This window comes from Phoenix dactylifera, chromosome 1 (assembly GCF_009389715.1).
Source record: "Phoenix dactylifera cultivar Barhee BC4 chromosome 1, palm_55x_up_171113_PBpolish2nd_filt_p, whole genome shotgun sequence".
NCBI lineage: Eukaryota > Viridiplantae > Streptophyta > Magnoliopsida > Arecales > Arecaceae > Phoenix > Phoenix dactylifera.
In genome coordinates, this window is record NC_052392.1 from 35,263,668 (window position 1) to 35,324,615 (window position 60,948).

Genomic DNA, 60,948 nt, shown 5'->3' on the forward strand with positions numbered 1-60,948 from the left:
AATTCCGGAGGCATAGCCATGGCGTGAGCTTCATCTTCCTTCTCTGGAATTGTATGTTCAAGAAACTGTCTGCCTGTTCCTTCTTCTTGAACTTCACCCCAGCCCTGAGGAGCTCCGTCGCACTAGGAATCCACTTGGGTGTAGATCCTCGTGGAGGATCAACTTCTGCTTTCTTACACTTAAACTTCATGAGTTTAGGAATACATCCTGATGCAGATGTCGAAGTCGGTGCAGATGTCGAAGCCCCTTGTGAAGGAGCAGCTTCTCCTGGTGCAGATGTAGACTCTGCTGGCTTTTCTGAAGGGATCCGAGATGAATAAAATAGATGGAGCAGATGATGGTATTCTCCGGGGGACTTCTTCTTGAATGATTTGGATTCCTCGGGTTGGATGCCCTTGAAAAGCCTGAGAGCAAGGTCAACAAGATTAATCTGTCCATCCTCGCATGGTATGAGACGATCAAATAGCAATTGGATGATGAAGAAAGGAATTTGGTTCTCAAGCTTCAGCAGATCATAAATCACTACATCAATAGTGAACAACCCTGCCACAGTTGGGCCCTCAAGCTGTTCATCCTTCTCGTCGATATTTAAAACAACCTCCCGTTCCCTCGTCTCCACCATACACTCTAGTCTCCTTGGATTCCATGATTCCTTCCTGGAACACATGAGATAAATGATGAAGCACCCATCAAGCAACATGATCAATGCCATATCTTGGGCATTCAGTTTGGAGAATTCCTCAGAGTAGCAGCTCCGAACCGTCTCATCGTGTTTCTTCAACTCCAACAAGCACTCCTTCAGCAATTGACTTCGATGATGGGATAGAAGGTGCCGGACACACCGCCACTTGTGGTACTTCATGAAGGCACTCTCGCGGCTGTTGTGGTGAAAAGGTCCGACGGAAGCAATCACTGGTTCGTAGGCTTCAATATCCAACGGTCGGATGTGCTCGGGGACCTTGAAGATGGTGCATGGTCTCTTGGGATGGCCCATGGGTTGGGCTAAATCTACCTTTTTCCTCACTTCATCGATCCACGCCTCGTCGGTTCTGCAGCTAGCGGTAGATGCGTCGGTGGAAGGCTTTCCTCTGCTTGCATAAGACGGTATCGGACCTGGCAGGGTCAGGGGATTCTTCGTCGATTTACAGAGTACGTGAGCAATTAAGTTACTATAACTTCTAAGAGAAATTATCTAACAGACATTTAGTTCAAAAATTATAATAATTGATTTTCCATGCAAAAATTCCCCAGTTGCTGCGAGCAAGCTATTTTTATTATACAATACCTTGAACATGGGTCCAACAAATTTGACAGGATGCCTTTTGTAATAAATTATGCAAGTGACGGTATGCAAGTAATCTCTAAGATTTAATTATTTCTCATGCAGAAACAAGCAAAAGTTTCAAAATTAAAGATCTAGACATCTACTAGGAATAAGGATTTTCTATGGTTCGTTTAAAACCATATCACATCCATGATCCAAGAACTCCAAGAGAAATTATTAGAAAGCAACCATTTAAAAACAAAAAAGTTGACAATATTGACCTCTGAAAAAGATAAATGACAGATAAATCCTGAAACCTAGAAAGTAAAATAAAATAAGTAAAAATAAAGAAATGAAATTGAAATTATCTCTCATATAGAAAATAAAAGATAAACATAATATAAAGAATTTACATCATATCATCATAAGTGCTAACTTCCTAATTAATAAAAAATAACATTTAAGAATTATGTTGAGAATATGATGGTATGTATGATAATCATAAAATTATTATTTTTGGGGGCTTTCTATTTTTTTAAATTTATGAGAACTTTATTTTATTGGAGAATCTCAAAGCCGCCTCTTCCCGCTTCACATGCGAACAAATTAAATATAAAAATAAAAGCTATATGCCCCAAAAAAAGCTGTGCCCCTTGTCCGACTCGAGAAAAAATTCCAACCACAACAAATTTCAAACATTGCTATATATATATATGGTTATAAAAAATTTAAAAAACAACATATTTGATAGTTATTGTTTACACCACATCTTAATCTATAGTGGAGTTCTAAATATGGATTAAATGAGAGATAATTCATGGCAAGAACCCATTCTCGAGAACCAGCCAATGGATTTTGTAATTAGTGGTTAATACGTTGGTGATGATCTTTGTTTTTCATGGCAAGAACCTTTCAATGGTGGAAGAGGTAGACGTACTAAAGCTTGGAGAAACTGCTAAACCATTCTCGGGCCCATCGGGTGTTGAGAACCTGCTCAAAAATCTTGTAATGGGAGCCAAGATCGATTTGGTGATACCGCCTCTTTTCGGTCTACGGTATTGGGGATCCATGCCACGATCTGATGATGTACAAGGGGACATTGATAAGGAACAAGCAACATTGATATAACTTCCAAAAAAGAAATAATGTAGAAATAAAAGAAACATTTATAATTCAAAAATAAAACAACTGATCATTTGCAAGCTCAATGGGGACAACCCATGCCAAAAGATTTAGAGCTTGGTCCTAGAATACCTAGAGGATGAGTTGAGCATCTTAGTTAGAAACTGGAGATAGCTGAATATATAGATCATGATGATGGAACCATTGTTTGCTTGGAATGGTGGAATGGGTTGCTTAGAAGCAAGGAAAATCATCTTCATGTACTATTAAAGCAAAAAGAAATACCTTGAGGAAAGACCAGAACAGGTGGATGAAGAACAAAGAAAAGACGAGGGATCATATTCAAAGGTTTTTTTGGACATGGATTGGTTTTTTTGGGATAAGGAAAAGCTAAATACAAGGCATTAATTTATAACTGTATAAACAAGTATAAACCTTATTTTTCTTTTGGATAAAAATGTAGTTTACCAAGTAATGGTTGTATCATACTCATTATGTGTTTGGATATTGATGGGGATAAGAAATGATGTTTGGATATCACTTTGGAATATGTGGATAAAAAGATGAATTTTTAAGAAATTAGACAAGTTTGTCCTTGCAATCCACACTATTCTATATTCATACAATAAAAAATGTGTTTGGATTTTTTTTATGAGGAATGAAATATTCTCATAGCGATATAATTAAAATTTATAGTTATAATGTTATAACGCATTATTCTAGTAGTATAGTGTCATATTATTTCATCATTCCTTGGTTGTTAATACATTGTGTAGTATAATATATATAGTTTTACGATATTAATTACTATAAATCATACTATATAGTGGGTGTAACAATTCAGGACCTCATCCAAAATGGCTAGCCGGAATGTATTATTTGGGTTCCTTGATCCTGTATAAGTATCCAAGATCTACCCAGCGAATAACCTAGTGGGACTAAATACACGCCCGCATAGGTCCTCACATACTTCCTCCATTTAAGTCTTGACGCCCTAGTCAGGCTAAGAGTTCAAATCCATTCAAATCTAATTACAAGCACCACAATCAGTCCGTAGTCAGTCCCAATAAATCTGTGTTGTAGTGTCCCCTAGTCCACATAGGTTGTGGGCCAGGTCCGCTCTGATACCATTTGTAACAATCTAGGACCTCACCCAAAATGGCTACTCGGAAGATATTATTTGGATTCTTTAATTCTATATAAGTACCCAAGATCTACCCAACGAATAACTGATGTGGGACTAAACACACGCCCGCACATATCCTCACAGTGGGATAGTATAATACATGTATTATACATTTGCAATAATGTAGATTATCGTAAAATATGACATAATTGAAGATAATATAGTATTTTATAAATGCTACGATAGTCATATAATTAACACAATATTGTTTTTCTTGGTTATTATTACAGTGTATGGAGCTTGTGTGCAATATCTATGAAATTTCATTTTGATGCCGAGTATGTAGAATTAACCAAGTCCCATGGAAAAATTGGCACTTGAGTCATGGCATGACATACAAAGCACAACATTACAAAATAATATTGAAGTATAATGCTTGAACATCATAGTGGTATTGAAGATAAGTATTATAATATTTTTGATAATTTCTAATACTATTGATACTTTAGATAATCGATTTATGCACGATACATATTACACTTGTGCATGGGGATTCATAGAAATATTATGAAAAGGCAGAATGAGTTTCAGCATGTTAAACGTTGTTTGTGGACAAACTTGGCCAAGTAGAAATTAAGGCAAACCGTATATGTTGCATGTGGCTTGACACTTTCTGTAGTAATACAAAACTCTAAAGTTAATTATGCCCTCCTAGTTCTATAGGTATCGAGTCAGTCTCCAGACGATGCACATTATCGAGACGAGGAATGGAAAATACAAACTTCGAGAACGTTGAAGAGTGGAAGAGAAAAGAAATCCAAATTTCATTAGGTAAAATGTTGAAGTTTGTATTCTAGTTTTAACTTGCAAACTCTCCAAGATTTTTGTGTACATTAGTGTTGGAAGACAAAAACAAAGTCGTGGGCATATTGTTTGTTTGTTTGCGCTCAAGGGTTTGAAAAAAAGATTTGGCTAGTCCTAGAAGCAAAATTTTCCTATTAGAGATCTGAAACAAATAGTTGATGGACTACTATAATTTGAGACATGAACATTTGCATTGTATGCCAGCAAATTGCCTACATATACTATGTCAGACATGAAATGTCATTTCCATAAGCTTACAAAGTATGGCCAGAGGAGCAATGACTATTTATATCCTTACGTATGATAAATGTAAATCTATTCTTTAGATGAAAAACATCCTATTATCATTCAAATCTAGTAATAAATATTTCATATCACATAGAATGAAAATGGGGAATAAATATTTGTACATTTATATAAATATTACATTGTTTTTATTATACACAAACATAATTAATAGCTTGCGAGATTGGTAAACTTTTTAAGCAAATTTCATATTTGATAAACGATCCCCCTGCATAGATTGTTGATGGCTACTCGCATTGGAATCAAATTGATGGGAAAAGCATGATGACCAATTCTTCCGGGGGTGTCTTTAGTGGGCAACTTCACAATTGATGGGCACCTTTCTTGAAAATTTTCAAGCATGTGATTAAATAATATTACATTGAAATGCAAGTAAAATTATCATTTTCAAACACATAGCAACCAATGTTATGGCCCATTAGAATTTCATTTTGAATAGCATTTTATTATATTCAAAATAAATTACAATATAATATGAAAATAATTCGATTGAAACAATGCCAATTATCGGGTCTCTTGTGTCTATTGTGTCTCTATTTTGATATGGATAAAATACCATAGATGGATTTCTTATTAGAACAATCTTTTACTGTTGATAAGGCAAAATAAACAAATAAGCTCTGTTAAAATTCAGGGTATCATTATTATTACATAGGTTTTACCTCAAATATCTCGAATCAAATGCACATATGAGATGGATATCCCCAACTCTGATAGCAATTTCGAAGAAATATTCTCCTATCATTGACCATTCAGAATGATATATACCCACCATACTAGTGCAAACTTAATTACTTGGATGACCATAAAAAAATAGTCATTCCAATCTGTTACTTGATACTGTACACAATGGCAGCTATATGAGTAGGGTGTCCAATCTTATCCACTTAGTGGCACGCCCCAAACCCATCACTCGGGTCGACCACATGACACGGCCACATAATCCCTAAAGTAAAATCCTAGAGATCATGTAAGGCCTAAAAAGGTACAATATTCACAAAAATGCCAAAAATTAACGATTAATGTATTTCAATCAAACCAACTAAAATGTATTGATTGATTACACAATTTAAAATATCCATAAGTAAAAGATAATTTAACTCTTAACTATCTAGCAGTCTGACTACAGATCGATCTCACTTCTCTCCCATCCGATGGATTCTACAAATTCAGTGCCTCTGAAAAAGAAAGTAAGTATAGTATGAGCTTTTCCAGCCCAGTAAAAATCCCAACAGCCACACCAGTAATAATAAGAAAATAATCCAAGTAACAAATAAGTGTTATGTCATTATTTGAAAAGCTCAACAAACAACAAGCATATATAAACCAGTACATATACATAAATATCCTTTTACACATTATGTTATCCACTTTCATATTAATCTGATTCCCAAGTTTCAAAGTTTTTCACTTCTGGCTTTGGACTAACCAAGATCATGACCCAGTCCAAGACTGTACAAATTCTATGCATAAGCTCGTGGCAGCTATCCCACGCATAAGCCCATGGAGGTTATCCTACGCATAAGCTCGTAGAGGCTATCCCATGCGTAAGCCCGTGGAGGCTATCCCATTCATCAGCTCGTGGCAGCTATCCTACGCATAAGCTCGTAGAGACTATCTCATGACGAGGCTAGTCCAACCCATTTTACATGTCTAATTTTACATGCTTAGTCAAATTTCAATCACATCACATATTTTCATGTATTCTCAAAGATATGATTATTCTTCTCAATTTAATTATTTCAATATTACCATAGCAATCAAGATGCACACCTCATATGTGTCATACCAGCTCATAAAACTAATAATAACATACTGATAAAATATATCCAATGATAAATCAAATATATGCATAAATAAAGGTGCTCAGATGTAAGGATTCTTACAGGAATTTGAAGACTGACTCAAACACGGATCCAAATCACAACCTACGAGCTGGAATGCTGAGTCCCCTGATCAAAACCTCCTGGCATCGCTGATTCTTCCCCTACAACATCAATTATAAATCACAAACTAAATTATTTAATATTTAAATATTCTAAACCATAATCCTCATCTACTATGGGGCCCATCACCAGATCCCCAAATATCTTAATCCCTCCAGATCTAGGGGCAGTTGGGGTGGCCCGACCCCCACCCTTTCACCACCGACCTATGTCGTTGCCAGCCGTGGCCGCCGCCATGCCGGCGACGATGGCCGGTCTCGGTGAAAAGACCAAAAGAAGGGGTAGACAAGAGAGAAGGGTCTCCCCTTCTCTCTTCACGGATGGGAGTATATCTTCCTTCCTCCATTTTCTTTGGTCCAAGGGTAGCAGCCACCACCTTCCCAACCCTCGGCCACCACTGGCCGAACCATCACCGGCCGGTTGCAGTCGCCGACGATGGTGGCCGGCCAAGAGAGGGAGAGAAGAAGAGATCTCTTCTTCTTCTTCTCCCAAGAATCGGAAGGATCTCCCCCCCTCCACCATCATCAACAGAAGGCCACCATGATGGTGGCTCGGCCCCCACCTGACGGCAACCACCATGGCCCACGACTCACAGTCGTCGCCGCCGGTGGCCAACCGATGAGAGGAAAAGGAGAAGAGGATGGGATCACGAGGAAGAAAACCTCGGATCCACCTCTTCTCATCTTCAATTAATCCTAGAAATCCCTCACCAATCCTCTCACAGTCCCGATCAACCCTCAAATGCTATGGATCCCGGCCAACCCGGCGGCCGGCGGCGGCAAGATTCGGAAGAGAGAAGCTGAAACAGGGGTGCCCTATTTCGGACTCTTCTCCGGCGATTTCACCGGCCAAAATCCCGCCAACACAACCCTAAACCTAGCAAATGAAGCGCAAGGGGCGAGCCATGCTTACCACAGTCCGATGGGGTAGCTCCGGCAACCTTTCCAGCGAAAAATTGGAGGAGAATCCATGAGTAAACTCGGATCAACACGCACGGATCCAAGACCTCTTCACCCGATTTGTGGGGGGTCTTCGCTGAAGGGAAGAGGGCTTTATGGCCTCCTCCACAGCCGGCCGGTTCTCGAAACCGTCGCCTCCCCGGTGCTCGGTCTTCTCCGGCGAATCACCTCCCCCCCTCCGTGTCGCTCCCTCTTCCACGATCGTGCCCAGGGCACGATCGTAAATGAAGATAGGCCCGGCCTCTTCGGGCCGGCCCATCAACCCATTTTTTTTCCTGGTCCTCACATTCTCTCCTTCTAAAAAAAAAATTCGTCCATGAAATTAACGTACCTGGGATACCAAAGAGTTGAGGGTGTTTGGTTTGTATTTCTTCCTCGAGCTCCCAAGTGGCCTCTCTTTCTGAGTGATTGCTCCATTGCACCTTTACATAAGGAATGGTCCGACGTCGCAACACTTGATCCTTTCTATCCACAATCCGTACCGGGTACTCTTCATAAGTCAGGTCCTCATGAAGACATATAGGCTCAAAATCTACTACATGGTTCGAGTCCAGAATATATTTTCTCAGCATTGAAACATGGAATACATTATGCACACCTGATAAAGCTGGTGGTTGAGCCAAACGATATGCCACTTCTCCGACTCTGTCCAGGATCTCGAACAGACCAACATACCTAGGGCTCAATTTGTCATGAACCCCGAACCTCATCACACCTTTAGTCGGAGATACCTTTAAGAAAACATGATCACCAACCTGGAACTCCAGTTCTCTTCTCCTATTGTCAGTATAACTCTTTTATCTACTCTGAGCTATAAGGAGCCGTTTTCTGATCACCTGTATCTTATCCACAGTTTGTTGTACTATCTCTGGACCCAATAATTTTCTTTCTTCCACATCATCCCAACAAATTGGAGATCGGCATTTTCTGCCATACAATGCCTCAAAAGGAGCCATCTGAATACTGGCTTGATAACTATTGTTGTAGGCAAACTCAACCAGCGACAAATGACTATCCCGTGCACCACCCAAAACCATGACACAAGCCATCAACATATCTTCCAAGATCTGAATAGTGCGCTCCAACTGTCCATCAGTTTGTGGATAAAAAGCTGTACTGAAGTCCAGTCTTGTACCAAGGGCTTTAAGAAGGCTCTTCCAAAACTGTGACACAAATTTAGTATCTCTATCAAACACAATTGAAACTGGAATCCCGTGCAGCCTCACAATTTGCTCTATGTACAAACTTGCCAATCTCTCCAGAAAAAAGCCAACTTTAAAAGGCAAGAAATGTGCTGACTTGGTCAGTCGGTCAACAATCACCCACACTGCATCATTACCCCGAGGGGTCTTAGGCAAAGCAGTCACAAAATCCATGGTGACGTGCTCCCACTTCCACTGAGAAATGAGAAGAGACTGTAATGGTCCAGCAGGCCTCTGATGCTCAGCTTTCACTATCTGACACACTAAGCACTGTGCAACATACTGAGCTATATCTCGCTTCATGCCACTCCACCAAAAATTTTTCTTCAAGTCTCGGTACATTTTAGTACCTCCTGGATGGACAGTATAAGCTGAGTTATGGGCCTCATCAAGAATCTCCTTCTTCATTTCTGGTATTTTTGGCACACATACCCTGTTCCCTTGCAGAGCACAGCCTTCGAGGACCCCTGCAACGCCATAAAGGCTCGGTAGCTCTCCAAGTAGTCCAAGAGGTCGGTAGTCCCGTTGTAGGGCTCTATTTGAGGCATTTTGAACCTCGGCAGGACTGACTCGTCCTCAATCTGGCGGGAGAAGGGTGACTTGGTAGTGAACTCAAAGTCACCCTCACGCCTTGTCCTTCAGTCTTGGAGCGCCTCGATCTGCCGCTCAAGTTTTTCGACCTTCTTGTCGAGTTCTCCACCTTAGGAGATTGCCACGGTGGTTTGCTCCGGTACCAGTTGATCCAAGGCTGACTCGGCCTCTGAAAGTTGGGGCCTTTTATCCTGGTTCTTCCCTAGCGGCATCCTCCGGGGAGACGCTCAGGTTGAATCCTGGTAACAGCGCCGTCCTTCAAAGTTGACCCTCGAAGAGTCATGGGGACTCTGGCCTTGGAGCGCCGGTCCATCTAGAAGGAGTACCGATTGGACCTGAATCTGCGGGGGCGGCATAGGAGGGGCCTCCACGCGTTGCAGACCTTGGACTGCTGTTGCTAGGGCCTGGACTTGCTGTACCAGCATGTTGAATTGCTCTGATTGGACCGGAGGGACTTGATCCGCCTGAGGCCTTGGCGGCGAATTCTGGACTGAGTGGCCAGGACTTGGTGCGCGATGCTGAGATGCGTTAGAGGCTCCTTTACTCCTTAGCTTCATGGTCACGACTCGGGCCCTTCCCCTAGCGCCAACTGTTGCTGGAAATTGGACCTAGGGGCGACCGCGGGCTGAGGAGGAGGAGCTCCGGCAGGGGATGCGGCGGCGGATGGCTTTCTCTGGGGAGACCTGCAAGAAGCCGATGGCCGTGGATTCCGGTGCCGGCCCTCCGATGCTTAAGTTAGAGGGGGTTTTTTGTGGAGAAGGAGAGAGATTGCGTATAAAAGTCCTCCTCTTGAGAAGGAGTCCCCTTTTTATAAGAGGAGTGCAGAAGTTACCTGTGACCGGACGTGACTGTGCAAATTAATAAGTTTTTGTCATGATTGGACGTGATCGTGTGAATTAATGAGTTATCGTAGATAGCCCGAGATTTTGGGCAGGCTGGCAGTCCGTTGAGATCGTGCGCATTTAATCGTTGACAGTCGTTGAGGCAGAGATTGCGGAATTGGGCCCCGGATGAGGAGAAAGGGGACTGGATTTTCGGTGGAGTGGAGGGGGTCTGCTTCTCCCTTTGACTGGATCTTCTTTGGACTTGAGGTCGATCGGGCTCAGCTTAGCCGAGATCAAGGTTGTAAGCTCTGGGACCGGGTGCCTCGAGGTCGGGCGTCTTGAGGTCGGGCGTGCCTCGAGGTCGGGCGTCTGGAGAGTATGCTTGCTGTCGTCACATTCGTCATCATGTGCCGGTGATTTATCCACGTTCTTTGAGCGATCCATTTTTTTCCCCAGCAGCTGCATTCGGGCCTCTTTGGAAACATGCAAGCCATGACTGTACCAATTTTGAAGTAAAACGATTTTGAGTTCCAGTATTTGGATGAAAGAGCCAGCAATCTATGACAATTATTCCTTTGGGTAAATTGAACTTCAGAGTTAGGTTACTGTTCGTCCGATTCCTGTCTACCTAAAAATATGCTAGACAGATCGTTGTTAGAACCGACGAACAAAAGTTAATTTAAATTTTACTCTTACCTTTCCTACTCGAAGAATAGCGGTTGTAAGAGGTCGATCCACAGGGAGGCGATTGGAGTTGCATAAAAATTAGAATATTCACTCGGATTCAAAATCGACTTTTGAATGATGGAAAAAAAAACATTATATCGGGGATATTGACTGATTTCCTGGTCCACCAGAGAATTATTTTTTATTGAAATCAACTAGAGGACATATACTTAGATTTAAAAAGCATATATATATTTAATAAAAAAGAAAGCTTTGAACTAAAATGGATGAAAACAGGGCTAGGAATATTGAAGACTAGAACATCGATTGCATGAAGGAAGATTTAATTGTATTGCATAACAAAGAAGAAAAATTACAGAATTTGAAGAACGGAAATTAAAAAACAACAGAAATTAAAAACTTTAGTATAAATAAAACTCTTTATTAAAATAAAACTAAAAAAAGAACCAAAACAACATGCCCTCAATTAAAATTCCAACTACAAACAGCACATTGCTCTTAATTAAAATAAAACCAAAACAAATAAAACAAAAAAACTAAAACTAAAAGAAAGAAAAAGAAAACACAATGCCCTGTTTTTAATGAAGTTGAAAACAGAGCACAACATTCTCTCTTCTCTCCCCTGTTCTGCCTTGAACAAGCCGAGCTCCCTTCTTCTTCCTTTGGACCAGCCGGCTCCCACCACTCCCCAGCCGAGCTCTCCTGGTTTCCACCCAAAACCGAGCACACCTCTCTTCTCTTCCTCCTCCTTTTATAGCCGCGGACGGACGCCTGATGCGGAAGGGATTCGGCAGACGCGGTGAGGACGCGGGTAGGAGTCGATCACGGACGAGATCCGGGCGCTGGGATGCGAGGGAATCGCCGCGGGATCGTCGGGATTGGAAGCGGAATCGACGGGGAGGAGGATCCGTGGATGATGGCGTGATCCGTGGGAGGAAGGAGAGGGCGGACGGGCGCGGGATTCGTGGAGGGAGCCGTGGGATCACTGGGAGGCCGCCGATCATGGTGCGGATGCGGCTGGAGGCGATCTGTGAGGCGGGATCATTGGAAGGAGGGGCTGGCCGCTGGGATTCCGGGATGAAAGGGGAGTCGGATGCTTGGGAGGCTTGAAGCGTGGGATGCATCACCGGCTTCAAAGGAGGCGGACTCGGGAGCTTGGGCTGCTGGCAGTGACGTGGAGGTGGAGGCTACCGTGGGATCGTCCGGCTTGGATCACGGGAGAGGGGCTGGCCACGGAACCGTTGCTGGATGAGCTGGGAGGTTTGCTGATTTGGGAAGGAAAGATTAGGATCACGGGCGTGAATCTGACGGTTGGCTGGATCGGGCGTGGTGGGGTGAGATGCTCGCTTGATTATTTTGGAAGAGGGGTTGAAGCCGGAGGAGCCGATCTGGATCATTGGACGTGGATACGGAGATGCTCGTGATGTTGTGATGTATCGCGGGATGAAGTCAGGATGTGCAGGCCCTGGAAGATGCTGGCTTGACTTGAGCTCGGGCTGCCGGGCATTGGGCTCAAACCTAATGTTAATTGGTTTCTTGGATTACTGCACTCAAACACAAATACAACGTTAATTAATTAATTTTATCATTAAAGATTAACTATAATACTAATTAAGATGGTACGATGATTGCACTTTTGTGCTCTCATCAGTTACTCTAGATAATAATGGCTGAGATGAGGAAGATATAGTAATCTGCCACGTATTTAAGTGTAAATTGATCTCAAGCTATAGAAACAGATCAATTAAGCGAGGTATATGAAACCGTCACTACAAGAAAATTCATCTTTCCCGACGCTTTTTATAATCTTTACCGACGCTTATAAGCGTCGGCTAAACTTCCCGCTACGCAAATAGAAGCGTCGCAAAAGCGTCGGCGATATCGGAGTGGCAAAAGTTTTTGCCGATGCTAAGAAAAAGCGTCGGCAAAAACAAGAATTTCCCGACGCTAAGAAAAGCGTCGGCAAAAACAGATTAGCCGACGCTTTAAAGCGTCGGCAAATGTATTTATAAGCGTCCTTTAAAGCGTCGGCGTAGGCATCCCACAATTTTTATTTACCAACGCTTTAAAGCGTCGAGATTGCTATTTTTTTTAAAAAAAAAATACAAATGTAAATTATAAAAGCCACAGAAAACTTGACTGGTATATGAGACCAAGAATCAATCTAAAAATCTGAAACCCAGAAATAATCAGATTGTGTAATCACCACAACAAAAACCTGAAAACATAGGCAGTATCTTCTATTGAATTAAGGTTACTGTGTTGATTGCAGCTGAAGAACAGCTGCTGGAAACCAGGGACAGTAACCATCAGCTTCTCAACAACATCATCATTTAAGTGATCAAAAGTACAAATCGTAAGCATAACCAAGCCCCTTATAAAGATATTGTCACTAATGATTTCTAAAATAATGTTACCCAACATGTAGCAATATAGAGTCAGAGAGAATAATCAGGTGCTTTGGCATCATAGAGAAGAGTATATGCCTGAGGGACATGACAGCAGCTGCCAAGGAGACACCTGAAATTGAGTTGAAGTTGGGCGGTTGGGAGAGAACAAAGTGCAGTGAGGCGAAGATCATGATGAAATAGGTGACTTTGATGTTTTTGCAGTCAGGGCAGACAACATCATGAAACTTCTTTAGAGATTTTCCGCCTGTGACCATGTAGACGATGTTCACGCCCACCTCCACGACAAGTTGCTGAGGCACCACAATCCAAAGACCAAGCTTGTCTCCGAAGGCATGCTGCCCCAGCTCATGGTTTCGATCGAATAAGCTTTCCAGGTACCATTTGCCAGAGAGTATATAAGGTGATGATCCATGATAGGATTAGGACTACAACGCCTGGTCCCCTGCTCAATTATGCATAAGGAGGATAAGCCATTAATCTTTCGCAGCAAACCAACACAGTTTTCTTATTGGATCCATATATGAGTTAAGAGCAAATATGAGTATTATAAGATCCTCAATACACAGTTTTCTTATAGGATCCATCTGCTGAGTTGAGAACAAATATGAGTATTATGAGATCCTCCATACATAAATGCACTTTTATAACTTAGCCAACTTACCTTGTAAATATATTTTATATGATTAATAAGAATGGAGGAGATGCCTCACTTCATCGTTCATTAAAAGAAAAAAAGAGAGAGTATTATGAGATCCTGTGTCAGGTAACATTAGATCAAATGCAGACAAATCAAAAACAGTTGCAACGATTACAGAGGCTGCTAAACTTTTCACTAGCTTTAAATTTAACTCTTTAAATTTTCTTTTCACCAAAAGGAAAGCAAAAGGAAAAAAGAAAACCAGCACAAAAAAAAAGATGCAATTGGAAAGGCCAGCAGTAAGCAAGTCCTATCAACAGCTAACCTCATGCTTCCTGGTGGTATAGTTTATCACAGTACAGTATCACTGAAGGCATTTCCAGGAAAAGCTGTCTGCTGAGGAGCCTTTTAGATAAGATTTCTAAGTAGAACAAACACAAACCTGGCGTTCAAGAAATTTATGAAAATCAACTTACTAACAGCTTCTAAGTAGAGCGAAAATCAACTTACTAAACCATCCTCACACGGATGCCCCATCTACACAAGCTACCAGCTTCATCAAAGCTCAAAGAAGTGAGAAGGGAAAGCAAATAAAAGAGAAAAACATAACAGAAAACACAAAAGAGAAGCAGAGAAATCAACGGAGGAATAGAGAACAGAGGAAAGCTTTTTGTTTTTATGCAGGAAGGAGAGCAAAAGGGAAAGAAGTGGTACCAGAAGAGAGGGTTGGGTCTCGTCATATAGCCTTGGAAGCGTGCTACGATCCCTACCATTTCTCCTTCTCTTTTCCTCCTTTCTCTGCACCTCTCTATCTATGCAGATTTTTCATTTCATCTTGTATGGACTGAAGTATTCATTCTTTTCCGCTCTGATTGCGGCCTCACAAGCAGCACATACCAACAACTGTAATTTCACAAAGACAACCAAGCAATAACCTCAAACAAGGGTTTGTCGTACGTCAATAACTACAGCGTTTCCTCCACAAAACGTCTCAATTCCGAGGGTTTCCTCAGCAAGAACTTAGCTCCAGCAAATCTACCATCAGACACAATAGATGTTCAAGATATTAGGGGATCCGGAGAGCTAATATTTCTAGAGCATATCCAAGAAGCCTAAGAGATATTAACAAGAAGCACTGTTTGCCGAAATATCTCTACATAGAAACACAAGCTAGGTTTCGTGAAAGAATCATATACCTCAACAACCACAAAATGTCTCGAAATCAAATCATTTTCTCCAAGAAATCCCTCGATCCCCAGGGTTTCTGCGTCTCCGGCGAATGCACTAGTCCGATCTTTCTGCGAGGGAATCGGCAAGAACCTGGAGAAGACAAGAAACCCGAAAAGAAGCTGAGAACTAGGGTTCTTGGAGCATCAAGATAAAGAAAAAGAGAGGCAGAGCAAACAACCTGTTCGATGAGGCGATGAACGGGGCTTCCGTTGGACGTCAAATTCGTCGTCTCCTTATAGGTATTCCTGAAGAGCCAGAGAAGATCGTAGGTGAACTTGGCCGGCATCTCGTACACATAAACCCTAACCACCGACAGCCCCGACCACGGATCCGCCGGATCCCCATAAAGCCTCCCTGTTTCCTTCCCCCAGATCTTGTCATCGAGCGCTTTTACCGCGGCTCCGCCCGCGTCGGCCGCGAAGGAGGAAGATCCGGCGGAGACAGGGCGCCGGGAGGTGAGGAACTTCTCGAGAGAGGCGACGAAGGAGTAGAAGAAGAAGATGGAGGCGAGCACGAGGAGGGAGAGGGTGGCGACGAGGAACGAGGGAGAGGAGGAAGAATCCTGGCTGGCTGTCGACGACAACCCACACCACACATTATTAATATATACGGTTCATCGCCGGAGAAAAGAAAGGAGGAGAGGAACGGCCCGCATGTTTTTTTGTTGTGAATTTGAGTTCTGACGCGCGTCGTCTTAGGCCACAATCTACCACGACGCTAATTAGCATCGTCTAGGGCCGACGCTTTCTAAAAGCGTCGGCATATGCTGGGGCTGAACCGAAAATTACCGACGCTTGCAAAATGCATCGGCAAAAAAGGATCGGTAAAACCTTATTTTCTTGTAGTGCGTCTTTTCTTTTTCTTATTACTCTTTAAATTAGAATTGTATCAGGTTACATAATACTCAAGTTACACTGAATGAAAACTTTCATCAAACTAGAATAAATGTATGTGGTCAAATAGGTTCGTCTTTTAAAACTTACATCCATAGAGCTGCAAAGAGAATTCATGTGAATATATGAAAAAAGCAAAAAGAAAGCAAGTAACTACTTGATTAGCAACTCAATATGTCTTGCAGTAGAATATTAAAAAAAAGCATCATGTCTGAGGAGAAAGTGAATGATTAGAGATGATTGCTTTTTCAGTTATTCCTTGTAAGTCGGCTGCGATTACAAGTATTCTTTTCCAAATACGGAGACAAGCCATTGACGTGAGATGGAAGAACAACGGTTCCCAATGCTTGAAAAATTGTCAATTATCACATTATTAAGTGAAACCTAAATTTAAGTGAGCTTAAAAGTTGATTTCCATGGGTGAGAGCTAGATTGTATCTAGTCCTTGGGCTGCCATGGGCCTCGGCACACAAAGAGCTAATTAAAGTTGAAATAGGTGTTTCAAAATTGGTGCAGCGGAAATACAATTTATAGCACAACGATTTCATGCATAGAATCACAGTTTAGCACTTCATTTGCTATATCCGGCCCTTATTTATACGCTTCAGCTACTACACTTAGCACTCAATGATTTTAAAAAGCAGAAGGTTAAAGGTTAGAAAATATATAATGCGAAGATACTTCAAAATACTCGAGAAAGAAAATATTGGAAAATCATTTATTGGTGCCCGTTGCAACGTTCAAAGAATTTGGCCGTCTAGTTTTTCCAATTCAGGTGAAAGTATTAACATATAAAAGAAAATAAAAATACCCGTTGCATGTTTGATATTAAAGAAGCAGCCATCAATGATACCATAACTTAATATATGAAAAAAGAACAAAGCCAACAATTAGCGATTTGCTTGATGTTCGGCTGATATGAACAAATTGATACATAGGAATTGCTCACAGATATAATTAAATATAAAATTTCTAAGTGAATAACCATTAAACAATTAAACAAAACTATGCACCCTATAATTTTATATGTTCAAGAACAGACTATCTGTAGCAAAAGAACAGCATATCATAAGTAGAACCTTCTGCTGGTAACTCATACATCATAAATAGAACCAGAAAGCCAGATACTTCACCGACAAGACATCTACCAATTTTACAAAGAACAAACTATCAGATGGAGAACTCTTGCAACCTCTACTAACTATCCTAAAGAGACAACTCAAGCCCATAAAATCAAAATTAGTTTAGAAAGACCCTACTTATAAAAATCTTTAGCAGAGGCATCATGAAGCTCGTAGAAATAAATATGAATAGTGCCTATCTAACATAGCTATATTATAAATAACGACATGGACCCACTATTACACTGACGGCAATGAATAGAGATAACCATCAATTCAACGAAGGGCATGTTAGATGTATGCCCTAGAAGCCAATCTGGCTGACACATTATTAATTCTGGAATATAGTTTTGTACTTGACTTTATAATTATTGAATAACAAATTGGCATCTTTTTCATTCATATTGTGTATGTGTCTATGAATCGTCCAAGAAATTAATAAGATGATGATGCATATTCTCAAGAGTTGAGAATTTGAACCATGTGTCATTGGTGATTAATTCCTAAATGCTCCTGATCGATGGATCATCACGAGGACGGTGATCGATCCGATGAGATCAGTGCACAGATCACTTTTTTTATGGATGGATGAGACTCGAGTTCACAGTGTAGGAATACTGAAGTGATAGTGCAGGTGCTTATTAGATAATAAGGGTACTGAGCGTGACCAAAACAAGAAGTCACTTGGATGTCTATCCACTCGTCAGTGACTTGCTTGATATTGCAGTAGTGTGGTCCTTTGACATGCAGTGCTTCGGCTATTCACAGTGAGGTTGCTGTAGTTTGACTGCACATATACATTGTCTCTAGTCATATGGGTTCTTATGGTGTAGATTGGCTGCAATAGGTTCACTGTAGGAGTAGGGTATGCACCTACATGAAATCTATTGACCTTGGTAGATAAGAAGTGATTCTATGTGATTTATAAGACTGAGTTCGTAAGACCTCGGCCGGAGCAGTATCTACAGTGGAAAAGAAGTTTTCCACTCTCGAACTTAAGTCGAATAAATCTTGACATATGACAGACGATGGAGTTTGACGAGTTATCCATAACCTCCGTCCTGTAGGGATCCACGATAGAAGGATTGTATCATATGATAACTGCACCTAGAGGTTCATCATTTCATTCTGCTGGGTTGCCACTACATGCTGCTAGGTGCCACTGGTGAATGGTAAGACTCACAGGGACTATCTTGATGATCGATGATCCCTAGTGAGTTGAGTTGAAATTGTTCCAACCCATTAAAAAGAGTTTTCAATGATATTGTGATAGAGATTACAATATATCTCACTACCAGACATAATAGAATTTATAAAGTCACACACATTAGAGGTATTGACCGATCCGATGGTTGAATTGTGATTTGGAATCACAAACAATTCATAATTATCAATATGATTGATAATTGGTGTAACCCACTAAGAGTTAGTGAGTTGAAGAAGGATTAATTGCAATTGGATTGCAATTAAATTGAATCAATTAAATTTAATTAATTGAACTTGATCAAATTAAATACGGGTTCTACTTGGAGTAGAATTCCTAGAGTCCTAATTAGATTAGGACTTCAAATTAAATTAAAATCCTACTTGGAGTAGGATTTCTAAAGTCCTAATTAGATTAAGACTAAAATTAAATAAGTCCTAATTGGATTAGGAGTTCTTAAGTCCTAATTAATTTAAATCTAATAAATTAAGATGACTCTTAATTGAATTAGGATTGAAGAGTTCAATTGACTCATGGTTCAATTGAATCCTAATTAGATTAAAAATTGAAGGGAAAGGCATTGGGTTCACCTAATCCTCTTCCAAAGAGGATTAGACCCGCCTTGTAATTGACCCCAACCCCCCCCCCCCCCCCCCCCCCCCCCCCCCCCAACTTAAATTGATTAATTTGGCGTGAGAAAAAGAGGATAAGAGGGAGGGGCGTACGCCCCTCCTTGGCCATTACGTGAAGAAAGAAAGGAGGGGCGTACGCCCCTCCTCTCTTTTCCAAAAAAGGTTAAAGATGAGCTCCTAAAATTTAGGAGCTCACCCTAGGTTTCAAAGAATTAAAAGAGGAGGGTGTGCGGCCTCTCCTCTATTCTTTTTCTCCTTGGGAATTACGGCAGCAAGGCCTCTCCTCTTCTTGGTTTTCAGCCGCCAACAAAGAAAAACAATGGGGGTGGCGTTGGGTCCTTATCTCTTCCTTCTTTCACCACAAAACAAAAGGCAGCAAGTGTTTGCTTCTTTTGATCCTTCTTTCTCCTCTTCTTCTTTCCTAAGAGAGAGCAATCAAAGATTTGGTTGCTGCAAGGAGAAAGAGATTCATCCATCAAAAAATATCTCTGCAAGGGAGCTAGCACCCCGAAGAGATTCGAAGGCTTCGATCGGTCCTCTGCCTCGTGTGGATATCCGTAGAGGCCGGACGCATGTGCGGCTTCAAGCGAACCTTCAACAAATACCACGATCATCAGTTTGTGGTGATTATCTATCCACATAAGGTAAAGATCTGATCTTCCTAATCATGTAAAAAAGTTTTAATCCTAATCTATCTACGAACATCGGTTTTAAAATACGTTCATGCGATGAACAGGATCTTGCGCATGCCCTTCCACTGCGTTTTGATTTTTCTGCGGCGTGCGAGGGATCCCAACAGCAACCACCAATAAAGTAGCGAGCACCATTATTTAGCCAAGGGTCATTGCAATTAGAAACCCAAACCCGAAGTAAAAAGAAATTCCACATACACCATATCTAATATTAAAAAAAAAAAAACATATTAAGGGGAGATGGAAACATAGGTTCGATGACACCAAGCTTGATCTTCTTAAGTTTTCTCTTGCGGTACTCCAACTGCAAAGAGAATGGCCAATGAAATACCTACCCAAGTAATTGGTAACGGGAAAACAAAAAAAAAAAAGGATCAAGGGGTACAAAGCGAGGTGGAGCTTGAGGGCTTTACTTTCCCACTTAGGTTGAAGCCTTGATGTGGGCTCTCAACTCCAAGCTGCAGCCGTATAGTTCTCAAAGGCAGAGGATGAGGAGAATAATATAAAAAGTATCTATCATTTCTCCCAATTAATGCGGGGATGAGAGGATGGCCGAAAACACAGTTATACCCGGGTTTAAAGTTAGACCAAGGTCCCCCGGTTCCAAATGGATACCGGCTTAATGGATTTAGGCTGCGTCATCCGGATAAAAGGCTAACTTATTCCGGCCAATAGCTCAACTTGTTTGCCCAGGATAAATGGAGAGTCTAAATCGACTGCAAGGTGGAAATTAATGATCTTAAGACTGGCTCGGTGGAAGATCGGGGAACTGGTGCTCTTACCCCCTTCCCTCCCTCCCTCGTTCTATGCCTTATTTTCACTCCCATGCCAATGTACATGTATAATTACACATTATTGTGTGGAAAAAATATATATAAATAAACATTTCTAAGTGTTAAACGAATGATCTCTTTATTAGACTAGAACTAAAATGCTAATTATGAAAGAGTGGAATGGTCAAAGAACATGTTGTTTAAGCTTCATTCAAAGCCCACAGCCACCTCATCAATCAACATCCAATTAGGTAAGAAATGCTATACAAGAGAAGAGCACCGTCTAACCTTGGCATCAATGTTAGGAAAAGTATCATAAAACAACTCAGGGCTAAACAAGTTGCAAATAATGGATGATGCCTGCAAATCTAGATCCTATGCCACCCACATAATTCAAGATGGCATAGGTTCTCAAGATCACTCCACTCATTGACAATATCTTCAACTAGTGGTGATCTAAATCGGCTCCAATTATCATTGGGATTCCGCCACTGTCATGCTGAACTTATGTCTAGTTGCTTCCACTCCATGCTTCCATGGCTCATATCTGCGACTAGTTGCAACTTAAACAAGCTGGTCACGAGTGCCAACCATAAGGATCCCACCATTTTTACAATATTTGTCTGTAGCTGATCCAACTTCATGCCCTCAAGGTTCACTTAATTCAAGGCTAAATGTTCGAGTATTCGACCTAAGGTGTCGTTCATTAATTATAGGAACTTCACCATCTGTTGTGCTAAATTATCTTTACTATTATCATATCAGATGCCCACAGCCACCTAGAGGAACCCCTGTTCAGGGCTAAAAATTCCTCCCCTTCCTCTTTTAAAATTTCTAACCATTTCTAGCACATGATACAAGAACTATATGAATAAAGATCATAACCCCACAGATTTATTTTGTAGCATCAAAAGTAAAGTTTGTATGATGAATAACATGAAAAGCTAGGCTGTGGTTGGTATCATTGTCACTTTTTTTACCAAAAAAATCTAGGAATAAAAATTCTATTTCTATTTTTTTCAGATTTATAGCAACAAAAATCATGTTTGACTCTCTCTCTCTCTCTCTCTCTCTCTCTCTCTCTCTCTCTCTCTCTCTCTCTCTTTACAATGAAAGAGACGGAGGGGGGATGGGGTTGGTGACATGGTCAAGGATAAGGGAGAGCTTGACGTAGGGTGGAGAGGCAATCGAGGGAGAGATGGAGGAAAAGAAAGTGGTGATGGGGCCGACGATGCGGAAGAGGATAAGGGATAACTTAGCACTAGGCGAAGAGTTGCACAGTGAAAATGTGGTGGTTTAATTAATTTTAAATTTGGTCAAAAACAATAATTTTAAAGGTCTGACAATAGAAGACTTGATTTGATTTTCTAGTTAAGGAGACTTGATTTTAGTATATTCAAAGCCTTAGATAAGTTAATTTTGAGGATGAAATTTTTTTTAGGGGGAAGAATGTAAGGGCTCATTTTAAAATGGGCTTGGCTTGGGCTAACCTAGGAGTGGCCCGGGATGGCCATTTGGGCCACTCAACGTGTGCCCGGCACGTGAGTTAGGGGAGGAAGACTCCCAATGGGAGTCTCCTTCCTCCTCGAGTTTGGCAAGGAAACTAGGACTCAAAGGATATTGGACTCCGACGAAGAGTAGGGGATTTCATCTACAAAAGGGCTTCTTCTCCTCCATTGAACCATCTCAAATCCCTCAAAACAAGCCATCGATCCCAAGTTTTTTTTTCATCCAAGTTTTCTACTCCGATTTTGTCCGAAAAGAGTTGCCGGATCTTTGCCGGACTAAGGTAGGACCAAAGCCATTCCCCTTCTCTTCTTCTTCTTCTAGTCTTCTAGTCGTGATTCACTTCGATTTGAGGTGGCAAATTGCCGGAAAATCGTCCAAAACAGGGGTGCCCTGTTTCAGTCTTCTTTTTTCTCGATTCCGCCACCATTGACCGCAGGGTTTGGTCGGGGCTGTGGCCGCCGTCCAGTGGGGGCTAGGCCACCATGGCCGCCACCTCCTTGGATATGCGGGGGGAAGGAGGAATGGAAAAAGAGAAAGAAAAGATGACTTCCCCATTCATGAAGAGAGAAAAGAGAGAGAGGTTTCTCTCTCTTCTTTCCTCTCCTCTCTTTCTCTCTCCTTTCTCTATTTCTCTCTCTTTCTTCTTCCTCCTTTTCTCTCTCATGGTGTATCTCTCTCTAGTTGACCCGTGTAAGTGGTAGTAGGGACTCAGGAGACCTCGTAATGGACCCCTAGTGGACGCTAGTAGGTGGTCTAGGTTACTAGTCCACTGTTTGATTTTTTTTTTGATAATTCAGTTTCAATCTATAGGGGGAGAGTTATCTGCGCTAGAAGATTCTAATCAGGATAATACTCTGCATCCCAGCTCGTAGATCGTTGTGCTTAGTTAGCCATCGGTAGAGGTAAGAAGTCCTGTACACCATCACTTTTATGAATAATATATATTTTGTAATATGTGTTAATAATTTTAATGTTTGCATCATTTTCTATATGATTGCTTAATGATTTTTGAAATATATATTTCGTTAATATATGGAGGTATCAAATATCGTTGATTATGGCTGCTTGGATTATGGTTTTGGTTGTTGGGATATAATGCTGATTATTTTAGAATTTGGGCATGAAATATAATATGAAATTATTATTTTTTTTTAGTATGGATGAAATTGAATAATTTGATTGATGAACAAAATAATTTGGACCAAATATGTTATGGATTGCCTGTCATTGGCCGAATCATGACACATTGGTTTGCCACTACGGGCCAAAGCGAAGTTGTCTTGAATTGCCACTGTAGGCCAAAGCACAATTATCTTAGTTTGCCACCGCGGGCTGAAGTGCAGATATTCTAGTTTGCTACTGCAGGCCGGAGCACGGATATTTTGGTTTGCTACCACGGGCCGAAGTACGGATATTCTAGTTTGCTCTTGCGGGCCGAAGCACAATTATCTTAGTTTGCTACTGCGGGCCAAAGTGCTAATTTTTTGGTTTGCCACAGCAGGCGAAGCACGAATGTTTTGGTTTGCTAGTCATGGGTCGAAGCATGACCATGAATAATCCAAATCAGAAAAATAATGGTTGATTGAAAGTCTGGATAAAAATAGAAGATTAAAAGTATAAAATTACTGCATGATAATATCTTAGTGTTTTCTAGAACGAATTATATATTTGATGACATACATTGATAGATGCATATTTATATAGATTTTATCGAGCTATGTTGGATAATCGATATAAGGCTTTATGATTTTGTCTGCATTTTGATGAAGTTTTTAGTTAATTCTTATTTTACATTTACTATATTTATATTGGTATGAATGTGTGGGATTCTTATTGGGCTGTAAAACTCATACTACCTCTTTCTTTCTTCTTTCATAGCTGCAGGATGTATAGTTTCGAATGGGTCAGGCATGGAGTCTGAGCATTAGAGCTATGAATTAGTTTATTTTCTAATATGGAGGAACATTTGAAGATTTTGTAACTGAAACGGTTGGATTATTTAAATATGATGGATTTATTTATTTGAATTATTTGACTATTTATTATTAAGTTATTGGGTATTTGTTCACCTTAGGCTTTCATGATCTCTAGGACATCGCTCTAGGACTCATGCGGTCGTGTTACGTGCTCAGGCCTAGATGTTTGATTTGGAGCGTGACACAGCAACATTAGATCCAATAGCCATCTTCCAAGAAAATTACAAACCAACCATGATACATCGCAGTAAATTATTTTTTATGAGGTCAACAGCATAGCCAACCGCATTTATCTATACTACCTAACAACCACAGTTAACCGTCTAGTTTCTATTCTCCCCAGATAAATGAAAAATTCTCCAGTATCCATGTTTGGAGGGAATCTTTTCTTATCCACTCACCCCCCAGATCCATTTTTTCAGAGGCAAGGCAAAATAGACCATTGCCCACACCGCAATTACAATCCATGGGTTTTTAAAGAATCGCCTGAAAGCATCAAGCCTGTTGCGCCAGTTGGCTTCATAAAAGTTGTTTACTTCTTCAATCTGATTTGCAAGGTAGTTCTTTTCCAGAACATAGTTTACCTGACGGCCCAACTTATTGAAGAGGTCTGCCACTTCGCGATCTTGGCCTATTTTATGTTCCAGTATGCCTTTCAAGTGGAGCAACCGCACGTCCTCAGCCTGGTCGATGAAGGAGTTCATAAAGAGTGCGTATATCGTAATGTACATCTCAGTGTCGACATAGCACTGTTCGAAAGCTATGAGGTTTTGGAAGAGAGGACGAGTATAGTCATAGATTTGCAGTGGTGGAATCTCCATCCACCCACTCCTAAGCTTCATCCTCCTTTTTTGGACTGTTATGTTCAAGAAAGTGTCTGCCTGTTCCTTCCTCTTGAACTTCACCCCAGCCCTGTCAAGCTCCGTCGCAATAGGAATCCACTTGGGTGCGGATGTCGGAGACCCTCGTGAAGTCGGTGCAAATGTCGAAGCCCCTTGTGAAGGAGCAGCTTCCTCTGGTGCAGATGTAGACTCTGCTGGCTTTTCTAAAGGGATCCGAGATGAATAAAATAGATGGAGCAGATGATGGTATTCACCGGGGGACTTCTTCTTGGACTTCTTGAATGATTCGGATTCCTCGGGATGGATGCCCTTGAAAAGCTGGAGAGCAAGGTCAACAAGATTAATCTGTCCATCCTCGCATGGTTTGAGAAGATCAAATAGCAATTTAATGATGAAGAAAGGAATTTGGTTCTCAAGCTTCAGCAGATCATAAACCACTAAACTAATGGTGAACAATCCTGCCACAGTTGGGCCCTCAAGCTGTTCATCCTTCTCCTCGATATTTAAAACAACCTCCCCTTCCCTCGGCTCAATCATACACTCTCTCCTCTTCTTGCTCTCATCCTCCTCTGTTGCCTCGCTTTCCAACTTTCCTACCTCTTCCTCCTCTATCTCCTTTGCAATCCCTTTTCCCTTTTTATCCCTCTCCTCGATATTTAAAACAACCTCTCCCTCCCTCGTCTCAGTCATCCACTCTATCCTCTTCTTGCCCTCATCCTCCTCGGTTGCCTCGCCTTCCAATGATTCCTCCCTGGGACTCATGTTTAGCATGAGATAAATGATGAAGCACCCATCAAGCAACATGATCAATGCCATTTTTTGGGCATTTAGTTTGGAGAATTTCTTAGAGTAGCAGCTCCGGACCTTCTCATCCTGTTTCTTCAACTCCAACAAGCACTCGTTCAACAATTGACTTCGATGACGCGATAGTAGGTGCTGGACACAGCGCCACTTGTAGTACTTCATCAAGGAACTCCCGCGGCTGTTGTGGTGAAAAGGTCCGAGGTAAGCAAACACTGGTTTGTAGGCTTCAGGATCCAACCGTCATATGTGCTTGGGGACCTTGAAGATGGTGCATGGTCTCTCAGGATGGTCCATAGGTTGTGCTGAATTTACTTTCTTCCTAACTCCATTAATCCATTCTTCATCCGGTTCTCCGCCCGGTTCTTCGCCCGATTCTTCGTCCGATTCTTCGTCCTCGTTATCAGCTGATTTATAGAGTACGTGACCAAGTAAGTTACTATAACTTCTAAGAGAAATTATCTAACAGACATTTAGTTCAAAAATTAAAATAATTGATTTTCCATGGGAAAATGGAAAAATTTCCCAGTTGCTGCAAGCAAGCTGCTTTTATTATAAAATATCTTGACATGAGCCCAACAAATTTGACAGGATGCCTTTTGTATTGAAATTATGCGAGTGATGGTACGCAAGTAATCTCTAGAATTTAATTATTTTTCATGCAGAAACAAGCAAAAATTTCAAAATTAAGGGATCTAGACATATGCTAGGAATACGGATTTCTTGTGGTTCGTTCAAAACTATATCACATCCATGATCCAAGAACTCCAAGAGAAATTATTAGAAAGCAACCATTTAAAAATAAAAAAGTTGACAATATTTGACCACAATTTGAAAAAGATAAATGACATATAAATCCTGAAACCTAAAAGTAAAATGAAATAAGTAAGAATCAAAAAATAAAATTTGAATTACCTGTCATGCAGAAAATAAAAGATAAATAGAATGCACAGAATTTACACCGTATCATCAAGAGTGCTAACTTCTAATTAGTAAAACATAATATTTAAAAATTACGTTGAGAATATGATAATATGTATGATAATCGTGAAATTATGATTATTTGAGGTTTTCTATTTTTTAAATTTACGAGATTTTTATTTTATTGGAGAAATAAAAAGCCACCCCGACCTCACATGCCAATAAACTAAATATAAAACCAAAAGCTATATGCCCCAAAAAAACTGTACCGCTCTAGAAAAAATTCCAACCACAACAAATTTCAGTCATTGCTATATATATATATATATAGTTATAAAAGGATTTATCTGATACACCACATCTTAATCTATAATGGGGGTCTAAATATGGATTAGATGAGAGATAATTCATCCTCGAAGATTTTGTAATTAGTAGTTAATATATTGGTAAAGATTTTTGTTTTCGGTGGCCCGAACCAGCCAACGGTGGAAGAGGTAGACGTACCAAAGCTTGAAGGACGGCTTATAAGTGGCTCTTCGTCCATATGGTGGGTTCTTCGTACTTTCGAGTTCAGCCCTGATAACAAATTCAGTACTGCATCCACTATCTTGTCTTCGAAATCTATCTTGTCTTCGGAATCCATGCCACGACTGATGATGTACAGGGAGACATTGATAATGAACAAGCAACATTGATATAACTTCTAGAAAAGAAATGATTTTTAGAAATAAAAGAGACATTTATAATTCAAAAATAAAAATTGCAACCTAATAATTGTCACAACCCTGAAAATTCGTTTTCAAATTCGTTTTCCGTTGATGCACGTTAATATAGTTGGAGGAATCCAACAGAAATGTTAGCTCGATCACAACATATATATTTCGTAGGAGAACATGACCTGGGTGCATCTGGATGTACCTACCATAAATTCTGTCATACTTTTTATTTTTGAATTCAAAAGTATGATTTCAGACAACTAGGGGGCGTTTGATAACCCCAACAGGATCACCACGGTGATCTAAGATCCCGGTGATCTGAATACTAGGGTGATTTGATCCCCAGTGATCTAAGATCAATGTGTTTGGTAGGCCACGGTCCAGTGATTAAAAATTTCCGGATATCCATGAGTAACTTGTTTGGTATGGTACAAGGATTCAAAATCACTGACCACATAATACCACAAATACCCTTGATATTTCTTAGATGGATTTTTTATGTGTTTTTAATTCTCATGAATTAAAAATGTAAGTTAATATGTTAATTTCTATAATAGCTCCATAATTTTGTCACATATTCTACTTTTAGTAGCCCTTATCATATATTTATTAATCATATAAAATATATTATAATAAAATATTAATATATTTATCAATATATTAATTATTAATATATTCTATAAAAATATATTATTACTCCTATAAATTAATCTTATAAAAATATGTTATTTTTATTATACAATTAATATTTTTATTTATACTTATAATAGATTTTTTAATACTAATAATTATTTTGATTAGAAAAATAAGGTAAATAGGAGTAATATAGTAATATATTAAATATTTTCATTATATAAATATAAAATATAATAATATATTTCTGCTATAATTTAAAATTATCCTTCAATAATAATAGGATAATAATATGATTAGTTATATATTATAATATAATATATATCATTAATATAATATATAATATCAACATAATTATATATATATAACATTGACATAATATATTGATGGTATATTGATATATCAATTTTTTGCTAACTTGAGGGGTATTTTTGTCTTTAATTTTCAACCCAGGATCACTGCCATGGGGTGATCTTGGATCCCCGACCTCAAAGATGGGTATCCCATCACCGAGTTGGGGGGTTGATTTGAGGAGTGGAGGTGATTTAAGATCACCGCCACGTAGGATCACCATGGTGCAACCAAATACGATGATCTCATCATCTCCACCTACATCACTCTTGATCCTGGGACGATCACCCCATACCAAACGCCCCTCTAGTGTTTAGTTGTATGGTGAAATTTAACAGCTTTTCCCAAATCACAATTCCAAAAAATTCTATTGGACTAAATTATAATTTTCAAGTACATGGTTTTATAATTTTTTAAAATTATGACATTGCAATTCGAATTTTTCTTTTTAATAGCCAATCACGGATAACAAAAGTAGCTTTAAAATCCAAAACTTTTGAATTAAGGAAATAGGTAAGGACTGGTTTGGTTTTGTAGTTGTTTTTATTCTTTTTTTTTTGACAAATCAGTAAAATACTATATGGAGATTGATGTTGAAGATAGCATTTGCATAAAACTTCTATTATTCATTGTTTTTATTTTATTTTTTTTGAAAGCAATAATTATTTGCTACCAAAAATTTTTCAGATTTTTTAAATAACTTCAAAAAATAAAATACGTGTTTCGTCTAGTCTATTTTTCTCATTCGATTCTTGAAAACAAAAAAATAATGTCAAACAATCCCTATGATAATGATTTTGAAATTCTCAGAGAAAACAATGGTTCTTTTAAGTATAAAACATCTAAACAAAGCCATAATTATTTAGATCTATTTCTAAAAGATACATCCAAAAATCTACATTCTTTCTACAAGAGATGCAGTACTTATAGCACATGAAATATTTCATATATATATATATATATATATATATGCAAGCCAACACTTACCGCTTGGTCCTAGAATACCTAGAGAATGAGTTGAGTGGAAGTTATCGTCCCTCCAATGAATCTCTTTCCTCGCCCTGCTCGTTACCTTTTTGTTTCTGATTCCGAAATCTATCCTTAATATAAAATCTATCCTTACTTTTTATCATTAGCAGGCTGTCTGCCATAGTGCCATGTGCATTCCGTCATTAGCAGGCTGTCTGCCATGTGCATTCCGTGGGATGAAGGTAGCATAGATCAACTGCTGCATTGTTTGCAAATATAGTCTCCAATAGGGTAATGGCAACCCGCTTTCTTTTTATTAAATCTAAGCTTTTCTCTTTCTTTGGAAATATTGTGCCCCGGAAAATACTCTTCTTTGGCCTTTCCATTATTTTGAATAATGTAAATTATTTGCAAATAGATATATTTATGTAGCAATGATTGTAAGTTATGGTTGTTGTTCAAAATGGATAATCCCTGCGGCCCCAAAATGAATAATTCAGATTCGGATTCGGATTGAGTCGTTGGATAAACGATTCAAAATTGATTCAAAAAATAATAGATCAGATCAGGTCGGCCCGAGATTCAATAAATTCAGACCTAAAACAAAAAAAATAGAACGGTTCTAATTTGAGCTCCGACCCAGCCCCACGGTCCTTAAAAATGGGTCAGATCAGGTCTAAAGAGCCGGATCCGATTGAGTCACGGGTCAACCTAACCCATTTGCAGCCTTACAGCCACAAGGGTCCCACGTATTTCCCACAAGAGTGGGACTTGGGGACAACAAGCTAATTCCTATCTGGATTATACATGGAGTGTGTAGAAGATGGTACTTGAAAGAGTGTTGGAAGGCGACTCGGCTACAGTGGTTGGCTGGGTTTCGAGTCGAGTTAGGGAGGTTCACATCCAACCCTTCATGCCGGATGTTTGAAGCTTGGTAAGAGTATGCATCTTCTTCGGGGCGAGGCATGTCTACTAAGAGGCAAACGTGGCAGCGGACTAGATAACGTCTTTTGTGGATGATCACTTCGGTGGAGTCTTTTAAACCTGTGAGGTGCAGTTACCTAAGGCTTTACGAGATCTGTTGTTTTTTGATTTTGTTAGATGCTTTCATATCAGATTGGTATGAATCTTTTATTGTAGCAAAAAAAAAGAAAAGAAAAAGTTATTCCTCTGGGCTCCATATTGATAGATAACTTGTGCGGTTTGGCAGTAGTCTTTATATTTCTATCATTAGCAGGCTCTCTGCTATCTTATTAAATTAACAACAATTTAAATTGTATGGTGGATTTTGGTGAGTCAAGACAATTAGGATTAGGTTCTCCTTCTATTTAGAAGGATCTCAAACAACGATGTGAGACAAAAATCTCAATTATTGTTGTTTGGGCATGGGGATGTCAAATCAAGTCTAAGATTCCTCTTGTTTTTTTACTAGTAGTGTGTTTGGTTCCAAACATAAAAATTATATGTGACATGATTCAGACTTCACTTCTTTTGAGACTTAACCAAATACTAAATGATGCCATCCATATGTAAGGAGAGTAAAGTGTTACAAAATTGTGATATTTAATATTTTAAAAATATTTAAAGTTTATCTCTTGAATTGATTCTCATTTTATGTTTAATTTTTGATGATTAAAAATTTTATTTCCCTCATTGAAATTTGATGACCTTTTTTATATCATTTGAATAGAGATTTTGATGGCCATTTTATATTTAGTCCCATGCCATCTAGACTCTCACGCCATATTGTGTTTAAAATAGATATATATACAACATTACTAACTATTTAATGGATGATCTGCCAGTAAGACTAGACAAAGACCAAACATAAAATGTTAATTATATAAGAGTTGAATGCAAAATAATAGTCAAGCAAAAAATAGAAAGTTCAAGCTTCATTCGAATGCTACATGGTCTGTGCATATCTTCGAGTGGATAATTTTTAAAATGCAAGGGATAAAAAAAGAAGTTAAGTTGCGTCGTCAAATTAATTTTGGTATTTGGCGTAGTTTTCATAACTATTTTACCAAAAAAAAAAAAAAAAGACAAACATCTTTTAAAGACCATTGCTATTTTATTACAGAAAATGGTCGGATTGTTTACCTGCATGTCCATGTTTCAATCACAGCTAAGCAGGATAATCATGACCAAGGCATGCCTTTGGGACATTAAGTAGAATACAGTGGATCCATGAATGGTCCGACGTCATTAACTAGAAGCAGTGTGTTTCGGCAAACCATCAAGATGTGATCCAGAAACCATTTGGCGTTTCTCAAAGGAAAAGTACCCAGAATTTGTAGCCAACTATAATAATTATGTAGGCTGACAGAGAGAATGCCCAAGCATTTATATCAGGTATGATACTTTTTGTAGAAAGAAAAGCAAAAGGATCATAGTGGATTTCGCTAAAATATTCCATATAAATATTGATTTAGTGAGAAAAGTCATATAATTTTTTTTTTATAAAATCGTATACATTTAGATGTTACTAGACGTTGGTATACCGAGTCTGGATTGGGCGCCCATGATGGGCCCAGCCAACCCTCGTTTTTTAAATTTGAAGGAAAACAGGGAGATGGTGAATTTACACACATTAAATGATCCAAAGGACCATGGATTATTTGTATTTTGGTCTCACTAAGATATGTTTGTCTAACTTTGTTCTTATTGAATTTTTTGTTCGACACTAAATAATTTTTTTATGGATTGTGAGAGCGGGCAATAATCTAAACAAATATATGTTTTATATTCAAAATCTATATATGCATGGGACATTAAATAAATATATATGGAGCATTCACTAATGTGTATTGCTTATTCCGCCCCTAGATCCACAAGCAAAAATATCAAGAAACTTTAACTATATATATATATATATATATATATATATATATATATATATATATATATATATATATATATATATCATTATACAAAGAAGGTAAATCTAATTTTCACTGAAAATCAATAATTAATTAAGTTTTTTTGTACGATTCAGAAGATCATAAATAAGAACTCGGCTGAAGTTGTAAGAAAAGGAAAGAAAAGAATTTTGTAACACCAAACCTGATATTATATGAGAAACACACACCTTTGAGCGACCCTGGTACATTTAATAGTCTAGCATCTCAAACGGACAAATTAATTGATGTGCTGGAGAGTTACCGTGCACGAAAGAACACCAAATTTAAGCCGCGCGCGCCCACGCTCGCACACAAAATACTATTACTTCCGATCTTTTTTGTTTCTGATTCCGAGATCTATCCGTAATATATAGACAAGCTTTCGTGCCCATCTAGGCATAAGTTTTCGCCAACAAGGCGGTGGGGCCGCTCCACATTGACCAATGACTTGGGTGGTTTGGCACGAACAAAAATCATATGGTGCGCCTACCATACTAAATCGTATAGTACGCGCTTCTATTTCAGCCACGTCAGTATGGTACGCAAATTTAAAAAAAAAATGGAAGCCCCACATTCCGCTTTGAGTCCCCATAGCGCCCCACGTTTCTAAGTGCCTCCCACCCTCTCAATTCCATTTTTTTTTTTTTTTCGAGATTTGTATACCATACTGACGTGGCTGAAATAGAAGCGCGCACCGTACGATCTAGTATGGTACGTGCACCATATGATTTTTGTTCCAGCGGTCTGCCAGTAGTCTTGGTCTGCTGAAGACAATTAAGATTAGATTCTTCTTCCATTTAGAAGAATTTCAATTGTGCTCGGCAAATCTCAATTATTGTTATTTGGGCATGAGGATGTAAACCAAATTTGAGCGTGCGCACCAACGCCCGCACACAAAATGTACTGTTAGGTGTTACAGCAAGAGTGGGATTGCAGAATCTAGAACTCAACCGCGTACGGACGGTTGGCTCTCGGTGGAAGTTATCGTCCCTCCAATGAATCTCTTTCCTCGCCCTGCCTCGTTACTTCCAATCTTCTTTGTTTTTGATTCTAAGATCTATCCGTAATATATAAACACGCGTGTCCGTCAAGGCTCGAATTTTTGCCAACCAGGCAGTGGGACCGCTGGGGTTTGGGGATAGTCTCGATATTTTGGTAAGTCAAGACAATTAGGATTAGGTTCCCCTTCCATTTAGAGAAATCTCAAACGTGAGTGGGACCGCTGGAGTTTGGCGATAGTCTCGATATTTTGGTAAGTCAAGACAATTAGGATTAGGTTCCCCTTCCATTTAGAGAAATCTCAAACGTGCTCAACAACGACATGAGACAAGAATCTCAATTATTGTTGTTTGGGCATGAGGATGTCAAATCTAGTCTAAGCTTCCTCTTTAAAGTTTATCTATCTCCTGAATTGATTCTAATTGTATGTTTAATTTTTGATAATTAAAAATTTTATTTCCATCCTTGATATTTGATGTCTTTTTTTATATTTTCCAAATAGAGATTTTGATGACCATTTTATATTTAGTCCCATGCCATCTAGACTTTCACGCAATATTGTGTGGAAAATAGATATATAAAACATTACAAACTATTTGGCAGATGATCGGTGAGTAAGACTAGACAAAGACTGAACATAAAATGGTAATTATATAAGAGCTGAATGCAAAATAATAGTCAAACAAAGAATAGAAAGTTCAAGCTTCATTTGAAGGCTACATGGTCTGTGCATATCTTTCAGTGGACAACCTTTAAAATGCAAGGGATAAAAAAAGAAGTTAAGTTGCGTCGTCAAATTAAATTTGGTATTTGACGTAGTTTTCATAACTAATTTGCCAAAATGGGCTATCGATAAGTACGTTGCATTTCAAAGTTCGTCGTGAATCAAGTTGTAGCGGTAGGTCTAAAGTCCTTTTCTGGCCTTCTCCTTTTTAAGAACATAGTGACCATAGCCGGCTCATCGGTCATCATCTAGTAAGGTAAGAAATGCTAATCAAGTGAAGAGCACTATCTAATCATGAAATCGGTGTTAGAATAAACATCATGAAACAAGTCAGGGCTCAACCAGTTGCCAATAGTGGGATGGGGCCCACAAATTAGGATCCCATCATTGTCATGCTAAACTCATGCCTAGCTAATTTCACTCCATGCTCCTATAGCTCATAGCTGCAATTAGTTACAGCTTAATCAAACCGGTCACAAAGTGCCAGCTATATATGGGTGCAAATGGGTCGGGTCGAACCAAGTCATAAGCCAACCTGGTTTTTGTTCGGGTCCTAATTTTAGACCAGACCTACCTCAATAAAAATTTGGGTTTGGTCGGGTCGGGTCCATGGCTATAATTTTTGATCCAATGGGTCATTTGGGTCGGATCGAATCGGGGCAAATCTACGTATAATTCGGACCTAACTCAAAAAAATTGGAATTGGCTCAGGTATGAGTCGGATCATACCCCATCCAAAAATCATTGTAATGCTAATGAGTGATACCGCTCGACAGTTGGCCCCACGGTAGCAATAAAGAAAGACTTGGGCCTCAAAGGGTCAAGGTCCTCTTAAAATAATTATATAAGAGACAAACAAAGGAGACCGCGTCTCCCGCGGTGACCCACCCCAGCTTGCATAGGAGACAAACAAAGGAGACCGCGTTAGCCCCCACCAAACTTTTCGCTCTCCTCCCTTGCGAGGCCCAGCTGGACATCCGTGCAACTCTACATTGTTTGCAAATATAGTCTCTAGCAGAGTAAAAGCAACCCACTTTCTTTTTATTAAGTATAAGCTTTTCTTTTCCTTAGGAAATATGCGGCCCTGTCGCAGTCGTTGGCTGCTGTCAAGAGCTTCTCATGAAATTTACAGGCTGTTTAATCGTTCGGGAAGGACTCTCCTTTGGCCCTTCCATTATTTTGAATAATGTAAATTATTCGGATTCAGATCGAGTCATTGGATAAATGATCCAAAAACAACAGATCGGCTCGGCTCGAGATTCGGTAAACCCAGACTCGGATCCAGAAATTCTTACAACTAAAATATGTTAACATATAGAAATTTGCTTACATATTTGTTTACATATTTAATAACATTTAATGTAGAGGTTTAGATATTTGTTTACATGTTTAAACTTTAAATATTATTAAATTTGTTTCATTCTTTAGAGATTTGCAATGGACTTGATGAAATATGATTCCATTATATATATATATATATATATATATATATATATATATATATATATATATATATATATATATATATATATATATGAACATTGCAATTTTTTATTATTTTTCAGATTTTTGTACTACTATTTTTAGTTCAAAAAAATTATTACTACCTTAGATGTTAATTTGATTTCCAGATTAAGCAGCTTGATGGTAAGTTAATGAAGATAAAAGTCTTCCACAGCTTTTATTTAAAAAATCTACTGCAAAATGTTGTAGCAATGGTTTGCATTTTTATTGATTAATTTATGAAGAATTGCAAATTTTCCTCTAAATAATTCATCTGCAATTTTTTTGCCTTAGTTAGTATAAAACTTAATTAAAAAATTATAGATTTTCCCACTATCACAATTAGCCCATCAACATTGGAAGTAAGATTTATGATTTAATAATTTTTAAAAAAATAGAGTGATTTAAAGTTGTCTATTCTTTGTAGGTGACATTGCAATTGCATCTCAATTTATTGAGTAGGCATGCTGTGTAAGATATTTACTATATTTTACTCTTGATTTCTATACTAATAAACAAAAATTGCCATAACGTTTTCAAACTTTTATTTTCTTAAAAATTATTTTATTATATTATTTATTATTAGAGCAATTAATTGAGTGATTTCTTTTTTCATGTCTTAAAGTGATTTTGTTAATTTAGTTATGTTTGCAGACTACTCATATCACTTGATTGTGCAAGTATTAGATTATTTGTGGTTTTTTTCTTCCCTATTATATTTAGCTTTATAAGTTAAATTAAATAGATTTTCTAAGCCAAAATAGAATTATTATTCTAAAGAGTTGTAGTGTGTAAGATGGTAGGTAGGCTTAAGAATAAAAGAGAATTAACATCAAATTTTGGAGTTTTAAGCAAGATATTTTTAGTCATCCTAGCTTAATAGTCTTGCTTATTGGTGTCTGCCCTATCATTTGATGTTCATGCTAATAAAAAATAGTTGTAAGCTTGTATTTTGTTGGAGACATTCTCAATTTATTGTTTGCATTAGAATAAGGAGAGAAAATATGAAGATTGATGGATTTATTTTCAAATAGTTGGTTAGAGTCTTTTTTTTCTATAAATATTAGATATTTCTCTTGATTATAATTGTAGAAATGTACCTTGTGGAAATTTCATCAAAAAAAATTTTGGAAGAAATTATTAAACTAATACTATGTCAGACGTTACTTATTTTCTTTATTAATCTTTCTTTGCCACTTATATTGTTTTGTATGCACGTATATTTTAGCTATTATTTTTACTAAATCCTACTAATGGTGGCCAAGCTACAAATTGCTTAACTGATATTTTTCTGTACAATGAACCCAAATCGAAGGACATAAAATGAAAAATATAGATCTCATTATATTTATTTAATTTTTTTCTCTTCAATGCTAATAATCTTCTTCAACTTTTTCTTTCTTTTTTCATGCATAACAAGGATGAGACGGGAGAAGCAACGTACAAAGAAAGATTCCAGCATTTTCCTCAACCAAGGTAAACAAAAAACAAAAAAAACAAATAGAGTTCTTTGCATACAAGAAAGTCTTGATTGTTGAGAAAAAAAGACATCTATATCTAGATACCATCTAGATTTTGATATAATAGCAATTTTTCATGAAACAGTCATCCTACATAGATATGTCAGAATTTTTACATCATCCAATGTTCAATACAACTATAACTTTTGCTCATCACTATATTTCTGCTAATTTTTCTGTTATTCAACTTAATTCCGCCGCATGGCATGGGTAATTTGCTTGTCTATAGAATAATAATATTTCAGGCTCAGACTGGCTCGGGCCGCTGGGCTCAAATCAAAGGCCATGGCCATTTGACCGCTTTGGAAACCATCCAGCCCGTGAACAGATCTTCTTGATACGATGTTTTGTATAATTTATGTAATTTGGATACAATGTTTTCTTTACATCTATTATAATTTATGAAAAAAACTTCACAAGATATCTTTCTTTTTCCCTTTTTTTTTAGCATAAACCAAGACAACACAACATGTTCTTCTCACTAGAGACTTTAAGATTGTGAAGACCCGAACTGAAGTCGGCAAGGAGTGCCGACTTCAGTTGGGTCATCGTGGTCTGCCCACGAAGACCACGCCGGCCGAACGGCCAGCGGGATCTCCACCCCACCCCCCTCTTCCCTCTTCCCTCTCCCTCCCTCTCTCTCTCTCTCCCTCTTTCTCTCCTCTGAGAGCCTCATCCGAGCCCCATCCCTTCCCCATCCCTCTAAAATTTGAGTTTTCCCCTCATCTTCTTCCCTTTTCTTGAGAGGTTCGCCGGAGCCGTAGGCGTCGCCGGAGCCGCCATCGCCGCCGGAGAACCCACTCGTCGACGGCCGGAGGTGAGAAAGACTACCCATTTACTGTTTTATGGATTTAAGAGGGGAAAGAATAAGGTTATGTTAATCAATTTCATGCCCTGTTTCGGAAAGACATTTTTTTTTAGATCGGCCGGCCGACGGTGGCCGGCCGGGGTCAATCCGGCCGAAACGAGTTCGGCCGGAGGTGGGTGAACAGGGGCCGGGCTTCCAGCCCCGGTCTCCCTCTCTTTCCTCCCTTTTCTTCCTCTCTCTCTCTCCTTCTTCTCTTCTTCTTCCCTTCCGTCGCCTGTGACCGTGGGGTGACCGACGGCGGCTGGCCGAGCGCCGCCGCCGAGGGCCACGGTCGACCGCCGAGGGCCGACCGGAGCCACCAGCCACCCCCCCCCCTATTCCTTTCTTCTTCTTCTTCTCCTTCTTCTTCCTCTTCTCCTTCTTTTTCTTCTTCTTCTTCTTCTTCTTCTTCTTCTTCCGGCTGGGTGTTTTCCTTGCATCGTTTTCCGTGCCCGGATGTTGTTTCAAACCACACAAATGAACTTTGGGTGTTTCCCTTGCATCAATTTCCGTGCTCTGTTGGTGTCACAAACCAGACGCAAATGAACTTTGATTTGATTGAACCATCTTCTGACTGTGGATTTGGTCTAGACTTGGATTGGTCTAATTTGAGTGTAATCTGGTTTGTTAAGCTTGATCTAATCTGGGCTGATCAGAGCTGGTTTGGTGTGGGCCGGTTTGATCTAGATCTGTAATGTGGTTTGGTTCAATTGGGCCTAATCTGGGTTGGGCTGAGTTGAACCTAATTGGATCTGTGGGCTGGGTTGGTTTGGGCCCGAAATCGGATTTGGACCTGATACCTGGTTTGGTTCAATTGGGCCTGATCTGTTTTGGGCCACAATTGACTTGGGTTTAAAGGGTTCTGATTTTAGGGTCTATGTTTGATCTTAGGGGCCCATTCTTGGATCCATGAACTTAGGAGTTTAAGGGTTTGAAAAATTGTTTAAATTATGTTTCTTAGTTAATTAAATGATTAATATTTATGTTTAACCAGGGGTTCGTGATATCTGTGGCAGGGATTTTTAAGCGAACCCAGGTAGGTAACCTTGCTTAAAGTATGATTTACATGTACTATGCATATGTGTGATTATTTCCAGCATATTGATATGTTTTATATTCTTGGCAGTATTATCATTTAGAAGCATGTTTTGACTGTAAATCGATCATCAGAAAATCTATTATGCATATATATTGGTTTTGAAAACTTATGTTTATATTAAGTTTGATTGTTGGAATTTGTGGATGTGATTTTGGAGACCGCGTGACTATTGTCTAGGATTCCCGCCAATGGGGTGGAAACGTTGGCCCTGTCGACTTGTATGAGGAGCTAGTTCCGGCACTATGGGGTGTTTTGGCTCTGCGGAGCATGCTCTGAGGAGCAGAGATTGGGGCACCCTGGGGTGCAGCACTGCGGTGCAGGGCTCCATTTGGAGCAGAGTGTTGACACTTCGGTGTGACCATGCCACTGGGTGATGTGGCCGTAGTCATGCGGTAGATATGTGGATTATGTTATGCGTGATATGATAGACTAAGATGGTATATATATATATATTACTTGAGTATCGGATTGGTTTGCGGATCATCATATTTATTTGTGCACATGACCTGTAGTCATATTGCATATGCTTTAATACATGTTATCGTGACTTTATGCATGTTGTTACCTACTGAGCTGTTGTAGCTCATACCTGTTTTTGACATAATTGCAGGAGATGATTGATGGGGGATTCGGGAGGAGAGAACTTATGACATTGGACATAGATAGATTTAGATTCATTTTGTCATAAGTAATTGATCTTGTAAATAAATGTTACCAACTTTATTTGAGACATTTGAAATTCAATTATTGATTTGATTATCATAAATGATAGATTTTTAGTATTGATATTGCGATCTGATGTTGTGACTTGAGTGTCTGATTATTCAGCCTTGCACGCCCGTGCGGTCCGCCGTGCGGGTGTGCGGCGTCTGGCGCGTCCCGGGCCTAAGTTCGGGTTCGGGGCGTGACAGATTTATTGGTATCAGAACATAGGTTAAAGATCACTAGGGACATTATAACAGAATCATAATAAATATAATAATAAATAATAATAATTTAAAAAAAAAAAAAACCTAGGAATATAGGGACACATGTGAAGAAATGATAGTGGGGTAGAAAATCTTACAGTGGATGGATCTAACCCTGATGTCTTTCCTGATGATCTGCCTGGCTTACCTCCTGATAGAGATGTCGAGTATTGATATAATCCCTGGTACTGCACCTTTGTCTAAAGCTCCTTATAGAATGGCCCCTGCTGAACTAAAGGAGCTGAAGGACCAATTACAGGAGCTATTGAATCTGGGTTTCATTCGACCTAGTGTCTCTCCTTGGGGTGCCCCAGTATTATTTGTAAGGAAGAAAGATGGTAGCATGAGACTGTGTATTAATTACCGGAAAATCAATAAAGTGACTATTAAGAATAGGTACCCTCTACCCTGGATTGATGATTTATTTGACCAGCTTCAGGGTGCCCAGGTGTTTTCAAAGATTGATCTGCGATCTGAATATCATCAGTTGAGGATAAAGGAGTCTGATATAGCCAAGACTGCCTTCCGCACCAGATATGGCCATTATGAGTATCTGGTGATGCCTTTCGGTTTGACTAATGCACCAGCAGCATTTATGGACCTGATGAACAGAGTGTTTAAGCCTTTTCTGGATAAATTTGTGATAGTATTTATTGATGATATTCTGATATATTCAAGGAGTCAGGCAGAGCATGAGCATCACTTGAAGATTGTTTTGGAGACTCTGAGGCAGAATCAATTGTATGGTAAATTAAAGAAATGTGAATTTTTGGTTGGACAGGGTGATGTTTTTGGGGCATGTTATCTCTAAGGAAGGTTAGCCTTGGCATATTAGTTATATCATGTTTAGATGTTGTGTAAGTGATCTGAAAGTTCAAACATGATATGGGTGCAGATGTAATAGTACTTTTGGTTTTGTTGGTAATTATTAGAGTAGAGTTTGTGCATGGATCTATTATAGCATTGGAGTGAGCTAAGAACGATTTTTCATAATATTAAAGCAAATTGTTCTTCGAGGTTAAATCTGTATATGAAATTATATTTGGTATTGACATGTTTGGATATTTTAAATAGATGTATTTCTATTGGTGGGTTAAATTTTTAGGGCTAGTAAGTAAATTGGTGGAGAATTCTAATTACTTGAATTTGTATATTCAGATTGGGCTACTGAATTTTTCTTATAATTGTTGGAGACTATTGGATGTGTTAATTTGAACTCAAGTCTCGGTTTATGATCTAACTAGAAATTTTTGTCATTGTAAAATACAAAATTGAGTAGAAATTTCGATTTTGAGATGCTTATGTGAGTTATTATGTGTAGCATTGATCATAGACATTAAGAATTTTGGTGAAAAAGAATTTGGAGGTTGATAGGGTTAATTCCTACTCATAGTGATATTGGCTCAACAGTTCTAACCCATTGAATTTGAAGTAAATTCTGTTGGAAGGAAAATCAATGTAGATTTTCTGATTAAATTGCTAAAGGAATACAAGAATTACCCCTTTAAATTAAACCTAGATATTTTTGGATTCTAAGAAGGTTGTGGAGATCACGTAGTGACCTTAAACTTGACTAAAGGATTGGGGGTTAGTTATGGTAAGTATACTCTATATAAATTGAGGACAAAAAGATCTAGAGGTTTTGCTCTAGTTCTACTTGGAAATTTGAAATTTGGAGTTTTTTAGTCTTAATGCAAAGTGATACTTTAGTCAGAAATCATTTGTGACTTTAGAGAATTAAATGAATTAAATCAGAGTGTGCAGCGGAAGTCTGGTGGTTTGACTTATTTTGAAACTGGTTAAGATCATTAATATTTGATCTAAAAGGCATTATGATGAAATACTTGAGTTAGTTTCAGGAGAATGTTGTTGATTCTATGAATGATCTAAAGGTAGCTATGTAATTTTCACCAGTGGATCTTCTATTGTTGACAACTTTTGGGAGAATCTTGGGCATGTTAAATTTAGCATTTACGATTGATGATTCCTTGGTTGGTCTTAGACTTGGAATGTTTTAACATGGATCTCTTATTTGTTGGAATGATGTGGGAGAAAGAAAAGAAAAAAAAAATGATTATAGAATATTAAGAGGATTTGATACTAAAGATTTCTCCTATTTCTATTAAGCCAATTATGATCTCTATGTAGAATCAAGAGAAATTAATTTCTTTGGGATATAATTATGGCATTTTAATCCAAGGTTGGGAGTTTGGAATTCTTTTGAAGGAGATCAAAAGAACTTACTACGTGTGGTAAATAGGAAGGACCAAGTTTTGAGGAGGCGCACGATTCCTTATGTAAAGGTGCAGTGGAGCAATCACAGTAAGAGAGAAGCCACCTGGCAGCTGGAGGAGGAGATGAGAGAGAAGTTCCCTGCCTTGTTCTTGGATTGAGGTATGTTTTAATTTCGAGGACGAAATTTCTTTTTAGTTGGTTAGAGTGTGAAGACCCGAACTGAAGTCGGCAAGGAGTGCCGACTTCAGTTGGGTCATCGTGGTCTGCCCACGAAGACCACGCCGGCCGAACGGCCAGCGGGATCTCCGCCCCACCCCCCTCTTCCCTCTTCCCTCTCCCTCCCTCTCTCTCTCTCTCCCTCTTTCTCTCCTCTGAGAGCCTCATCCGAGCCCCATCCCTTCCCCATCCCTCTAAAATTTGAGTTTTCCCCTCATCTTCTTCCCTTTTCTTGAGAGGTTCGCCGGAGCCGTAGGCGTCGCCGGAGCCGCCATCGCCGCCGGAGAACCCACTCGTCGATGGCCGGAGGTGAGAAAGACTACCCATTTACTGTTTTATGGATTTAAGAGGGGAAAGAATAAGGTTATGTTAATCAATTTCATGCCCTGTTTCGGAAAGACATTTTTTTTTAGATCGGCCGGCCGACGGTGGCCGGCCGGGGTCAATCCGGCCGAAACGAGTTCGGCCGGAGGTGGGTGAACAGGGGCCGGGCTTCCAGCCCCGGTCTCCCTCTCTTTCCTCCCTTTTCTTCCTCTCTCTCTCTCCTTCTTCTCTTCTTCTTCCCTTCCGTCGCCTGTGACCGTGGGGTGACCGACGGCGGCTGGCCGAGCGCCGCCGCCGAGGGCCACGGTCGACCGCCGAGGGCCGACCGGAGCCACCAGCCACCCCCCCTATTCCTTTCTTCTTCTTCTTCTCCTTCTTCTTCCTCTTCTCCTTCTTTTTCTTCTTCTTCTTCTTCTTCTTCTTCTTCTTCCGGCTGGGTGTTTTCCTTGCATCGTTTTCCGTGCCCGGATGTTGTTTCAAACCACACAAATGAACTTTGGGTGTTTCCCTTGCATCAATTTCCGTGCTCTGTTGGTGTCACAAACCAGACGCAAATGAACTTTGATTTGATTGAACCATCTTCTGACTGTGGATTTGGTCTAGACTTGGATTGGTCTAATTTGAGTGTAATCTGGTTTGTTAAGCTTGATCTAATCTGGGCTGATCAGAGCTGGTTTGGTGTGGGCCGGTTTGATCTAGATCCGTAATGTGGTTTGGTTCAATTGGGCCTAATCTGGGTTGGGCTGAGTTGAACCTAATTGGATCTGTGGGCTGGGTTGGTTTGGGCCCGAAATCGGATTTGGACCTGATACCTGGTTTGGTTCAATTGGGCCTGATCTGTTTTGGGCCACAATTGACTTGGGTTTAAAGGGTTCTGATTTTAGGGTCTATGTTTGATCTTAGGGGCCCATTCTTGGATCCATGAACTTAGGAGTTTAAGGGTTTGAAAAATTGTTTAAATTATGTTTCTTAGTTAATTAAATGATTAATATTTATGTTTAACCAGGGGTTCGTGATATCTGTGGCAGGGATTTTTAAGCGAACCCAGGTAGGTAACCTTGCTTAAAGTATGATTTACATGTACTATGCATATGTGTGATTATTTCCAGCATATTGATATGTTTTATATTCTTGGCAGTATTATCATTTAGAAGCATGTTTTGACTGTAAATCGATCATCAGAAAATCTATTATGCATATATATTGGTTTTGAAAACTTATGTTTATATTAAGTTTGATTGTTGGAATTTGTGGATGTGATTTTGGAGACCGCGTGACTATTGTCTAGGATTCCCGCCAATGGGGTGGAAACGTTGGCCCTGTCGACTTGTATGAGGAGCTAGTTCCGGCACTATGGGGTATTTTGGCTCTGCGGAGCATGCTCTGAGGAGCAGAGATTGGGGCACCCTGGGGTGCAGCACTGCGGTGCAGGGCTCCATTTGGAGCAGAGTGTTGACACTTCGGTGTGACCATGCCACTGGGTGATGTGGCCGTAGTCATGCGGTAGATATGTGGATTATGTTATGCGTGATATGATAGACTAAGATGGTATATATATATATATTACTTGAGTATCGGATTGGTTTGCGGATCATCATATTTATTTGTGCACATGACCTGTAGTCATATTGCATATGCTTTAATACATGTTATCGTGACTTTATGCATGTTGTTACCTACTGAGCTGTTGTAGCTCATACCTGTTTTTGACATAATTGCAGGAGATGATTGATGGGGGATTCGGGAGGAGAGAACTTATGACATTGGACATAGATAGATTTAGATTCATTTTGTCATAAGTAATTGATCTTGTAAATAAATGTTACCAACTTTATTTGAGACATTTGAAATTGAATTATTGATTTGATTATCATAAATGATAGATTTTTAGTATTGATATTGCGATCTGATGTTGTGACTTGAGTGTCTGATTATTCAGCCTTGCACGCCCGTGCGGTCCGCCGTGCGGGTGTGCGGCGTCTGGCGCGTCCCGGGCCTAAGTTCGGGTTCGGGGCGTGACAAAGATGATGGTGAGATGATCGGAAGAAAAGTAGATCATACACATCTGATATGCGTTCTAGCTGCATTGGGAAGTCAGTTTGCAAGTCTTTTCGGATACCTTTGAATGCGATGGATTAATTTGTCCATAAGATTCTGTATATAGTTTTGTTTTGGTTTAGAAAGTCGGTGAAGACTAGGGTGCAGTCGAGGTCCCCCATGAAGCGAAAACTCGTGTTCCCTAGCCTCTTCACGTTATCCCATAACGCATTCCCACCTCGAGTGGGATTTAACGAATTAATAAAAAAACAATGCCTTTTTTTCCCAAGAAAGTTAATACCATTGTTCTACAGAAAGATTCAACTTGCTTCGCATGAATCTATCATTGGATCATCTCCTCCTAGATCCATGCCAATGGATGAACAACCAAGTTCCAAAGTGTTTGGAGATCTGGGTGGTGGGTGATCCAATGGTGGTTTTGCATGAAACATACAATCCCGTCACATTGTTGATCTGACAGCTAGTACTATCAAGCAATCACCCAAATGAACAAAGATGGACCTACGGTAAAATCATCTTTAGGTCCATGATGGCCATTAAAATCCTGTTGAGGCATTACGTGCTCAAGCCTCAAATCCTCCAATAAACCAGAGAGTGCAAACCAAATTGTACCACCTTGCCCCTCACAAAGATCAAGACAACAATTTACCGAGACCTAGGGCCGGCTCAATCTCTAGAAAACTGAGGCGGTCGCTTAAGGTCCTAACCCAAAAAAGGCCTACAGCATGGAAGGCCTTGAAGACAAAACGGAAAGAAGAAAGGCTCCTTTAATAAGTTTACCTTAGGCCGATCCACTATAGGGAAGGCCTAAAAAATAATGAAAAGAAAAAAAGTCCCTTCTTAGTGAGTTCGCCTTAGGTCTTCAAATGTATTGAGCCGCTCCTGCCAACACCATTCGAAACAGAAAAAAAAATATACGCCCTTACGCAGGACATCATCCTCACTGGCAACAAATCAACTAAGATTATGAGGCCTAGCTGTCAACAAATACTGGCTATACGATGTTGAAAACCAAATCAGCAGAAATAGAATAGATGCTTAAATATCAATGTTAAGTAATAATATCCACATTAATGTTATCAATTAGTGCTATTATTATCATTAAAATCATCTTAGGGTAAAATTAAACTCTTTGGTACCCAACTTCCAGAGTTTTCCATTCCCAAATTGAGCTAATCTTCCAATATTAGCCTGTAAGATGGGCTGAAAGAACCATCATAAATCAATTGAACAAATCCGTCAGCAGGATATATCCAAGTAACAGCTTGAATTGTGTTTTGAAACATGACAAAGAATAGGGAGGAACTCTGATGTTTACAATCATGATTGCCAGACATGAGCATCCTCCTTGAACTTATATCTGTGTTCAGACATGGCCACACTCTCCAAAACACCCCTCCTCTTCCACGCCCCCTCTCTCTTCCCCCCTCCTCTCCTTCTTATACAACCGCTCATATGGTCCTCTGAACTGCCACTTGTCCCTGTAAAATGAGGATAGAATATCAAAGGAAAATTAATCTTGTTCCGATGGCTAAATGTTTAACAATACCATCTCAGATGAGAGAATTTTGTTAAGTAACACCTTTTAACATTCTACATACTAGAGTATGGTACTCTTTCAGAATTTTTCTGGAATCTCGAACTACTATCCACTTCTTGAGAGCCATCGTACTTGAATGTGTTTCTAAAATATTCACTTCTCTGCACTTGCACTTAACTTGTTCCAGAATCTGGTAACTAGGTTTTGAAAGAGTTTGAAATCTCAACTTGTGATGGTAAATCCTCAATGTTCAAGCCCAGATGTCAGAAACCTTTCAAAAGCCAATTTATGCCACTTGATCCCTGTGGTTTGACAAGATGTGATAAAGGACCTTTTGTTCTCTCTCTCTCTCTCTCATCTATCTCTTACTCTCACAAATGAACAAATAAATGAACGAGCAAAAGGAAAAAGAGTCATGTTGTACTTGCTTTTCAGCCGACTCTATGCTAAGATTATGAAGACCCGTGCGGGCGTGTGTTTAGTCCCACGTCGGTTATTCGCTGGGTAGATCTTGGGTACTTATGCAGGATCAAGGAACCCAAATAATAACCTTCCGGCTAGCCATTTTGGGTGAGATCCTGGGTTGTTACAAATGGTATCAGAGCAGACCCGGCCCATAACTTATGTAGACTAGGGAACACTGCAGCACGGATCCATTGGGGTTGACCACGGACCGATCGTGGTGTTTGTGATTAGATTTGAATGGATTTGAACCCTTAGCCTGACGAGGACGTCAGGACTTGAACGGGGGGAATATGTGAGGACCCGTGCGGGCGTGTGTTTAGTCCCACATCGGTTATTCGCTGGGTAGATCTTGGGTACTTATACAGGATCAAAGAACCTAAATAATAACTTCTGGCTAGCCATTTTGGGTGAGATCCTGAGTTGTTACAAAGATGTTGTCCATTGCACACATTTATAGTTAACCTTGCAGCAATATGTGCTAAATATACCAAGTCTGTTTTTACTTATTATTGTTCTTGACTGGATTCCTTCTGCCTTGTTTGCAATATTAAAAATAGAAAAAATATGAATATAAATACAGATTTTTTGCATGAAGATCTATTTCAACAACAATGCTCTGCTTGTCTGGTTAATTGCAGTTCATGGAAGACTTCTCCGGACCAGTGATGACTTTGTTTGGCCCATTGATTCTACTTTTCATGGGCGTTTCATAATCAATGTAGAGTTTCTGGACCAGAAGATATCCCCGTTAAATGTAAGGATTTCTTCAGGTTAATGTTTTAGGCCTTTTAACATGTAGCTGTTGTGTTCTTGTCATTCCTAATATAAGAAGAAAATTGACCAATATTTTCTAAGTGATATAGTAAATGTGAAATGAGGATAATAGCTGCAGCGGTGCTCACACGATATTTGTGACAACTTGGTCGTAGGTTGGCAAAAGAAAAAAAAAATAATCTTTTTCAATTTAATATTATTTGACCACATATTTGAAAATTTTCAGAACGGACAAATTTGAGCAGAATCTAGACCTCAACCTGAAGTTGAAGAAAAGGAGAGAAAAGAATTTTGTAACACCAAACCTGATATTATATAAGAAACACACCTTTGAGCGACCCTGGTACATTTAATAGTCTAGCATCTCAAACAGACAAATTAATTGATGTGCTGGAAAGTTACCGTGCACAAAAGAACACCAAATGTGAGCGTGCGCACCAACGCTCGCACGCGAAATGTGCTGTTAGGTGTTACAGCAAGAGTGGGATTGCAGAATCTAGAACTCAACCGCATACGGACGGTTGGCTCTCGGTGGAAGTTGTAGTCCCTCCAATGAATCTCTTTCCTCGCCCTGCCTCGTTACTTCCAATCTTCTTTGTTTTTGATTCTGAGATCTATCCGCAATATATAAACACGCGTGTCCGTCAAGACAAACGTGCAGTGGGACCACTGGGTTTGGCGATGGTCTTGATATTTTGTTAAGTCAAGACAATCAGGATTAGGTTCCCCTTCCATTTAGAATAATCTAAAATGTGCTCAACAACGACATGAGACAAGAATCTCAATTATTGTTGTTTGGGCATGAGGATGTCAAATCTAGTCTAAGTTTCTTCTTTAAAGTTTATCTATCTCCTGAATTGATTCTCATTGTATGTTTAATTTTTGATAATAAAAATTTTATTTCCATCCTTGATACTTGATGTCTTTTTTTATATTTTCTAAATAGAGATTCTGATGACCATTTTATATTTAGTCCCATACCATCTAGACTTTCACGCAATATTGTGCGAAAAATAGATATATAAAACATTACAAACTATTTGGCGGATGATCGGTGAGTAAGACTACACAAAGACTGAACATAAAATGGTAATTATGTAAGAGCTAAATACAAAATAATAGTCAAACAAAGAATAGAAAGTTCAAGCTTCATTTGAAGGCTACATGGTCTGTGCATATCTTTCAGTGGACAACCTTTAAATGCAAGGGATAAAAAAAGAAGTTAAGTTGCATCGTTAAAATAAATTTGGCATTTGACGTAGTTTTCATAACTACAGCGCAGGAAGGAGAGGGGGTGCCTTGTGGGGTGGGCACCGCAGGAAGAGGTGCTGGCCCACCCGGCAGTGGCGTGTTTCTTGACTCACAGCGGGTGGAATTCGACGCTGGAGAGCGTGGCGGCAGGCGTGCCGATGATCTGCTGGCCTTTCTTCGCGGACCAGCCAGTGAACAGTAGGTTTGTCGGTGACGTTTGGAGGTTCGGAGTGGACATGAAGGACAAGCGCGGCAGGAGCGTGGTGGAGAGGATGGTGAGGGAGGTGATGGAAGGGAAAAGAGCAGAGGAGTTGAGGAGATCGGCTGGTGAGATGGCTGAACTCGCAAGGAGGAGCGTAGGGGAAGGCGGGTCATCTTACAGGGACTTCGAGAACTTGGTTAAAGACATCAAAGCCATGAGCCGAGAAAAATAACAGAGGTAGCACTCTACGGTGCAACAGCCGCACCTTTGCCATGCAAAGGATCCTGGCTCTTTTATTAGTGCTATTTTTGCAAAATTAAGATAATCTAATCATGCTGCCATTAGATTCCAAGTGCCTATTAGATCCGTGCGTGGAGCCATAGACGACAGAGCATGAGATTTATTTCCGGTCCGTTTTCGGTTTTAGACTTACCAGGGAGCGCCAATTAAATAAATATGGTTAACCGTCTAGTTTCTATTCTCCCCAGATAAACGAAAAATTCTCCAGAATCCATGTTTGGAGGGAATCCTTTCTTATCCACTCACCCTTCCATTATATCTGTCGCCTAATCCATGTTTGCACAGGCAAGCAGGTTAATGACACCTATGAAGAGTGAACATAGGACAATGCAGAAAATACTGCCTGCTCGATGGTCAGCAAAAGAAGAAAGACCGCTGCCAACACTGAAATTGTAGCCCATGGGTTGCCAAGATAGTCTCGCCTCAAAGCAGCAAGCCATTTGTGCCATTTGAAGTCATAAAACCTGTTTACTTCCTCAATCTGATTTGCAAGGTAGTTCTTTTCCGGATCATAGTGTATCTGATTGCCCAACTTATTGAAGAGGTCCGCCACTTCCTGATCATTGCTTAGCTTATGTTCTAGTATGCCTTCCAAGTGGAGCAACCGCACGTCCTCAGCCTGGTCGATGATGCAATCCATAAAGAGTGCGTATATCGTAATGTACATCTCAGTGTCGGAATAGCACTGTTCGAAAGCTATGAGGTTTTGGAAGAGAGGACCAGTATAGTCATAGATTTGCAGTGGTGGTATCTCCATCCGCCCACTCCGAAACATTAAATACAACTTCCGGAGGCATAGCAGTGGCGTGAGCTTCATATTCCTTTTCTGGAATTTTATGTTCAAGAAACAGTCTTCCGGTTTCTTCCCCTCGAACTTCACCCCCCCCCTGTCAAGCTCCGTCGCACTAGGAATTCACTCGAGTGCAGATTCTCGTGAAGGATCAGCTTCTGCTTTCTTCCGCTTGCACTTCATGAGTTCAGGAATACATCCAGATGCAGCTTCCCCTGGTGCCGATGTAGACTCTGCTGGCTTTTTTGAAGGGATCCGAGATGAATAAAATAGATGGAGCAGATGATGGTATTCACCGGGGGACTTCTTCTTAAACTTCTTGAATGATTCGGATTCCTCGGGATGGATGCCCTTGAAAAGCTGGAGAGCAAGGTCAACAAGATTAATCTATCCATCCTCGCATGGTTTGAGAAGATCAAATAGCAATTTGATGATGAAGAAAGGAATTTGGTTCTCAAGCTTCAACAGATCATAAATCACTACATCAATAGTGAACAGCCCTGCCATAGTTGGGCCCTCAAGCTGTTCATCCTTCTCGTCGATATTTAAAACAACCTCCCCTTCCCTCTTCTCCATCATACGCTGTAGTCTCCTTGGATTCCATGATTCCTTCATGGGACACATGAGATAAATGATGAAGCACCCATCAAGCAACATGATCACTGCCATATCTTCGGCATCCAGTTCGGAGAATTCCTCAGAGTAGCAGCTCCGGACCTTGTCAACCTTTTTCTTCAACTCCAACAAGCACTTGTTCAACAATTGACTCTCTTGCTCCTGACTTTGATGACGCGATAGAAGGTGCCGGACACACTGCCACTTGTAGCACTTCATGAAGGAACTCTCGCGGCTGTTGCGGTGAAAAGGTCCGAGGAAAGCAATCACTGGTTCGTAGGCTTCACGATTCAATTGTCGGATGTGCTCGGGGACCTTAAAGATGGTGCAAGGTCCGTTGGGATGGTCCCTAGGTTGTGCTAAATTTATATTATTCCTCACTTTAGTGATCCACGCCTCATCGGTTTGGCAGCTAGTGGTAGATGTGTCGGTGGGAGGCATTCCTCTGCTTGTATAAGACGCTCTCGGTTTCCGTAGGTAAAGGGATTCTTCATCGATTTATAGAGAACGTGATCAAGTAAGTTATCAAGTAAGTTGCTATAACTTGTAAGAGAAATTATCTAACAGACATTTAGTTCAAAAAATTAAAATAATTGATTTTCCATTCGAGCTACTTTTATTATACAATATCTTGAACATAGGCCCAACAAATTTGACAGAATGCCTTTTGTATTTAAATTATGCAGTGATGGTATGCAAGTAATCTCTAGAATTTAATTATTTCTCATGCAGAAACGAGCAAAAATTTCAAAATTAAGGGATCTAGACATCTGCTAGGAATAAGGAGTTCCTATGGTTCATTCAAAACCATATCACATCCATGATCTAAGAACTCCAAGAGAAATTATTAGAAAGCAACCATTTAAAAACAAAAAAGTTGACAATATTTGACCACAACTTGACAAAGATAAATGACAGATAAATCCTGAAATCTAGAAAGTAAAATGAAATAAGAGAGAATAGAGAAATGAAAACTTGAATTATCTCTCATGTAGAAAATAAAAGATAAATATAATATATAGGATTTACATCATATCATCAAGAGTGCTAACTTCTAATTAAAAACATAATATTTAAGAATTATATTGAGAATATGATAATATGTATGATAATCATAAAATTATGATTATTTGAGGTTTTTTATTTTTTTAAATTTATGAGATCTTTATTTTATTGGAGAAACAAAAAGCCATCCGGTTTCACATGCCAATAAATTAAATATAAAAACGAAAGCTATGTGCCCCAGAAAGCACTCGTCGACTCGAGAAAAAATTCCAACCACAACAAATTTCAGTCATTGCTATGTATATATATATATATATATATATATATATATAGAGAGAGAGAGAGAGAGAGAGAGAGAGAGAGAGAGAGAGAGAGAGAGAGTGAGTTATACAAGGATTCAAATAACGTATTTGATAGTTGTTGTTTATACCACATTTTAATCTATAGTGGAGGTCTAAATATGGATTAGATGAGAGATAATTCATCCTCGAAGATTTTATAATTGGTGGTTAATACGTTGGGGAAGATTTTTGCTTTCAGTGGCAGGAACCAGCCAACGGTGGGAGAGGTAGACGTACCATTGTTTGGACCACTTTCCCGGGGGAAAAGTGTCGGTGCCAAGCGAGAGGGCGTTGGTTCTGGCCTCGCTGAGGCCTCATTGGGTATTGTATCGCGATGAAAGGCCGATGTGGGGCTAGGGCATACTTCATCCTCCACTGTCCTGCTTTGGGGATCCATGCCACGACCTGATGATGTACATGGAGACATTGATAATGAACAAGCAACATTGATATAATTTCCAGAAAAGAAATGATTTAGAAATAAAAGAGGCATTTATAATTCAAAAATAAAATAACTTATTTGCAAGGATAATTTTTTTAGTTCCTGCAAGAAAGTTGCTTTTGTTATATTTCTTGAGTATGAGCCTAGCAAATTAACAAATACCTTAGAATATTTTGAAAAATATTTTTTAATTAAAAAAAGGAGATCCAGAGCAAGCAAAGATTATCACCACTTTGAGGAATCTCTTTTCCGTCACTTCCCATTCTCTTTATTTTTGATTCGAGATTTATCGGTAATATATATAAATATATCTTGGCACCTGTTTGGGCTTGACTTTTTGAATCTTTAAATCTCAGTTACATTTATTGGTTGGCACCTCATTCTAGGGGCTCGCCTTTCACTAAATTAAGGCTTCAAATATTTAATATTTTTTAAAAAATAAGAATCTTAAGTTATAGGGTGGATTTGGATAAGTCAGATAGTGTCGGATACTCCTTCCATTTTGGAGAATCTCAAATGTGCTAGTGATATTTATTGGTTGGCACCTCATTCTAAGAGTTCGCCTTTTACTAAATTAAGGCTTCAAATATTGAATATTTTTTAAAAAATAAGAATCTTAAGTTAAACTTGGATAAGTCAACACAATTAAAATCGGATTCCCCTTTCATTCTGGAGAATCTCAAATGTAGCACTGACATGAGACAAAAATCTAAATTAGTAATTATCATTTGGGCATGAGGATATCAAATCAAGTCTAATCTTCTCTTATTTTTTCATTAGTAATTTGATTGGTTCCTAACATAAAAATTATGACCGACATAATCCAAATTTCGAAGAAACTTAACCAAATGATAGATGATGCCATATGTAAGAAGACTAGAGTGTCACAAAATTGTGATATGTTTTAAAAATTAATAAACTTTATATATATCTAGAATTGATTCTCACTTTATATTTAAAATTTATCATATCGCTTGGCGACATGCTATCAAGGGATTCTTTGTTTATGTTACAACCTGACTTATAAAGTGCTTGACCGAGTAAATTACTATAATTTCTAAGAGAAATTACTATAATAATTATGTAGGCCAAGCATTTATATCAGGTATGATACTTTTTGCATTTCTATTGTGTATTTATAGCATAGTGGATTTCACTAAAATATCCCATATAAATATTGATTTTGCAAGAAAAGTCATATAATTATTTTTTAGATAAAATCATATATATTCAGATGTTACTAGATGTTGGTATACCGAGTCTGGATTGGGCGCCCATGTTGGGAGAAGCTAACATTCGGTTCCCACCCCTCCCTCTTACCTCTTAACTCTCCCAACAAGAATCTCTCTCTCTCTTCGCGCTAGCATGCGTCCAATTTCTTCATTCCAAAGTTCAAAATGATCCACGATCATTGTTTTGGTGAAGCATGGCATTTGAGCGATGAAAAGGTGTGATTCTACACACGACCAGCTGGCTTGGTGGTGATGAATTTACACACATTAAATGATCCGAAGGATTTGGATTATTTCTATTTTAGTCTCAATAAGGTAAGTTTGTCTAACTTTACACTTATCGAATTTTTTGTTCTACAATAAATAACTTTTTTATGGATTGTGTGAGCGGGCAATAATCTAAACAAATATATATTTTATATTCAATATATATATATATATATGTATATATTATATTCAAAATCTATATATATATATATATATATTGGACATTAAATAAATATATATGAAGCATTCACTAATGTGTATTGCTTATTCCGTACCTAGATCCACAAGTAAAAATATCAAGAAACCTTAAATATATATATGCATATATATCATTATACAAAGAAGGTAAATCTAATTTTTACTGAAAATCAATAATTAAGTAAGTTATTTTGTACGATGCAGAAGATCATAAATAAGAACTCAGCTGAAGTTGTAAGAAAAGGAAAGAAAAGCATGTTGTAACACCAACCCTGATATTATATATGAAACGCACAAACTAATTGATGTGCTGGAAGGTTATCGTGCACAAAAGAAACACTAAATTTGAGCGTGCCAACCAACGCTCGCACACAAAATGTACTGTCAGGTATTACAGCAAGAGTGGGATTGCGGGAATCTAGAACTCAACCTCGTGAGGACTACGGTTGGCTCTCGGTGGAAGTCATCGTCCCTCCTATGAATCTCTTGCCTCGCCCTGCCTCGTTACTTTCTGATTCCGCGATCTATCCGTAATATATAAAGGCGGCTTCGTGCCCGCCTTGGCTTGAGTTTTCGCCAAGTGGGCGGTGGGGCCGCTGCATATTAATGGATAACTTGTGCGGTTGGTAGTTGAGTTTTCGCCATCCAGGCGGTGGGGCCGCTCCAAATTAATGGATAACTCGTGCAGTTTCTATCCTTAGCAGACTCTCTGCTATCTTATCAAGCTAACAAAAATTTTAAATCTCAGTTGGCACCTCACGCTATAAGCTTATTGCCTTTATTTTGGTGAGTCAAGATAATTAGAATTAGATTCTACTTCCATTCAGAAGTGTAATACCCAGCAAAAAAAAAAAAAAAAAAGTGGTGGACGGGCCGGCCCGAAAAGATCGGGCCTATCCACTTATTACGATCGTGCCTAGGGCTAGGCACGATCGTGGGAGAAGAAACACCAAAAAAAAGGGGGGGGGGGGGAGGGGGAGGCAGCGGCGCTAGAGAGGGCGATCGCCGGAGGAGGCCGGTCGTCGGGGGAGCTTGACCGCCGGAGAAGAGGACAATCGTGGGGGAAGGCGGCGGATTTCGCAAGCCGGCGGGTCAAGGAGGAGGATCCCCACCAAACACACGAAAAGGCCTCGGATCCGTGGGTTTACTCACGGATTTCTCCACCGATTTCTCGCCGGAAGGGCCGCCGGAGCATCCCGCCGGACCAAGGTAAGCCCTTGTGCTTCATTGATTGGTTTTTGGATGGTGTTGGTGGAGTTTTGGCCGGTGAAGCCGTCGGAGAGGGATCCGAAATAGGGTACCCCTGTTTCGGCCCCTTTCTTTCGGATTTCGCCGCCGCCGGCCGCCGGTTGGCCGGGATCCATGGCATATGGGGGGGTTGGACGGGACTGTGTTGGTTTGTAAGGGATTTTTAGGGCTCTGTTGGGGATGGAAAGTGGTGAACCGAGGTCTTCTCCTCGTGGTTCTACCTTCTTCCCCTCTTCCTCTCGTCGGTTGGCCGCCGGCCGGCGACGACGGAGAGGTGGCTGCCGTCGGGTGGAGGGGGAGAGGCCGAGCCACCATGAGGAGGGCCTCCGATTGATGAAGGGAGAAGAAGAGGGGAGGACTTCGGTTGACAATGGAGGAAGGGGGAGGAGGCAGTGTTGGTTTGGGGGAAGAAGAAGAAACAGGAGAAGAAAATTCTTCTCTCCCTCTCTTGGTCGGCCACCATCGCCGGTGACAGCAACAGTGGCGGCCGGCGACGGTCCGACCAGTGGTGGCCGAGGGTTGGGCAGGTGGCGGCTGCTGCCCTTGGACCAAAGAAAATGGAAAAGGGGAGATGTATTCCCAACCATGAAGAGAGAGAGGATTCATCCCTTCTTTTGGTCTCTTCACCGGGACCGGCCACCGTCGCCGGCATGGCGGCGGCCATGGCTGGCGACGACATAGGCCGGTGGTACAAGGGTGGGAGTCGGGCCACCCCGACTGCCCTAGATTTGGAGGGATTGAGATGTTTGGGGACCTGGTGATGGACCCCATAGTAGATGTGAATTATGGTTTAGAATATTTAAATATTAAATAATTTAGTTGTGATTTATAATTGATGTTGTAGAGGAAGAGTCGGCGGTGCCAGGAGATTTTGATCAGGGGACTCAGCACCTCAGTGCGTAGGTTGTGATTCGGATCCGTATTTGAGTCAGTCTACAATCTCTGTAAGAATTCCTACATCTGAGCACCTATATTTATGCATTTGTTGGATTTATCGTTGGATATATTTTTATAATTATGTTGTTGTTTGTTTTATGAGCTGATATGACACATATGAGATGTGCATTTTGTTATGAAAATATTGAAATAATTAAACTGGGAAGAATTGACATATTTTTGAGAATTTAAGAAAATATGTGATGTGATTGGAATTTGATTAAACATGTAAAACTAGACATGTAGAATGGGTTGGACTAACCTCGTCATGAGATAGCCTCTACGAGCTTATGCGTAGGATAGCTGCCACGAGCTGATGCATGGGATAGCCTCCACGGGCTTACGCGTGGGATAGCCTCTACGAGCTTATGCGTAGGATAGCCTCCACGGGCTTAGCGTGGGATAGCTGCCACGAGCTTATGCGTGGGATTTGTGCAGTCTTGGACTGGGACATGAACTTGGTTAGTCCAAAGCCAGAAGTGAAAAGTCTGAAAACTTGAGAATCAGAATAATACGAGAATGGATCACATAATGTGAAAAAGGATTTGTGTATATGTACTGATTATATACACTTGTTGTTTGTTGAGCTTTTGAAAAGATGAAATGACATTTATTTGATGTTTTGATTATTTTATTATTATTACTGTGTATGGCTGTTGGGATTCTTACTGGGCTGGAAAAGCTCATACTACACTTACCTTTTTTTTCAGAGGCACTGGATTCATAGAATCTGTCTGGTGGGACAAGAAGTGAGCTCGATCTGGAGTCAGACTGTTGGATAGATAGAAGTTAATCTATCTTTTATTTATGGACATTTGAAATTATGTAATAAATCAGTACATTTTAGTTGGTTTGTTTTAAATACATTAATTATGGATTTATTGGAATTGTTGTTTATCTTAGGCCTTGCATGATCTTTAGGGCACTGCTCTAGGGCTCATGCGGCCGGTCACGTACCGGACCCGGGTGATGGGTTCGGGGCATGACAGAGTGGTATCAGAGCTTAAGGTTAAGGTATCCTAGGGTTTATGTTCAGGTGAGTATCAGTGGAGAATTATGATAGAAAAACTATCAGAGATTTGGTTTATAATCACTTGAGATTGTAACAAGAATGATATTATAATCTAAGGTTTAAGACCACTAGGGACTGTGGCCTTAGTGGCATTAAAGTTTGAGGTTTAAGATTATTGGAAAATGTGACCAGTTGGAATCTGAGCATATGTTTAAGATCACTAGGGATCGTGACAGGAATATATGATAGCTTAAGGTTATGATCACTTTGGACATGACAATTGAATTCAGTGCTTAAGCTGTAAGATTACTGGGCATTGTAATAAAATGTATGCATCGGTTTGATTTTCGATGCATACGGAAGGAAAGTATAAATTGTCTTTGATCATGATAAGAGAGGTTTGACCTAAGATAAGTGTAGGTCAATAATGGCAAATCGAGTATACCATGTTCAGATATTATTTAAATGATTTGAAAGTTCAAATTTGATGTGGGTTTTGATGTGATCATACTTTTGGTTTTGCTGCTAATTATTAGAGTGGGATTTGTATGTTGATTTAGTATTGGAGTAAGCTAAGGAGATTTCATAATATTGAAAGGAACGTTCTTCGAAGTTGAAAATGTATGTGGATTATATCTGGTATTGGCATGTTGGATATTGCAAATAGGTCTATTTTCTATGGATGTATTTGATTATTTTGAGGCCATGGAGTATGCATATTGATGGGAGAATTCTAATTATTTGAATTCTCATGTTTGGATTGGGCTACTGGATTTTACTTATAATTATAGAAGACTATTTGATGTGTTAATTTAAAACTCAAGCCTAGGTTTAAGATTTGAGCAGGGATCTTTTGTCATTATTGATGAAGCCACTAATAAATGTCATATTGAGTAGAGACTTCGGTCATGAGATGCTTACATGAATTATCATATATAGCATTGTTGATGGATGTTAAGAATCTTGGTGAAGAAAGATCTGGAGGTTGATAGAGTTAATTCCTACTCATAGTGATATTGGCTCAACAGTTCTAACTTATTGAATTTGAAGTAAATTCTGTTGGAAGGAAAATCAATGTAGATTTTCTGATTAAATTGCTAAGGGAATACAAGAATTACCCCTTTAAATTAAATCTAGATATTTTTGGATTCTAAAAAGGTTGTGGAGAGCACGTAGTGATCTTAAACTTGACTAAAGGATTGGGGGTTAGTTATGGTAAGTATACTCTATATAAATCGAGAACAAAAAGATCTAGAGGTTTTGCTCTAGTTCTACTTGAAAATTTAAAATTTGGATTTTCTTAGTCTCGATGCAAAGTGATACTTTGGACAGAAATCATTTTGTGACTTTAGAGAATTTGATGAGTTAGATCAGAGTGCGCAGCGGAAGTGTAGTGGTTTGAGTTATTTTGAAACCGATTAAAAATAATAATAATAATAATAATACCTTGATCTGAAAGGTATTATTATGGAAGACTTGAGTTAGTTTTCTAGTAGAGGGGAATGTCATTGATTCTTTGCCTACTGGAAGTAGTTATGGCTCTCCTATTTTTGATAATTCTAAGAAAAATTTTGGGGCATCTCAAATTTAGCGTTAACGGATTGATAGCTCTGTGATTAAGCTTGGGCCTGGAATGATTTAACATAGTGCTTCAACTCCTAGCTCTGACATTGTTAATATACCTATTTGAACAGGTTTGCGGTTTTCCTATAGGTTGATCATTTAATCACAGGCAAAGTTAAGAAAAGAAAAATGATTATAAAATATTAAGAGTATTTGATACTAAAGATTTCTCCTATTTCTGTCAAGCCAATTATGATCTCTAGGTAGAATTAAGAGAAATTAATTTCTTTGAGATATAATTATGGCATTTTAATCCAAGATTGGGAGTTTGGATTTCTTTTGAAGGAGATCAAAAGAACTTACTACGTGTGGTAAATAGAAAGGATAAGTTTTGAGATGCTGTGATTTTTTTTTTTTTGTATGTCACAATCTTATGAATAAGTACTCCGAGAGGGAGACTATTTGAGATCTCAGGGATGATATGATGGATGTATATTTTTTTTAAAGTTTGAGGCTTCAAGTAAGTTAATTTCGAGGACGAAATTTTTTTTAAGGGGAGAGTATGTAATACCCAGCAAAAAAAAAAAAGTGGTGGACGGGCCGGCCCGAAAAGATCGGGCCCATCCACTTATTACGATCGTGCCTAGGGCACGATCGTGGGAGAAGAAACACCACAAAAAAAGGTGGGGGGGAGGCAGCGGCGCTAGAGAGGGCGATTGCCAGAGGAGGCCGGTCGTCGGGGGAGCTTGACCGCCGGAGAAGAGGGCAATCGTGGGGGAAGGCGGCGGATTTCGCAAGCCGGCAGGTCAAGGAGGAGGATCCCCACCAAACACACGAAGAGGCCTCGGATCCGTGGGTTTACTCACGGATTTCTCCACCGATTTCTTGCCGGAAGGGCCGCCGGAGCATCCCGCCGGACCAAGGTAAGCCCTTGTGCTTTATTGATTGGTTTTTGGGTGGTGTTGGTGGAGTTTTGGCCGGTGAAGCTGTCGGAGAGGGATCTGAAACAGGGTACCCCTGTTTCGGCCCCTTTCTTTCGGATTTCGCCGCCGCCGGCCGCCGGTTGGCCGGGATCCATGGCATATGGGGGGGTTGGACGGGACTGTGTTGGTTTGTAAGGGATTTTTAGGGCTCTGTTGGGGATGGGAAGTGGTGAACCGAGGTCTTCTCCTCGTGGTTCCACCTTCTTCCCCTCTTCCTCTCGTCGGTTGGCCGCCGGCCGGCGACGACGGAGAGGTGGCTGCCGTCGGGTGGGGGGGGAGAGGCCGAGCCACCATGAGGAGGGCCTCCGACTGATGAAGGGAGAAGAAGAGGAGAGGACTTCGGTTGACAATGGAGGAAGGGGGAGGAGGCAGTGTTGGTTTGGGGGAAGAAGAAGAAACAGGAGAAGAAAATTCTTCTCTCCCTCTCTTGGTCGGCCACCATCGCCGGTGACAGCAACAGTGGCGGCCGGCGACGGTCCGACCAGTGGTGGCCGAGGGTTGGGCAGGTGGCGGCTGCTGCCCTTGGACCAAAGAAAATGGAAAAGGGAAGATGTATTCCCAACCATGAAGAGAGAGAGGATTCATCCCTTCTTTTGGTCTCTTCACCGGGACCGGCCACCGTCGCCGGCATGGCGGCGGCCATGGCTGGCGACGACATAGGCCGGTGGTACAAGGGTGGGAGTCGGGCCACCCCGACTGCCCTAGATTTTGAGGGATTGAGATGTTTGGGGACCTGATGATGGACCCCATAGTAGATGTGAATTATGGTTTAGAATATTTAAATATTAAATAATTTAGTTGTGATTTATAATTGATGTTGTAGAGGAAGAGTCGGCGGTGCCAGGAGATTTTGATCAGGGGACTCAGCACCCCAGTGCGTAGGTTGTGATTCGGATCCGTATTTGAGTCAGTCTATAATCTCTGTAAGAATTTCTACATCTGAGCACCTATATTTATGCATTTGTTGGATTTATCGTTGGATATATTTTTATAATTATGTTGTTGTTTGTTTTATGAGCTGATATGACACATATGAGATGTGCATTTTGTTATGAAAATATTGAAATAAATAAACTGGGAAGAATTGACATATTTTTGAGAATTTAAGAAAATATGTGATGTGATTGGAATTTGATTAAACATGTAAAACTAGACATGTAGAATGGGTTGGACTAACCTCGTCATG

At 39.7% G+C, this 60,948-nt stretch overlaps 4 protein-coding genes and 1 long non-coding RNA gene across 5 annotated transcripts in view; all 5 read right to left on the reverse strand.

The window, feature by feature from the left end:
* LOC103721809 (UPF0481 protein At3g47200-like) overlaps positions 1-2,524 on the reverse strand; it is a 3,275-nt gene extending 751 nt beyond the window's left edge. Inside the window, exons 1-3 of the mRNA XM_039132876.1 lie at positions 2,483-2,524; positions 2,202-2,342; positions 1-1,113 (exon numbers count right to left, since the gene is read on the reverse strand). The exon at positions 1-1,113 is cut by the window's left edge and continues 751 nt beyond it. Coding sequence (XP_038988804.1) covers positions 1-1,113; positions 2,202-2,342; positions 2,483-2,486 — 1,258 coding nt within the window. The 5' untranslated portion in view covers positions 2,487-2,524. The remainder of the gene's footprint in view (positions 1,114-2,201; positions 2,343-2,482) is intronic.
* Positions 2,525-13,104: 10,580 nt separating this feature from the next.
* LOC120112884 lies at positions 13,105-15,847 on the reverse strand. The gene is made up of 4 exons (XR_005514520.1): positions 15,348-15,847; positions 15,136-15,259; positions 14,654-14,974; positions 13,105-13,744 (listed from the first exon to the last, which is right to left on the reverse strand). It is a non-coding gene; the product is annotated as an uncharacterized LOC120112884 (long non-coding RNA).
* Positions 15,848-24,139: 8,292 nt separating this feature from the next.
* Positions 24,140-26,017, reverse strand: LOC113461916 (UPF0481 protein At3g47200-like). Its single transcript, XM_026801932.2, has one exon. It carries the CDS (start codon positions 25,775-25,777, stop codon positions 24,359-24,361), a length of 1,419 nt encoding a protein of 472 aa, XP_026657733.2. The 5' UTR covers positions 25,778-26,017; the 3' UTR covers positions 24,140-24,358.
* Positions 26,018-48,797: 22,780 nt separating this feature from the next.
* On the reverse strand, positions 48,798-50,043 carry LOC120112424 (UPF0481 protein At3g47200-like; the record flags this gene model as incomplete). Its single annotated transcript, XM_039131844.1, has 1 exon — positions 48,798-50,043. A coding segment is annotated over one exon (609 nt), but the record flags the coding sequence as incomplete, so codon positions are not given.
* On the reverse strand, positions 49,975-54,521 carry LOC113463591 (UPF0481 protein At3g47200-like). Its single transcript, XM_039132887.1, has 3 exons — positions 54,451-54,521; positions 52,119-52,286; positions 49,975-51,023 (listed from the first exon to the last, which is right to left on the reverse strand). The coding sequence occupies exons 2-3, from the start codon at positions 52,276-52,278 to the stop codon at positions 50,308-50,310; spliced, it is 876 nt and encodes a 291-aa protein (XP_038988815.1). The 5' UTR covers positions 52,279-52,286; positions 54,451-54,521; the 3' UTR covers positions 49,975-50,307.
* Positions 54,522-60,948: the final 6,427 nt, after the last annotated feature.

Excerpts from the sequence above, each read along its gene's own strand:
- LOC113461916 (XM_026801932.2), bottom strand. The coding sequence starts at position 25,777 with ATGAAGTACTACAAGTGGCGCTGTGTCCAGCACCTACTATCGCGTCAT.
- LOC113463591 (XM_039132887.1), bottom strand. The coding sequence starts at position 52,278 with ATGGATCCCCAAAGCAGGACAGTGGAGGATGAAGTATGCCCTAGCCCC. Across the intron at positions 51,024-52,118 it reads GGAAAGTGGTCCAAACAATG|AATCCCTTTACCTACGGAAA; the intron begins GTACGTCTACCT and ends AAATCGATGAAG.